The following is a 65,264-nucleotide window of genomic DNA, read 5'->3' on the forward strand; positions in this document are numbered from 1 at the left end:
ACACATCGGTTCACCCCGTAACTCGGACGAGACATGCCCCTCCATGACCGCAGACCCGGGGTGCCCGGAACAGCCATGTGCCGTGGCTGCTCTCTCACTGTCGGGGATTGTCAGAGTCTCAATTTAGCCCATGGACAAATCCAATGGTCCCTGAATTGATGCCATCAAGGCTCTTAAGGAAATTCCTGTTTTATTTAGACACACTAATGGACTCCTATTTCCCTAACTGGAGCACCGATTCACCATTAACAGCCCTGCTCTCTCAAGGGTTTCTTCCACACACCGGAGAGGCTTAAGAAAAGTATTGTTTCATTTTGATTTTATTTGATACTTTTGAAAGAGACAGAGGAAACAGAGAGGAAAAAAATGTGATGAATCCCCCCAACTTGGGGCCTAGGGGTACAAAACCAGACTTCTCTGCCTCAAGTCCACCCAGACTGCCGGGAATCGGCGCCCAGGGCATCCGGGGAAGCTAACCTATCACAGTGCTCTAGCTAAAGCATACGTTTAAAAATACAGAGGGTTTCAACTTAACACTAAAAATTTAAGTTGCAACATCTCAGCAACAAATAACTCGGAGAGCGCATCTCAGAAGAGAAAGAACTGATGCCTCGATGTCTGCAAAGCCACGCTCTGCTCTGCTCCGCCCACCGTCAGGCTCAGGCAGACACGTAAGGGGGCGGCGGCTCCTTGGCTGCGCCGGTCACAGTGGCATCATCGTACGGGGGTAACAGCACCTAAGGAGAAAGAGAGAAGCTGAGGGTCCGTGTTGAAAAGTGCACATAGGTTCTCCTGAGCTTTAACTTCCATTGAACTTTTATGTAATGAAATGTTTCCCATAACCTGGACCAATTTCAATTTTCCAGCAGGTGGCCAGACTTTGATGAGATTTCTGAATCCTTTTTAAGTTTTATTTATTGATTTTACAGAGAGAGAGGAAGGGATCAAGAGACACATCGATTACTTGTTCACTTATTTATGCATTCAGTGCTTGATTCTCGTATGTGTTCTGACCAGAAATCAAACCCACAACCTTGGTGTATGGGGATGACACTCGAACCAACTGAGCTACCGGGCCAGGGTGAGCCTTTTTGCATCTTTAAAGAAGCAAATGGGAAGAGACGTGTGGCCCTTTCAGAGATTTCCAAGCCCTGCTCACACGGGCCTGGACGCCACGGTGCCTGGAGGGTGCGAGGCTGTGTGTCTAGGACGGGCAGGAGGCAGTGGTGGCTCTGAGAGGGAAAAGGCTCCGGGGGTTACGTCTGTGGGCACACAAGCAGGGCAGGCGCCCGAGTGACCCCGGGAGCCACGCGTGTGAGATCGGACAGCAGAGTGGAGCACGCAGGGCCAGGGGGTCACTGGACTCAAAGCCTGGCTCAGCCACACTTTCTCGGTGTGGTCTTGGGTGGGTCACTTATTCCCAATTTCCACGTCTGTAAAATGAGGGCCCTTGAGAAGGAGCGCTATAACGTCCCTAACACACACCTGAAGTGGCAAGATGGCACCTGTAAATGGCGGGAGAAACACAAACAGTAAACTGATCGATAACCTCTGTTTACATGTCCAGTATGAAAACCACCACATGTAATTGTTTATGAACTGTCAGCATAAGAAAACATCAGCTGATTCTGGCTTTCTTGGAGTAGAAAACAAAACACATGATATCGACTCAATGTAATTAGCCTTTTAATCAGTCAACTAATATTTACTATGTACCTACTATGTGACAGGCAGTGTAGGTGCAAGATAATTAAAATAAAATACAGTTCCTGTCCTTGGGAATTCAGTGATGAGGTGAACGTAAAGTGTCACCCACTTCAAGTACTTTGTCGAAAGAGAAAGAATATTCACAAAGGAACAAAACCAAACCATGTCCTGTTACTTTTTCTATTATGGACATTAAAGTGGTTAATGTTTATCAATGTCATGAATTTTCAATTATCTATCCTTTGACTTCTAGACACACACTAAAACATTCTTTTTAAGTTTTTGTCATCCCTACACCCCCCACCACCACTACCACCCTATCCGCCCTCCCCAGCCCCCCACCACACACACACCCTTCTCTCTACTCAACCCGCTGACCACTTATCCTGCTCTTCTAGTCCTCATGCTCCTCTTGAGCTGAACCCTGTCTGTCGTAACCGCAGCTGGGCCAGCACCCAACAGAGGAACTCACACGCTGGGGGGAGCGTCATCTAGGCTGGCCCTGGAGGACCTGTATGGTTCATTTGGTGGGGAAATGGAGTCTGGCATTCTAAGCATCTATACCGGTTAGGGTCCAATCCAGGGCCAGAAACCACCCAGTCATTTAAAAAGAGAGAGTTTCATAAAGAATGATTAACCGGGCATTGGAGGGGAAAAAGCTAAGGGGGGTGGGGGGTGTGGGGGTGTGTGACAGAACTCTAAGGGACATTACTGCTGAGTGAGGTACTCAAGGCAAGAACAGAGGGGTCCCCTCTGCAAGGCTGGGGACCCAGCACGTGTGGGGTGGGGGTGAAGGGTGGGGAGAAGTTTTCTGGGTTGAACCAGGCCAAATTCAATATGAACTCTTATTCTGGACACTTAAGATAAATAAGAAGTCAAGTCCTGTGTGTGTTTTAAAGTAAAACAATAAAAATAGAGGGCGAGTTTCCGAATGTCAAGTCTACAACCATATTCTGAAAGGAAGGGTGCACCTGCCTCGGGTACCCAACCGTGTCCTTCAGTCACTCAAAGAAACCCTCAGCATAGTTTAAAGTGTCAAGGCAACATCTGTGATACATGACACTAGCTCAGGGGTGGGCAAACTTTTTGACTCGAGGGCCACAATGGGTTCTTAAACTGGACCGGAGGGCCGGAACAAAAGCATGGATGGAGTGTTTGTGTGAACTAATATAAACTCAAAGTAAACATCATTACATAAAAGGGTACGGTCTTTTTTTTTTTAAGTTTTATTCATTTCAAACGGGCCGGATCCGGCCCGCGGGCCGTAGTTTGCCCACGGCTGCCCTAGGCACTAAGACCGAGAAGAGTTAGTGACCTTTTTATCTTAGGCATTTCTTTTAAAGGTTTTTTGTTTTTTTTTTTTTTTTGCTTTGATTTGGTTGGGAAACTAGAGGAAAGAGTAACCCACAGCATGATCTCCAATATCTAATTAAATTACTCTTTATCTAGTCTCCCTGAGTAGTATTTAGGAAAGTATATATCTGGTCAATAATGTGTATTGTTTTATAGAAAAAAAAGGGGGGGGGCACACTTATTGTCTACCAACCAGAGCCCTGGGATCTCCCCACAGAGGTCACCCTGAGACTGTTTAATCTGGGAGAAAAGCCATCTGGCCTATCTGACAGGAAGTGAAAGACACAACATGTTACTGTGTCTGTGAAGATTCCCAAAAAAGACCCGGACAAAAGATAAGCGTACATAACACACTACGAGGATCTTAATATAGCTATGCAGACAGGGAAAATGACAGGACTCCATCATTTCAACCCCCTTAGATCTCAGAGTGAGGCCCCGGTATGTTTATATTAACGCCTCCATTTAGTTCCAGTTAAATCAGTCTTCAAACACGAAGAGCCCTGCTTCAAAAAAAGAAATCTGTCCTCCCACCCTGCAACCCCAGACAGTGGTCTCCAGCAAAAGGAAGCTGCGCTCCTTGGAGAAATGGCTGATTCCGTGTCTGGGCAGGCAACGCGCAAGACGAGCGTAGAACACCTTGTCTTACCAGACAGCAAGGCGCTACCAAAGACTGTGTCCAAAGTTCCAGGCTCCAACCCGAAGAGGCTCCAAACGGCTAATCGTGGTACAATTTGAGCAACTCTAATGTACCAAGTTCTAAGAGAAAGCTTTCATTTCCCCCCTTTGAAAGTATCAATAATAATTATTTAGGCTTACTGATAAAGTTTATCAAAACAGTTGTACTTCTGCAGCTGGCTCTTATAATAATAGGCCTCTTTTTATGAGTTTATTTATTACTTCATGCCCGGCCCATGTGTCCACCTATGAATCAGGAGGTCATGGTTCAATTCCTGGTCAAGGCACATGCCTGGGTTGCAGGCCCATCCCCAGCAGGGGGCGTGCAGGAGGCAGCCAATGAATGCTTCTCTCATCATTAATGTTTCTCTCCCTCTCCCTTCCTCTCTGAAATCAATAAAAAAAATATATTTTTTAAAAAGAAACCTTTTGAGGGAAAACACACTTCACAAAAACAAACAAAAAACCCTGCTCCTCACTGGTTACCACTAGAGAATAATGAACCAACTTATCATTCTGAAAACTGATAAACAAGAACAAAGCTAAGTGTATTTATCGATGGCACAAATACAACTGCGTAGCCAATTGGTACAGGAGGGAAAGTTTCTCCCTATAAACATTCCCAGTAATAAGTGAAAAGAAGAATGATAGAATGTCATAGTAATATAACCCCTAAAGAACCAATGAACCTAGGCATTAGGATGCAATGGCTGCTGACATCCCAGAAAGACAGCATCAACCAGGTATCATATGCCTCCTGGTGGAAGAACAAATAATCAACTGTGAAGTAATCTTGGGGGGAAAAGTGGGAATAGGAATAGGGAAGCCTCTAGAGCAGCGGTTCTCAACCTGTGGGTCGCGACCCCTTTGGTGGTCAAAGGACCCTTTCACAGGGGTCGCCTAAGACCATCGGAAAACACATATATAATTACATATTGTTTTTTTTGTTTTTTGTTTTTACATATTGTTTTTGTGATTAATCACTATGCTTTAATTATGTTCAATTTGTAACAATGAAATTGGGGGTCACCACAACATGAGGAACTGAATTAAAGGGTCGCGGCATTAGGAAGGTTGAGAACCACTGCTCTATATCTAACTTACTGGAAAGTCAAAGGACTACAATCAGAAAAATCTAGTCTGCAGGACAAACCAATTTCTTTAACAAAAAATTTACAGAGACTTAAAATACATACAGGGGTGGGCAAAAGTAAGTTGTTTGTATGGAAAGTTACTATAATAATTAGTAAATAACAATACAAGAATCAACTTCCACAGACTCACAACTGTGAACCTACTTTTACCCACCCCCTGTATTGAGCCATAGGTTCTGTTTCAAAGAAACTGCTAGAAAAATATGACATTTACGAGACAATTGGGAATCTGAGCACTTACTGGGTATTTTATGATGTTAAGAAATTACCTCATATAAAAATTATTTTATATAGAAGTATGCTTAAAAAATAACCACAGCCCTGGCCGGTTTGGCTTACTGGATAGAGTGTCGGCCTGGGGACTGAAGAGACCCGGGTTCGATTCCGGTCAAGGGCATGTACCTTGGTTGCAGGCACATCCCCAGTAGGAGGTGTGCAGGAGGCAGCTGATCAATGCTTCTCTCTCATCGATGTTTCTAACTCTCTATCCCTTTCCCTTCCTCTCTGTAAAAAATCAATAAAATATATATTTTTTTTAAAAATAAATAACCACAATACCATTCTGTGTTTTTTTTTAAACATTTTAAAATACTGTCAGAGAGCTGAGACTTCAGGTAGTGACCTATCCCTATATTTTGGAGTAAACAATCAATGCAATTGAGTTATGAGACATGATAAATCTTCCTTTCCCAGGAATACCACTCTTCAAAAAAAAATAAAAAGGCTCACTGAGAACTTTGACAAAGTAGTCACATTATCAGCAGCAACTCAGTTTCCTTAAAAAGGGCAAGTTGATACAGAATGACTGGGGAGATAATGACCAACAATAACCCTCAAGCAATCCCCCAGCGTCTCATGCCAGCACACCAGGGAGCAACCGGAGCTGGCATGAGTCCATGGCCCCCCATCCTCCTTACTACAAGATACTGCCAAGCCTTTCTGAGGAAAGAGGTCTATTATTAGAAGAGCTGGGGATGTCCCGTTGAAATGCACAACGATTTTGAGTTGATGTTGGCCTACATGAAACTTAACTGTTCCTCCATATCTAATTATGAATCTTTCAAATGGAGAAAAACAAGTTTCCTCTAAAAATAGTATAGCTTTTTAAGTCCTACCCACCACGATATTGAGGGAAAGTTTCTGATATATCTTGCCTGTTTAGTAACTTCATTGGTTCCTCAAACTCAAAAATCTCACACTTTGTTTAGACTTTTCATTAGTCAAGCAGGACAATATGTGTATACAGATTTAAAAGAAAAGAAAAAAGAGAGAGAGAGAGAGAGAGAGAGAGAGAGAGAGAGAGACTTATAGATAAAATAAAAACCCAGAAACTTGGAAGGAAAAAATTCTCTTAAGCTAGCAATTTTATCAAAATTATAATGACTTTGAATTAAAGTCATTTCTTTAAAGAAACTTACTGATTCAAGCAAAATGCTTCAGGAAGCTGAGTCGAACATGTGTTTACTGTAATCAGTGCATAGCATCCTGCAGACCCCGGAAAGGGTCCCTCAGCACCTGGGCACGCTGGGTTTTGTGCCTCTGTTCAAGGCAAAACCTCTTCTTAAACCTCTGCCCATGCATATTTGATTCAACTCAACAAATGCTTGGTGAGTACTTAAGGAAACTATTCGAGAATAACATGCTTTCAGAAAGCCCAGAGTTCTCAGCAACATCAGCTTGCTTCTGTATTTGACATAAAGTCTGAAATTGTTTTCTTCCCATGTTATACACAGGAAAATAAAGGCAGGGACAGGTTACAGAACTCAAAAAACAAAGCAAAATATAAAACTCTATTCTACTTTAGAGTTGGCCTGCCATTCATATTTACCCTTCTTCTGTCCTGATCATTCTATCCCCTGCAATAGTACCCATCTCCACCCCCGCACCCCCCGCCCCGCACCCCCCTCGCGACATGCTCAGCCCCATCCTTTTCATTAGCTACTCCTTGAGCTCGTACCTGTACAGATCATGGCGCCAGGCGCTGTGCTCAGTGCAAAGGCGATGGACACACAGGACGTTAACACCTGGAGGACTCACACTTTTTTATCTTACCGTGAGCGGTCAGTGTAAAATAAATTACATAAAGTGCAAATGATTTCCGGGACTCTTCCAGAGAAGACACGTGCTCCAAAAATCATATTTGAGAGGCACAACTATTACCAGAACAGAGATCACGTAAATTCTTTTACGGAGGTTTCCCTATGCAGGGCAAGTTTTAAAGGCATAGTAACTCTGCCATTCTGATCTCCCCACCTATCATACCACTTTTCTAGGTTTTTATTTCATATGTTAAGTGAGATAACGTAGTCATACTATGCAGGATTATTTATATACAATGGTTTAATAACTCAGGTTTAAGATACATAAACATGGAGAAGGTACATGTATTTTCTATCTGTAATGGTTTTTAAAATAAACCAGAAGTTGAGTGATCTGAATTTTAATATACTTTAAGGAAAATGAAACATTTCGTTCAACTATCAATCCTCTCGTGACTAAGCAGTTCATGATAATGTTTCAACAACTGTGAAAACGGAGCCAACGCTAGAAACATGTGGAAACCCTCAGACATGTAGGGACCCCCGCGGTAACCGTGGCACCTACCGTGCTGTCATTGCTGGTAACATACACCAGGACGTCGGAATTGTTCCTGCCGTTGATGTACCGGTAGCAGTTCCAAACGCAGCTAATCAAGTAACCCTGGAAGTAGCAGTGATTATATGATCTTTAGTTTTCAAATTTCAGACAATGTCAAATGTTACCATAGATAAAGCCACATTACAAAACCTTTATGTACATAAATTATAAACGCATTATGTTGACTCTTCTACACCAAAAAGACTTTAAAATTACAAATATTGGGTACACTACCTTTCTGGCAAAGGGTGCTATGCTAGCCTTTTTCTATCACACCACCTCTGTAGGTGGTGGAAGTAGAGAGGGGCTGAGAGCAGAACAAGAAATTCAAAGAAAAGGTAGTAGCCATTGCCAAACACATTTATTGCTCCCAAATTCCCAGTCAGCATTCACTCAATAAACACTCCAATGGGAAACTTTGGGTCTACTGTCTCTAAAAACCCAATAACTATTTCAGTGACTTTATTTCTTATTTGACATTTCTGTAACCTGGAAGAGAATTTAGTGGACTTCCCAAATAAACCTGCACTGACTACTTCTGTCCATCACCTATTTGCAGAGCTAGGAGGTAAGCATAGCTCCCTCTACTGTCCTAGGACCAAGTGCAAACGTCGTGTGCTGGTGTCGACTCCCGGGGAACTGGAGTGGTGACAAACCTTACTGATGAGTAACAGAGAAAAGTAGGTCGTGAAGCCACTAATCGGGGACACTCCTAGGTATATTCCTATGTGAAACCACATAGGAGACCCTTCATAAATAGTTACTGAATAAATGAAGGAACAATGGATCTTGCCTTATGTGCGTTCCCTCACTTAAACCTCACAGTCCCCTACAGATTGTTTTCTGAACTACCACTGCTATTTGATAAATGAAGACACCAAGGCCATGGTCACAGTTGGAAATAGCAGTGATAGGAGGTAAATCTGGGTGCTCTGACGCAAAATCTCAAGTAAGCAGCATTTTCAAAATAAATGAAAATGCCTACAAAATGAAAATGCCTTTCTTAAGAGCACTGGGAGGCTCCAGCCTCTGAGCCTCTGGTAATGGCAGAGAGTAGCTTGTCAGATGAACCTTCTTGCAGGTAAAACTGATAGCGCCAGAAACACACACACACGCACGCACACACACATGCACACACGCACGCACGCACACACGCACACACACACACACACACACACAATGTGAAAGCAAGGGAAAGGCACCAATACCAGGCAGAAGCTACAGGGAATCTACCCTTCAAAGACAAAGGCACTAAGTGGGATTTGAGAGTCTGTGGCCTTTGGCCTGGGGCCCTGCCATATCTACATGCAGCCTGGGTGGTCGGGTGGCCAAGGACAGTAGTTGGGGTTCACAGAGCAGCCAGGAAGTTGGGGAAGAGGAGGGGAGGAGCTGCAGAAGCAGTAAGCCTCAACATCTGTGCATAAAATGCACCCAAATCTTTGACTACTAAACTACACATGCAATATCAAAATACTCTTGTTTTGTAAGGGGAAATGTAGACCTAAATGATTTTCAATGAATCCTTTTCTTTGAATGAGCCACTTCATCATATTACCTATTTAAAAATGATTTTTCTCCCTAAATGCAGCTTCCTAAGGTTTGATTTTTTTGAATTGGGTAATTTTTATGATATTAAGAATTAAAAGTTCAAAGTCCAACAATAAACTGAGAATTTTCTACTTATTAGTAGCACACATGAATAAATTATAGTGATGTGTCTATTATCAGGTTTACAAGATGAAAACAAATGAGGAACACTGCTGTTAGGAGTACTGTCATCCAACTTCTGTGGAGGTCAATTTGGCAGCCTGTCAAAAGCCTTCGAATTATGCATTCCCTCTAATTTTACGAACTGCATCTTGAGGAACGCCTAACTATACAAAAGATGCATTTAAATGCATTCATTGTAGCAATATTAATAACTGAAAAAGTAGAAACTGTCTCAATGTCCAACAATAAGTAATTTATTAAATAATGATAAGGTGATATAATAGACTGTTAAACAATGATGTTCAGAATATATTGCATTTTAAAAACAAATTAAAAACCCTGAAATAAATGTTGCAGCATATAATATACCAGAGACCAGGTGCATGAAATTCATGCATGGGTAGGGTCACTAGGCCTGGCCGGCAATCAGGACCCATCTGTGGTGTGACCAGCAGGGTGATGGGGGGGGGGAAGCGGCCTGCTCACACCTGCCTTGGCTGGCCTGGGGCCTGTGGGCAGCTCCTGCGTTGAGCGTCTGCTCCCTGGTGGTCAGTGCGCGTCATAGCAACCAACCAGTTGTTCCTCGGGTCTTTCTGCATTCGGCCGATTTGCATATTAGGCTTTTATTATATAGGATATTACAAAATGAATGACATTACATTAATTTTTTCTCATCCTAAGATTTTGGAATAACCCTTGACTGGACGGGCCTATGGAAGTTTGGTGAGTGTTTATCTCATGCAGATAAGAGAAGGAACAGAATGTCAGGAAATCCAAAAGCAGTTCAGATATCTAAGCAAGAGAATGAGCTGACTGAAGTCTGTGTACTTCTGTGGCATTCATGAATACGTTTAACAATAGGCAAGAAGTAAAATCTTTATTCTTACCTTGAAAGCCAAGAGAATGCTGATAAACAGAAGAACAACAAGGACCAAACAGGTAGAATTCACTGACATGGCATCCTCTTTGTAGGGAAAATTAGGAGGCTGCAAAAAGGAAAGTGCCTCATTAGCAAAACGCATTAATCACTCAGGATTATATTCCCTAGGCATTAATCACATGTGCTTATGAAAACAGTGAGGGCAGGTAGCTATTAAAGACCCCTAGAATGTCTAGCCTACTTTACTTCTCCGAATGAAAAGCTACAAACGATGTGGTAAGCAGAGGCTAGTCCGCTCATAATTCAGGCAATAACTCTCAAAAAGAACAATCAGAGGAAGATTCCTGAGACCTGAAAACATACCTGTGCCCTCCTACTATACAAAAAGCTGAAAGGTAGTAGTCTTTACACACCTCTGATACTTGGATTTGCCTGCAAATTCTGGACCATTCTGACTCAAGAGCTTGTGCAGGGCAAAGGGGAAAAAACTATTAAAATTAGTCTTCTTGCCCAGTCAGTGTGGCTCAGTGGTTGAACGTCAACCTATGAACCAGGAGGTCATGGTTCAAATCCCAGTCGGGGCACATGCCCAGAAGGTGGGCTCGATCCCCAGGAGGGGGTGTGTAGGAGGGAGGCGATCAATGAGTCTCTCTCGTCATTGATGTTTGCCTCTCTCTCTCCCTCTCCCTTCTTCTCGGAAATAAAGGAAAAACGTATTTAAAAATAAATAAAATAAAGTTGGTATCTTCTTTATAGAGACCATTTTTATTGATGCTACTTTCCTCAAAGAGCAGAATCTTTGCTAAGAATAATCAAGTTCCACTGATTAACTGATTAACCACCAGGTCAAAGGAAAGTTTTCAGGAAGAGTAAAATCTGCTGCTCTGGGTGGCGGGGGGCGGGGTGTGTGTGTGTGTGTGTGTGTGTGTGTGGAGACAGACAGAGCTTTGCCATGAAACACCTGCCGGCACTGAGCCAAGCCCAGCGTTTAACTGGCTGAGGAAAGGGTGCGGGAAGGCTGCCCAGTGCACTGCGGCCTCTCATCGCTTCACCGGCCAGGGCTATGTATTTGGACTCCATATTAGCCATACCCTGAGGCACAAGAGAGTCCTCCCAAATGTTAAGGAAGGATCCAGAGAAAACTCGTAACCCCTCCCCACCCCCCCACTCCCACCCCCCCCACTCCCGCACCAGGCTTGGCTCCACCTCCCGAGGGTGAGCACCACTCAGTGATGTTCAGACTCTCCTTTCACTGTGGGCAAAACATGTAAGAAATAAAACCTAAGTCATTCTTGGTGATCGGCCCGTGAAACGGGTCCCTTCCCTGGGAGCCTGAAAGGGTTTCGGAGTCCTTAGCGTAAGGGGTAAGAATAAAACCAGCTGCTGTTCACAGAGAACATGAAATCATATGGTTTCTGTGTCTCGTAAAAAAGGATGAAAGCGGAAGCATGGGACCCTTTTCCATAAAGACTTTACGCTCATCCCCCCAGAAAAGTGACGGGGTGTCTGAGTCCAGCTGAGACCCACAAACTCACGCACACGGCTCGTTTCAGCGACGTTTCACAAGACGCCACGTAAACAGAAAAGGCGTGAGTGGGTGCTTTCCCCCACCTCCTCAGACAACCGTCTCTCGGACTCATTATTTCTCAACGTGTCAACAAGGCCTCCGAATCGGTGGCTCTTCGACTGTCCTCTCATTACTGTCTCCCAGGCACCGAGACCGTCTGTAGGCCTCACTCTTTCAGCCCAGGCGGATCTCTAAGTAGAACGTCCTCACTTGTTTCATTTGGTTTGTAATTACAAATAGAAGTAGATGGGTTTTTTTTTTTACAGCTGCTATTACAACTCCTGTCAGCATGAACAATATTGTCATTTTACTACTAGCGGCTCTAGAATGAGTACCGAGTGACTGAGCCCTGTGGGCACAGCAGGAAGTCTAGGCAGTATCCGCAGTGCTCTGAACGCTGGCCTACCCATGAGGCTCTCCGGTCCTATTTATAAATCTCTGCCAAGGGATGGGCTGGAGCACACAATAGACTCAGCACCCCCCTTCCCAGGCCCGCATGTGGCAGGCTCGTGGAGATCAGGCTCCCTCCACAACTTCCAAGGGGGATGTCCGGACCCCAGCACCAGATCATCATTCCTGAGTAAACATACACCTCCTTCAAGACAGAGGATTCTGTACAACCTGTGGGTCATACACAAGGTGGGGCAAAAAAAGGCTGCCTGTATGGAAAATAATACAATAATTAATAAATAATAATTAAAAAAACAGCCCAGCAGCCATGGCTCAGGGGTTGAGTGTCAAACTATGAACCAAGAGGTCGCTGGTTCGATTCCTGGTCAGGGCACATGCCCGGGTTATGGGCTCGATCCCCAGTAGGGGGCGTGCAGGAGGCAGCTGATTAATGATATTTCTATCTCTCTATCCCTCTCCCTTCTTCCTCTCCCTCTAAAAATCAATAAAAACATTTTTTAAAAAAAAGTAAAAGGCAGAAGTATTCTATTCTCACACCCCCCCCAAACTTCTCAAAACCCAACCCTCAATATTTGCATAATGGTTACAAAGGACATGCAGAAAACCGGTCTAAAAAACTGCTGGGGGAAGAAAGAGCTCTGTGGCCACATATGTCTGGGACGCAGCATGTAGCCGAGTCCCACTTTCCCGTACGGCAGCTGAGGCAAAAAGCTACCCTTTGCTGCTAACTGAGCAAATTACATTTCACAAAAATAGAACAATTAGCAACCAGCTTATAAGTTAGGGAGGTGCATCTAATACCATCACCTCAGCCACCAACTTATGTCAGGAGGTTGGTTTTCCAAAGAGTGCTCTAACAAACCAAAACTCTTATCTCCGTGGTAACATCAAAAAACGTCTAGTCACTAACTCAGATGCAAGTTAAAAATCCACAAATTAGCCCTAACCGGTTTGGCTCAGTGGATAGATAGAGCGTCGGCCTGCGAACTGAAAGGTCCCAGGTTCGATTCCGGTCCAGGGCATGTACCTTGGTTGCGGGCACATCCCCAGTGGGGGTGTGCAGGAGGCAGCTGATCGATGTTTCTCTCTCATCGATGTTTCTAACTCTCTATCCCGCTCCCTTCCTCTCTGTAAAAAAATCAATAAAATATTTTTTTTTAAAAATCCACAAATTAGCCCTAGCCGATTTGGCTCAGTGGATAGAGTGTGGACTGAAGGGTCCTGGGTTCGATTCTGGTCGAGGGCATATGCCCGGGTTGCGGGATCAATCCCCAGTGGAGGGCATGCAGGAGGCAGCAATCAATGATTCTAATCATTGATGTTTCTCTCTCTCTCTCCTCCCTTCCTCTCTGAAATCAATAAAAATACATATTTTTAAAAAGTTACAATACTGGGTGAAACCGGTTTGGCTCAGTGGATAGAGCGTTGGCCTACAGACTGAAAGGTCCCAGGTTCGATTCCGGTCAAGGGCATGTACCTGGGTTGCGGGCACATCCCCAAGTAGGAGATGTGCAGGAGGCAGCTGATTGATGTTTCTCTCTCATCGATGTTTCTAACTCTCTATCTCTCTCCCTTCCTCTCTGTAAAGAATCAATAAAATATATTAAAAAAAAAAAAAAAGTTACAATACTGACTTTAAAAAAAATCCACAAATTAATATGTGTGCATGCCTATCCGGATATCTCTTATCTGCTACTTAACCAGGTTTGCCTCAGGAAGAGATGCAGTGCCGGGGGCGGCCACATACCAGCTGTCGTATGTACTCCTGAATGGAGTTCGGATAAACCAGCACAGTGATGGCAACCAAGGCGCTCAGAGCAAAATCAAAGATCTGGTAACAGAAGAAAGGGACGATCCAGGCAGCACGTCGCTGTAGAAAACAGAAAAACAGGACGTTAATGCCCATCACGTTCAAAATCACCAAACAGGATTTCTTTTCATTCAGAGAGATTTGTTTCTTAATCTGAAGGGAAACGGAGAAATAGCATCCACTAAGCCAGGCCACAAGGGCAACTGGTAAGCCAAATGGGAGTCAATGACCAAATCCAGCGAACATTTCTGAGACTATATTGGTTTTCCTAGTACGACACCATATTCACGAGAGACTTAGGCTCTCAAAGATCCGCTCAGAAAACCGAGAGTGATGGCATCGGACTCCTTACGGACAGCTGTACGGATCACACATGCAAGGGATGGAGGAAAGGCCCTGCTTCTTTCCTTTTTTTTTTTTTTAAACAGGAAAAAAAATCAAACTTTTAATCCATGCTCATGGGGAGGAATTGAGACAACATTGGGTGTATTATGACACATTTTGGACAAAAAAAGGGGGAGGAGGAGGTATTAGACTTCCGAAGTGAGAATGAGTGGCTTACAGGGGGTTGAGGCAGAGCTGAACACACCTGGCAAGAAATTCTGGTTAGGCAGCTCAGGAACAACGGGGCATCTAGGGCATCTAGCCAACAGGCCCGGGCCCGAAGCCCTCCTGTTCACTAGACTTAATTTACACTGGGCCAGGGCGACATGGCCACAGTCCCCTCCGGGAGTGGGCTTTGTGTCTGAGCCACCCGAAGTCTCCGCTGACTGCAAAGCTGCTTACCTTGTACGCTCCGTAAGTAGCCATTGCACATATCAGGATCATGAGAAGAGAAATTGCGATAGCAATGCACATGTCTGCCAAAGGTTAAAAAAAAAAAAAAAAAAATCAGTAGATCCATTGTTTAAGCATTTCTTTAGTCTCTCCACAAAGGCACTTTGTCTATAAACCAATTACAAGTGAGGGCCCTTCATACTAAGTAAAGCAGCAGAGATCTTTTGGAATTTGAGAAGATGAGAGTTAAGGAAAGTGAGGCTCAAAAGATGTTCTCCCTAAATCATAGAAATGTCCGTAGGTGAGAGATTGGTTTACATATAAGTTTATTTCAAAAATGGGAAAGCGATATTGGTTAGAGATATATCTAAAAAGTTGGATGTCTGGTCCACTGAATTATATGATAGCTGTTGTTTTTTAAAATATGTAGTGTCTAACTTGTATTTTATACACTCATGTGTCTCATGCCCCTATTAAAACCCTCCACTGGCTTCCCATCTCATTTAATATAAAAGCTGTTTCTTATCATGGCCTTCCTGTCTCTGCTTATTCTAAAGCAGGTCTAGCCCCAGCCAGCTTGGCTCAGTGGTTACAGTGTCTCGGCCTTTGGGCTGAAGGGTTGTGGCTTTGATTCTGGTCAAGGGCACGAACCTCGATTGCAGGCTCGATCCCCAGGCCCAGTCTCTCTCACATCGGTGTTTCCCATGGTCTCTACCCCTCCCTTCCACTCTCTCTAAAAACCAATGGAAAAAAAATATCCTCAAGTGAGGATTAACAAAACAAGCGAGAAACAATAAAGCACGTCTACTCCTCCAGTCTCTTCAGACCTCACCCCACTTTCTTGCTCTCTACAATCCAGCCATGCCGTTTGGTTCATTAAACACAAGATCACCCATCCCACCTGAGGCCACTCCCACTGACGGAAAGAAATGTCACTCAGATTTTCACAGGGCTGGCTCTGCCTTCTGAACCAGGCAGGTCTCAGCTCGATGCAACACCTCCCAGGCACGCCCACATCACTACTGCATTTTCTTTATGGCATGTCGCTGTGATCGTACCCACATTTGTGGTGTGTTGTCTGTCTCCCTCTGCTAGAGGAGAACCTGGGGAGGGAAAAGGCTTTCTACATCTTGTTCACAACTACAACCTCAACTCTGAGAAGAGGACAGATAGCCCGTATGGTAGCTACTAGCCACATGCGGACACTGAGCATCTGGAATGAGGTCCATCTGAATGGAGATGTGCTGCAAGGTTAAAATATACTCCGGATTCCAAGGAATTAGTAAAAAAAAAAAAAAGGAGAGAATATAAAATATCTCCTTAATAATTGTTATACTGATGACACGCAGGAAAGGTCTGTCCAGTGTGACAGTTTCTGAGCCATTTCCCGGACATCTCCTTCAGTCGCCCTGACTCCCAGGCATGTTACTGTTCCCACAGAGCAGATTATGAAACTAGGGCTCAGAGGTTATGTAACTTGCTGAGAGCAGTTGCACAGAAAGCTGAACGATGACTAACGCTGCTCTTACGATTGCCATGTCTGGCTCTTTCTACTGTACATGCCGCTTTTATTTAACCTTTGAATAGTGACCTTGAGCCAGCCAGGCTGCTGACTTCCTACAGGTTACTTCTCCAAAGGAAAGGATTCCAGTGCAGAACCATCCTCTCTTTAGCCTCAACATTTTAAGCAGGAGGTTTAAGAACAGAAGCACAGGGTGGAAGTCTACGCTAGGACAGAAATGCAGACATGTCAACAAAGACCATTTGCCACCTTAAAAAAATGAACGTTCCTCAGTTTTTTCTACAGATTTAATGCAGTAAATTTATAACACTAACGATTTTTTAAAAATATTTATTGATTTCAGAGAGGAACAGAGAGGGAGATAGAAACATCAATGATGCGAGAGTATCACTGATTGGCTGCCTCCTGCACGCCCCTTACTGGGGATCAAGCCGGAAACCCGGCTTGTGCCCTGACCAGGAATGGAACCATGACCTCCTGGTTCATAGGTCAATGCTCAACCACTGAGCCACGCTGGTTGGGCGCTAATGGTTTTTATAAGAGTGAAAATCTGATTCAAGAAAGAAAAAGAAATGAAGGTTAGGATAGCCTCAGACTAATACCTAAAAGATCATGATTTCTTTTGGAATACATACATATTTATAGTTTATGTTATAATTTCAACGCTAAATTAATGTACCTTTTCCCTCTAGTGAGGAAAGAAGTACCTACACGGGAATTTCATGAATGCCTCATCGCATTCTTGTAGAGCCAGGGGAGGGAGTAGACGTGAATGCATTTTAAATGCCTTAAATGCAAAGGGAACGTCTCCGGGTACACACACCCATTCCAGGGCTGCCGTTTGCATGAGAAGCAATGAGTGTGGCATGCTCGTCCTGCATAAAGCTCTGAGCATAGTGGGATGTACGTTGTCTGCTTTCTCTTTTCCCCATTCTCCTCAGTGAACGAGGCACTGTTATTTCATTTAATCCTTATGGCACCCTTAAAAGGTAGGTACTATTATTACAGCTTCATTTTAGAGAAAAAGGAAAACTTGCCCAAGGCTGCCCAGCTAGTAAGCGGTGGATGAGATGTTATATAAACCATTTATTGAAAAGACCATCCTTTCTCCAATAAATGGAGCGGTATCTTTTCCTAATCAGATGCATCTACCCAGTGAATAAAATACAAATAAAGTCGACTAGAAAGACAAATCTGCAAAATTAGAAAAAAATCTGCAAATTAGGGAAAAAAAGAAAAAGTTTGGTCAGCTGGGGCTTTCCACATGGCTGCGGGCACCGCCGAGTAAGGCTCTTCCTGCTCTGTCATTTGAATGATTTTTTTTTTAATTAAACTTCCTTTATCTTGTATTTCCTTTTCACATGTTTTGATGTCCTTTCTCTGGATCTGAGGTGGTTCACCATTAGACCCCATGTCTTGAATTGCAATTCCTGGTTATTCTGGAATAAACCCATTTTGCTGGAGAAATAGCTGGCTATTTGTTTATGGTCAACAAATACTCCCAGTCTCTAAAACTGCTTCTTGATCCATTCTCCCTCCCCTCTTATTTGCCCAGCAACAATTTTTCCCCCCAAATGTATTTAAAATGTATTTCTCAAAGCCAGTGAGAAATACATTTGCATGACCTTCTGTCTGGGACTAGGCACAGCAAGGACACAGCGTGACTGTGATGATAAAATATTCAGATTTCTGTGACCTTAGAGCTGGGTGCCTGGCTTATGCTTCTATTTATCAGAAAAAGGCCCCAAATCCACCAAATAACTACCAACATGGTTTCCAGACGGAGAATGATCACCTCCTGGAAGAAAGATAAATACTGAAACAATAGCAGACAGACCTGCATTAGCCTTTTAACCTTCCATCCTGCCATTTATCTTTATCCCGCCTCCTCCCTAAAAGACCCAAAGGCCAGGGTAACAAGATGATGACAAAGCAATTCGTTTTTAAAAGGGGCAAGTTAACGTAAGATGAAAACAGGAAAAAGAATCCTTATTTAGACTCCTACACTGAGAGCACAGAGGGCAGCGCACAAATACTTATTTGATTTGATTTGTAACGATGGGAAGTTAAATATCAGTTCATATGGGCCCATGAATCAATACTTAATTTAATAGGAACAGGAAGCCGGATTCCCTGCCCTTGAAAATACCAGAATGTCTACACTTGCCACCTGATGTACTTACTGGCGTCATCCATGAACTCTAAGTCACCTCCCAGTTCCGAACTCGAGAAGTGACGCTGGCCGGGGTCCGCCAGGGAGCTCAGCAGAATCAACAGCACCACGGCGTTGATGACCTGCGCCCAGTCAGAAAGAAAACACGTGAGTCACGTTCCCTGCAGACAGTCCCTATCAAAGACAAGTACACTGACCACAGGGGATTTAACCTCCACAGAGACCTCACATGCCCGGATGGCAGCTGGGCTTCACCTCACTGCCCGCTCAGCCCGCATCCCGAGCAGCGAACACCCAGCACGAGCACACGCAGCAGCCGGTGGCTGGAAACGCACAACAGGCCTCCAGCCCTGAGCCCCGTACATGCGCATGAGCGAGTGTCTGCAGGTGATGAGACATGTTTCACAAGCTCAAGCAGAGTTCTGAGATGTAGGAAAGGGTCAGAGAGGGTGCCAAGCTCAGGGGCAGAGCCAGGATCCTGGATCCTGCAGTAGCGCATGAGCCCCCCTCTGCCCCACGCCCACACTTGTCTCCTAGGTAGTGCCGAAGGCATCTCCCTTGGGCACTTCAAGCTCAGCTCATCTGAGAGGAAATCATCTTCCTGAAGATCTCCAAATCTTAAAAAATAGCATCACGCCCTGGCTGGTTTGGCTCAGTGGATGGAGCGTCGGCCTGCAGACTGAGGGGTCCTGGGTTTGATTCTGGTCAAGGGCATGTACCTTGGTTGCGGGCACATCCCCAGTAGGGAGTGTGCAGGAGGCAGCTGATCGATGTTTCTCTCTCATCGATGTTTCTGACTCTCTATCCCTCTCCTTCCTCTCTGTAAAAAAAAATCAATAAAAAAAATATATATTTAAAAAAAAAAATAGCATCACTATTAATGATTCAACATGGAAAACACTCCGGCACTGTGCTAAGTGCTTTATGTGGATCTTCCCTGCAATAACCTAATGAAGTAGGTGCTGTATGATCCCATTTTATAGATGAAAGAACTGAGGCTCAGGGTTAAGAACAATGCCCATGCCCTCCTAGCCGGTTTGGCTCAAAGCCTATAGAGCATTGGCCCATGGACTGAAGGGTCTCAGGTTCAATTCCAGTCCAGGGCTCGTTCCTGGGTTGCAGGCTCGATCCCTGGCGCTGGTTGGGGCACGTGCAGGAGGCAACCAATCAATGTGTCTCTCTCACACCGACCTTTCTGTTTCTCCCCTGCCCTTCCACTCTCTGTGAAAAACCAATGGAAAAAAATATCCTCACCATGAGGTCAGCTTTACGGCTGAAAAGGAAAGACTTACTTTTGGGATTCACGGGCTGTGCGTTCATGAAGGGGTGGAATAGGGAAGGTAAGAGAAAGAGAAAAAGTGAGGAGGTGGTAAGGTTTGTCTAGTCTCAGAAGGTCCAGACTTGGGCATCCCACAGGGCTGGGTGTGGAGATGGATTGTATAAGTGTAACAGGACACCAGTGGAGAACACCAAGGAAGAATGTGATCCGATGGGCATTCACATGCAAAATTTATGGTAAAAAGCCTTGCAGAGTGACTGGCATATAACAGCCCCTCAATTGAGTTCCCTGATCTCCCTTTCCCCCTAATTGATTTGTTGTTCCCCTTAGTCATGCATTCATTGGTTGATTCTTGTATGTGCCCTGGCCAGGGATCGAACCTGCAACCTTGGCATATAGGGAAGGCACTCTCACCAACTGAGCTACCCGACCAGGGCATTTCCCTTGCCTCTTCACACCTTAGCAAGAACCATATAAAAAGGTCTTGGCTGGCATCAGCTCTCCTGAGCCAGGTTATGCAGGGGCTTTCCTGTCCTTTCAGTTCCCAGGGACCTGTCACCCCTTAATCAGCTTGTTGCTATGCCCTTGCCTGGCTTACTGACAATACATTTACCAACTGCCTACCACAGACCAGGCATTTGCTGAGCGCTTAGGAAGAACTCTCCAGGACTGAGAACAGGAAGTTAAACAAGTCACGGACCAAAATAACACAGAGCATCAAGCAGTAAACACGACAGAAATTCAGAGAAGGAGCCGAAGCTCCGAGGAAGACATTACTGAGGCCTGTGGCTGAGACGGGTCCCTGGGAGGTGCAACCGGGGTAGTATTTGGACAGGGCCCGGGAAGCAGAGAAGGTGTGGGAATCTCAGAGGCATAAAGAACAAGCTCAGATATGAGCAAGGCCACTGAGACAGGAGCCTGTGCTAAAAACAGTAAATGGTCCAACTTGGTTGGAACACAGTATAGGGATGGGACAGTTAGGGAGCGAAGCTAGAAATGCAAGCGGCGCCACATGGTAGAGGGTCCTCCACACCAGGATAGGAATTTGGGGCTTTATTCGCAGTTAATGAAGATGCCGTAAAGGTTCCTGAGGTGCGATCTGCCATGATCAGAGCTTTGTCATCAGAAGTTCAAGCTGGAGGAGACCGCGAGGCTCACGTGGATGAGGAACCCCACCTGGAAGCCACTGCAATAGTCCGGCTGAGAGCTGATAAGGTGGTACCTACTCACCTCTAATTGTCATCTTACACGTCAGCTTGAAAGGTTAAGGGACTATGTTAGGTCCCGTGTGTGGAAGAGCCCTGGTTTGAACCCAAGGCTTGTCCACATGGAGGTGGAATCTTCAGAAACTTAGAAAGTGGCTAGATGCAAAGATAAAGGGAAGCAAACAAGACTCTCGGATTTCAAGCCTGGGCGACCAGATACATCTTGTCATCATCAGAAATAAGAGCACGTGAAGGACTCTGACAAGGCTGATTCTAGACACAGTGTGTTGAAAAGTACGTGCAGGCGTCCAAGTCCATCTGGCCTCTGATCCTCTTCGTACTCATCCTTTGGTTCCCAGGCCTGCCTCCTCCTGCTCTGACAGCGGACTGCCACCTGGTCTTGTGTCCAGTCCTGAACACATCACATCATTCCTGACGACACTGTCCTGGCGACGGGTTGGTGTGTTCTTCTCACTCCAGAGTGGGCCCTGGTTCCGACACCTGGCTGTGCCCTAGCTGCTCCCGTAACTATCATTGGCTGCTGTTCCGCTAGCCCAGTGGTCGGCAAACTGCGGCTCTCGAGCCACACGCGGCTCTTTGGCCCTTTGAGTGAGGCTCTTCCACAAAATACTGGCTCTTCCACAAAATACCGACTTCTGTGCATGGGCCACAAAGTTTCAAGCGCGCATGTGGTATTTTGCAGAAGAGCCACACTGAAGAGGCCAAAGAGCCGCATATGGCCCTTCTCTCTGTGCTCACAAGCCATAGATCACAGTCCTGGTGACATGTCCCCTTCCAGGTGCCCTTGTTCATGAGACAGTCCGGAGAAAGAAGACGAAATGAAGATGTGATGGCCCTGGCTGGTTTGGCTCAGTGGATAGAGTGTGGGCGTGCAGACTGAAGGGCCCCCAGGTTCGATTCCAGTCAAGCACACATGCCCAGGTTGTGGGCTCGATTCCCCGGTAAGGGGCATGCAGGAGGCAGCGGATCGATGATTCTCTCTCATCATTGATGTTTCTATCTCTCTCTCCCTCTCCCTTTCTCCCTGAAATAAATAAAAATATATTAATTAAAGAAAATTAAGATGTGAGGGTAAGGTCAGTACACGGCACATATGACTCACCACTGTGCTCTTTTAATCACAGAGTATTTCATAATAGAAGGGGTGTGTTGACACATATTTACCATATAATTATGCAAAACCCCAACTGTTGGGTGGAATTTGGCACGCCATGGGTGATGTGAATGCAGCAGGGTGATAGGGTGATCCAGGAGGACCAGCCATGGAAACAACTAACTGAGCAGGGTCAGATGGAAAAGGTCAATTAAAGTGAAAGGCCCACAAACACTGGGTGAGAAGTACTTCACCAAAGAGAGAAGATGAAAATTACCCAATCATCAGTTCTAAGAATGAAATGTCACCACAAAAGAGAACCAGGAAGATGGTAAGGCCGGCCAGCAGCAGATTACGTAATGGCCACAGCCAATCTACATGGAAAAGCAAGAGAGGGTGTGTTCATTTTCCCGTTCAGTTAGTGCTCGCTGAGGGTACATTTGGACTTGCTTCGTCTGTTCTGGTAGGTTGTGTACACACTGTTCCTATTCTGTTTACAAAGTGTTCCTGGGGTGTCACATCTTTTTTCTTGTTCTTGACAATGATTACTTCCATATGTAACTCAATTCAACTTCCTCCCAATTACTTAAGGAGCCATTTATCTAGTCCCTCATATACCCTCCAGGAATCCAAAGTGCACTTCACTCGTCTTATCAGATCCTAGACCAGCGGTTCTCAAGCTATGGGTCACGACCCCTTTGGCGGTCGAACGACCCTTTCACAGGGGTCGCCTAAGACCATCCTGCCTATCAGATATTTACATGACGATTCATAACAGTAGCAACATTACAGTTATGAAGTAGCAACGAAAATAATTTTATGGTTGGGTCACAACATGAGGAACTGTATTTAAAGGGCCAGAAGGTTGAGAACCACTGTCCTAGATGAACAGTGAGACTTTCAGCTTGAATCTAAACCAGTGAAACCGTAAAATGTAATTATCCCTTTTTCAAAGCCTCAATAAAAGAAACTTAAGAACACTCAAACCCACTGAGAGTAATGACACAATAATTGGCAAAGAAAGTTGTGTCCAAAAATGATTTCCGCAGACTTATCTTTTATGAAAACTCGAAACAGAAGTAGGAGAATGGCTAAATAACATTACAACCGAATAACAGAATCCCAACTAAGCATCAAAAAATCATAATCAGGAGGAGACCAAGATGGCGGCGTAGGTAAACACCGGAGACCGCTGCCGCAAACAACCATTTCAAAAATACAACTAAAAGACTGAACGGACATCACCCAGAACCACAGGAAGGCTGGCTGAAGAGAGACTCTACAACTAGAAGGAAAGAGAACAGCAAATCGAGGCTCAGAGGCGGCGCAGTGTGGAAAATACAAAGGTACCGAGGTGCGCGCACAAAGCGGGCTGGTGGCTGAGGGCTCGGTTGTCGTTTTCTGTCGGGAGTGAGTCTCAGACTCTGGGCTCCAGATCCGGGCGAGTCTCTAGGGACCCAGACTCAAACGGGAGAAGCGGGATTATCCGGCATCAGTTGGAACCTGAGGGCAGCTTTCTCTCCGAGGTTTGCAGCGGCTGCCGGGGTTCTGAGAAGCAGAGCCTCTGGGAACGGGACTGAGCGTGGCCATAACTGCTCCCTCCGCCTGCCCTGTTGATCCTGCCCCGCCCAAAGCCTGCACACAGCCATTTGCCGATCGCCTCAGGCAAAGGCTGGATTAGCGCCTCCCCAGAAGGCAGACGTTTTCCATACAGCTGATTCCTATAGCCAGCCGGCCTGGGGGTCAAATCCCTCTAGTGTTAACTACAACAATTAAGGCTTGGCTAGAACAAGACTGCGCACAGAGACCACAAGGGGGTGCACCAAGAAAGCATAAAAGATGCGGAGACAAAGAAACATGACAGAAATGGAGGATATGGAGCTAAGAATCGCAATTTTGAGGGCTTGCCATAAATTTGTGCAGAGCCTCACGAAAACTAATGAGACCCTCGATGCTACGATAAAGAAATTAGAAAGTAAGCATACACGGACTGAAATAAAGAATATTATACCCAATAGCAGACCAGAGGAGTACAATAATCAAACCAAAGATTCGACAAAAAACACCCAATTGGAAAAGCAAAATGAAAAAAGAATCCGAAAGTGTGAAGATAGTGTAAGGAGCCTCTGGGACAGCTTTAAGCGGACTAATATCAGAGTCATTGGAGTGCCAGAAGATGAGAGACAGCAAGATATTGAAAACCTATTTCAAGAAATAATGGCAGAAAACTTCCCCCACCTGGAGAAAGAAATGGACTTACAGGTCCAAGAAGCGCAGAGAACCCCAAACAAAAGGAATCCAAAGAGGACCACACCAAGACACATCATCATTAAAATGCCAAGAGCAAAAGACAAAGAGAAAATCTTAAAAGCAGCAAGAGAAAGAGGCTTAATTACCTACAAGGGAATACCCATACGACTGTCAGCTGATTTCTCAACAGAAACTTTGCAGGCCAGAAGGGAATGGCAAGAAATATTCAAAGTGCTGAATACCAAGAACCTACAACCAAGATTACTTTATCCAGCAAAGCTATCATTCAGAATTGAAGGTCAGATAAAGAGCTTCACAGATAAGGAAAAGCTAAAGGAGTTCATCAGCGCCAAACCAGTATTATATGAAATGCTGAAAGGTATTCTTTAAGAAGAGGAAGAAGAAGAAAAAGGTAAAGATACAAATTATGAACAACAAACATGCATCTATCAACAAATGAATCTAAGAATCAAGTGAATAAATAACCTGATGTACAGAATGAACTGGTGATTATAATAGAATCAGGGACATAGAAAGGGAATAGACTGACTATTCTTGGGGGAAAAAGGGGTGTGGGAGATGCGGGAAGTGACTGGACAAAAATCATGCACCTATGGATGAACACAGTGGGTGGGGAATGAGGGGGGAGGGTGGGGTGGGAGCTGGAAGGAGGGGAGTTATGGGGGGAAAAAAGAGGAACAAATGTAATAATCTGAACAATAAAGATTTAATTAAAAAAAAAAAAAATCATAATCAAAAAACACTAACGACGAGAAAATGTTCACAGTACTCTAATGTTAAATGAAAACTGCAGTCTAAAAATGTTCTCTGATTAGAATTTTATTACTTACATTTGGAATATGCTCTCATGTATAAATAACAGACTAAAAACACTAAAACATACAATGTTATAAACCAAGTGGTAGGTTTGTAGATGACGTGTACCTTTAATTATCACTATACCTTTTTATATTTTTCCAGAGTGTCTGTTTTCAGAGTCCGGAAAAAAATATTTAAAGCTTCAAAGATATTTTAAGCTCTATTACAAAATATACTACAAATTATTATTATTAGGGAGTCGACCAAGATGGCGGCGTAGGTAAACACCGGAGACCGCTGCCGCAAACAACCATTTCAAAAATACAACTAAAAGACTGAACGGACATCACCCAGAACCACAGGAAGGCTGGCTGAAGAGAGACTCTACAACTAGAAGGAAAGAGAACAGCAAATCGAGGCTCAGAGGCGGCGCAGTGTGGAAAATACAAAGGTACCGAGGTGCGCGCGAAAGCGGGCTGGTGGCTGAGGGCGCGGTTGTCGTTTTCTGTCGGGACTGAGTCTCAGACTCTGGGCTCCAGATCCGGGCGAGTCTCTAGGGACCCAGACTCAAACGGGAGAAGCGGGATTACCCGGCATCAGTTGGAACCTGAGGGCAGCTTTCTCTCCGAGGTTTGCAGCGGCTGCCGGGGTTCTGAGAAGCAGAGCCTCTGGGAACGGGACTGAGCGTGGCCATAACTGCTCCCTCCGCCCGCCCTGTTGATCCCGCCCCGCCCAAAGCCTGCGCACAGCCATTTGCTGATCGCCTCAGGCAAAGGCTGGATTAGCGCCTCCCCAGAAGGCAGAGTTTTCCGCACAGCTGATTACTATAGCCAGCCGGCCTGAGGGTCAAATCCCCCTAGTGTTAACTACAACAATTAAGGCTTGGCTAGAACAAGACTGCGCACAGAGACCACAAGGGGGTGCACCAAGAAAGCATAAAAGATGCGGAGACAAAAAAACATGACAGAAATGGAGGATATGGAGCTAAGAATCGCAATTTTGAGGGCTTGCCATAAATTTGTGCAGAACCTCACGAAAACTAATGAGACCCTCGATGCTACGATAAAGAAATTAGAAAGTAAGCATACACGGACTGAAATAAAGAATATTATACCCAATAGCAGACCAGAGGAGTACAATAATCAAACCAAAGATTCGACAAAAAACACCCAATTGGAAAAGCAAAATGAAAAAAGAATCCGAAAGTGTGAAGATAGTGTAAGGAGCCTCTGGGACAGCTTTAAGCGGTCTAATATCAGAGTCATTGGAGTGCCAGAAGATGAGAGACAGCAAGATATTGAAAACCTATTTCAAGAAATAATGGCAGAAAACTTCCCCCACCTGGTGAAAGAAATGGACTTACAGGTCCAAGAAGCGCAGAGAACCCCAAACAAAAGGAATCCAAAGAGGACCACACCAAGACACATCATCATTAAAATGCCAAGAGCAAAAGACAAAGAGAAAATCTTAAAAGCAGCAAGAGAAAGAGGCTCAATTACCTACAAGGGAATACCCATACGACTGTCAGCTGATTTCTCAACAGAAACTTTGCAGGCCAGAAGGGAATGGCAAGAAATTTTCAAAGTGCTGAATACCAAGAACCTACAACCAAGAATACTTTATCCAGCAAAGCTATCATTCAGAATTGAAGGTCAGATAAAGAGCTTCACAGATAAGGAAAAGCTAAAGGAGTTCATCACCGCCAAACCAGTATTATATGAAATGCTGAAAGGTATCCTTTAAGAAGAGGAAGAAGAAGAAAAAGGTAAAGATACAAATTATGAACAACAAACATGCATCTATCAACAAATGAATCTAAGAATCAAGTGAATAAATAACCTGATGTACAGAATGAACTGGTGATTATAATAGAATCAGGGACATAGAAAGGGAATGGACTGACTATTCTTGGGGGAAAAAGGGGTGTGGGAGATGCGGGAAGTGACTGGACAAAAATCATGCACCTATGGATGAACACAGTGGGTGGGGAGTGAGGGTGGAGGGTGGGGTGGGAGCTGGAAGGAGGGGAGTTATGGGGGGAAAAAAGAGGAACAAATGTAATAATCTGAACAATAAAGATTTAATTAAAAAAAAAAAAAAAAAAATTATTATTATTAAATGTATTACAGAATGTTATTATTAAAATGTTATAGAAAATTCTTATTAAACCTGACTCTCTACAGAGAAACAATAGTGATAAGATGACCAATAACAAATCTGGCTGGCATTTAAGTCAAAACTTGGAAATAGGCATAATAGGGGAGAAATGTTGGAGTAAAAGAGAATAATAACAGTGAAGGGTTCTGCCACTTCCAGTGATATGAACTAGGTTCGCTGAGGACAACTAGAAAATCTGGATGAAATATAAGCAAATGCCTGTGAGAAGGATTTAGAGAACTGACAAGGGAGTGAAGAATTACCGGGCGAAGCAAGATCCAAGACAAGGCAGCAATACCCCGGGGGCATCTATTGATTTCCAGAAAAGATGGTGAGAGCAAAGGCTAGAGCAGCACCTCTGACAGTCTGCTGGGCCAGGGTGTCCAAACGTGGAACACAAGGCCTGCTGGCTGGGGGGTGGAGGGCAGACTTCCCGGGACTTTGCCACTGAGACCCTGAGGGACATAACCAAGGAAGGAAGGTGAACCAGAAGTGGAGGAGACTAAAGAGAGAGACACAGCCCGCTGTGCATCCTCTGAACCCTGAGCTGGGATTAAGGAGATCCCCAGATGCCAGAACGCTATCAGAAGCTACCAAAACCCTTAGTCGATAAAGAGATCACACTACGCCTCAAATGACTTCTTCTGTTTTCAAATACAATGTCCTGAACACAGGAAGACACCTACTGTGTCCAACACTCTACTTAAAACTGGTTACGCAAAAACAAATAAGACATGGTCCTTTTCCCCCCAAGGATTAGTAGTCCAGTGGGGTAAACACATGTCAATAGCCAAGTAAATTCTAATACATTAATCAATTCAAAAATTATCTATTAGGCAACAAATATATGCCTGGCATTATGTTAAGCATCACATTATTATGGCAAACCCCTCGAGGTAGCCTATAGTCTAGTGGGGAAGATAGTCAAATACACTGGCTGAAAAGGAATTCTGCTATGCTACTATATACACTAGTAAAGAAGACTTCACAGGGAGATGACTTTTGTTAACAGAAAGCAAGAGGCTTTTGGAAATCCTGATAGACAAAGATTACAGCACAATTCATTTTAGGATATCAGACTAAGTGACTAAGAATTAAAAGTTAAGCCGAACCGGTTTGGCTCAGTGGATAGAGCACCAGCCTGCGGACTCAAGGGTCCCAAGTTCGATTCCGGTCAAGGGCATGTACCTTGGTTGTGTGCACATCCCCAGTAGGGGGCGTGCAGGAGGCAGCTGATTGATGTTTCTCCCTCATCGATGTTTCTAACTCTCTATCCCTCTCCCTTCCTCTCTGTAAAAAAGTCAATAAATTAAAAAAAAAAAATTAAAAGAGAAAGTCCAAGGAAACAAAAGCATAAAAATGAGCTACTCTGCTAATTATAATCTAACTCAAAGTTAGAGCTATAATCAAACTATGAGTGAGAGTATAATTACAGCCAATATGGCAGTCTCTAAGTTACATACTGAGGGAAAAAGATAAAGCAGTAAAATGGAAGTTGTACCTCTATTAGAACCCCATTTCAACAGGCAAAATTTTAATATTCAACAAAGCCCTTGGATTGACCTGTGGCCCACAACCGCCATCCTTTTAGCATGTCTTCCTCCTGGGTGATGAAGAACCCACCACACACACCACTTTGTATCACTGAAGCAGTTTTTCCTCCTCTATGACACCATTCCATAGACCAGTGGTTCTCAACCTTCCTAATGCCGCGACCCTTTAATACAGTTCCTCATGTTGTGGTGACCCCCAATTTCATTGTTACAAATTGAACATAATTAAAGCATAGTGATTAATCACAAAAACAATATGTCATTATATATGTGTTTTCCGATGGTCTTAGGCGACCCCTGTGAAAGGGTCGTTCGACCCCCAAAGGGGTCTCGACCCACAGGCTGAGAACCGCTGCTATAGATGGAGACTCTCGGACTTCAGAGAAAGCCTGATCAAGCACATATTACGGTCCAGGATTATGGACTCGATCCTGGGTCCTTTGATTACAAATATCACCCACGGTCTTTCCAGTAACTCAGGCTCCTCCCAAGAAGTCACCACATTGCATTCACAATCCCTGGCTGGTCCTGCCAACCAGCCACCTGTCAGCAGGCTCAGGATTCTTTCCAAGGGAGTGCTCTGGACAGCTGCGCTCCAGGCGACAGGAGGCTGGCAAGCGAGATGAAATCGACTTGCCACCCAGCAGCAGCTATCGCAGTGTCTCTGGACGGACTCGGCTGAGACGCCATTATATGCTCCGAGAATCCAGGGTCCACATGATAAATGGGAAAGGTGTCTGGACAGCGAACAAAGGCAAAGGATGGTCCCCGGTTGAGACCAGAAAGAGGAATGCAGTTAAGGGCCTTGGGGAAACTGGGAGGGGATGGTGGCGAAGGGGAGAACAAGTATGTCTTAAAGAGCCCTCTGGGCCTCTGCATGTGAAAAGACAGGCCTAGCCCATCTTAAGATGGGCTATCGAGACATAAACTTTATGTATTAAAAAAAAAGTATCAAGCACTAAAGGGTTAGAAGAAATCATGATCTTTTAGGTCCTCGTCTGAGGCTATCATAACCTTCATTTCTTTTTCTTTCTTGAGAATCAGATTTTCACTCTAATAAAAATCATTAAGCGCTCAACCAGCATGGCTCAGTGGTTGAGCATCGACCTATGAACCAGGAGGTGACTGTTCGATTCCTGGTCAAGGCACATGCCCGGGTTGCAGGCTCAATCCCCAGTAGGGGGGCATGCAGGAGACAGCCAATCAATGATTCTCTCTCATCACTGATGTTTCTATCTCTCTCTCCCTCTCCCTTCCTCTCTGAAATCAATAAAAAATACACTAAAAAACAAAATACAAGATCCCATCTCTGGTCCAAGAAGGCTGAGGACTCACTAAGAAAGGGCCTAATTCTGATGCATCCCATCTGGTCTTCCCTGGGTGACCCAGTAAGTGCTTCTTTTTTCCCAACCTACAGTGCCTCCATTTTTGCAACCCTTCAAGCCTTCCGTTGTTAGTCGACACAAATGGGAGTACCTACTATGTGCCAAGTATGGCTGCTTCACCATCTCTGCACTCTGGAACCAAGGAGCCACGTAATTCTAGCAGCTCAAGGCTAATGAAAGAAATAAGCTCACACTTACTCTTACTAATAATTTGAAATTGCATTCAGTCACACATTTTTTGGCCCCCACATATTTCCCTGAGAAATAACTTTTCTACCGGAAGCCGGTCCATCCTTGCTGCTTGACACAGTCGCTGCAGGGAAGAAACATCTGCACAGCATATGTTTCAAGGGACCTGGCGTATAAGGCATACTGTTCTTAATATGTTTGCTCCCCTTCTTGGCACTATGTGTTTTAACCAAGGTCACCTCTCCGAGAAAGGTTGTTTCCCCAGGTAGGGATTTTTCCCTGAAGTTAGGGAGGGAATAAAACCCCTTAACAAAGTGCCAGGCGGGTAGTTAATCACTTTAACTACGAACAATCACGCTTAAACTACATAATCTTTACTCCCTGGAATGGAGATAAGAAAAGCCCTAACCTTTGGAATAGAAATTGATAGGATTAAAATCAAGTGGTATCAACACAGATGTAACAAGACAATAAAACACAGAACTTGGCTGGAGATCCTGGACAGAACCAGGCAAGAGAACCTAGCTATGATGATCACCTGAACGCTGTCTCTGTGTCATTCCTTCTTCACCGACTCCGTCCACACCTTTGGGGACCCCTGGACCTGCTGGGGTTGGACCCCAACACTTTTCCTTGCAAGCTGCAACTGCAAAGAGGCAACGCTAAACCTTTAAAAGTGTAAGAACAATTGAAGAAGTATGATCTTTGCTTAACTTTTACTTTGCTTTAAGTAAAATGGGTTAACCACTTGATAGCTCTTCAAGAACTCTTAAGGCTCCAGAAGCTCTAAGAGCCCATGGAGCTGGGAGGGAGGAGAAAGCAGGGATTATGCGGCTAAGGCTCACACATTATTTCCATTATCTCTTGATGAACATAATAATATATCTGACCAAAGGGGGTGGGGTAGCAAAGGAGAAACTAACTGTGGCCTCGTCCTTCCTGGCAAAGATTCAAAGTAAGCTGACAAAACAAATACACTGCACATTTAAACATAATACACAACCTAGTGCAAAATACATGTGGACCACTTCAATACTTGACATTTTATTAGTTAAGTGAAATATAGTTAAAGTGGGTGCCAGGGAGAGTCATATTAACCAGTTAACTGCCACGATATTTTGAGTTTCATTAAAAAAGGTCCGCCTCTTGCATCTATAGACGCTTATGGCGTACAAATGGTTAATAAAATAGCTTTGGTGGCGATCTTTATTTCTTGGCCAGCCCATCCTTAAAAGGGTCCTTTAAAAAAAATTTTTTTTATTGATTTTAAAGAGAGGAAGAGAGAGAAACATCATCGGCTGCCTCCTGCACACACCCTGATGGGGCAATCGAACCCACCACCTTTTGGTGTATGGGACGATGCTCCAACCAACTGAACCACGTTGATCAGGTCTTCAAAAATTTCTGATGAATGTCTACTATAATGTGCATCAAAATATAAAAAGGATATGAAATACCAATGAAATCTTCACTAGCCAATATTTTATAGAACTGCCCTGGATCCTTTATATTAGGTTGGGGACGGGTACGGGGGGGGGGGGGGGGGGGGGCTGTACTTTTATAAAGGGCTTATTGGAGATATCTCACAAATCCGGTAGCCCTCACTATTCAAATTTATTCAATTTCTGAATGCAGATCAAAAAAGTCTGGCTGACAACAGAGACTTGGATCGTTCGCTAAGGAGTAACAATTCCCATCCATATCCTTTGCACCATTAGCAAATGAAAGACTCGTGCTGGAAAGACTGTGCCTGCTGCAGTACCCCATAGCTGGAGGCCTGTGACATACCCTTTCCGGTTTCCCAGCTACTTAAAACAGCCTGCCCTTTGAATCTTCCTTAAAAACTGCTCTTAGCCGAAACCGGTTTGGCTCAGTGGATAGAGCGTCGGCCTGCGGACTGAAAGGTCCCAGGTTCGATTCCGGTTAAGGGCATGTACCTGGGTTGTGGGCACATCCCCAATAGGAGGTGTGCAGGAGGCAGCTGATCGGTGTTTCTCTCTCATCGATGTTTCTAACTCTCTATCTCTCTCCCTTCCTCTCTGTAAAAAAAAAAAATCAATAAAATATATTTAAAAAAAAAAAACTGCTCTTATCCTATCACTCCCATGGATAGTTCTTCAAGGCCTCCCCACTACCTACAAAGTAATGTTCAGACTTTAGCCTAGTCTTTCAGTCTTTTACAATCTTCTGTAATATGGGAAGCACTAGACAATAAGGCTGACATAAATTACTATGAGTTGGTCCATATTCTGCATGGACCTAGTTCCAGACCGACAGCTGGAAAGAAACTATTAATCTTTAAAGAGCCTATAACCCCATCTCCCTGTGCCCATCCCTAGGGGCAGCTTTGAGGCCTAAATGAGAACAAATGTGAAAACCCACTGAAAACAACTATCAATCACTCGACAAATACAAGATGTCAGTTTTACTGCCCAGAGAGAAATCAATCGTTATTGCACCAGAACTTCCTGGGATACAGAGACCCTATCGGGCTCGGGCACACAAGCAAGCTGTGACCTTCAAAGTGAACTAGTTGATTATCTGAAAGGCCAGGTCATAAAGCCAATGAGACCAGCTACTCCGAGCTTTCATCCTTTATCATCTGATACACGGCCAGCTACCCTATGAATAGTATCTGGCACAAGGAGGTGCATTCACTATGTTTCTGCTGAATGACTAAGTTCCTAAAATACACTTGGATAAGCCCTGGCTGGTGTGGCTCCGTTGACTGGAGTGTCGTCCCATACACCAGAAGGTGGCGGCTTCAATTCCCAGTCAGGGCACATGCCCAGGTTTGGGGTTCAATTCCACTGTCGAGTGTACCAGAGGCAACTGATCAATGTTCCTTTCTTTCTCTCTCTCTCTCTCTCTCTCTCTCTCTCTCTCTCTCTCCCTCTCTCTCAAATCAATAAAAATATATATATATGTATAAAAACATATCCTGGAATTGTTACCAGAAAGAGGACCTGGCCCTGAGCAGGTCTGCCTAGGGCAGTGATGGCGAACATATGACATGCGTGTCAGAGGTGACACGCAAACTCACTTTTTTTGTTGATTTTTCTTTGTTAAATGGCATTTAAATATATAAAATAAATATCAAAAATATTCATCTTTGTTTTACTATGGTTGCAAATATCAAAAAATTTCTATATGTGACACAGCACCAGAGTTAAGTTAGGGTTTTTCAAAATGCTGACACGCCGAGCTCAAAAGGCTCGCCATCACTGGCCTAGGGCCAGCCGTGGTGTCTGGGTTCTTGACTTCGTGCAGGAAAAAGTTCACAACAGCAGTCCAGGTGAGTTTAGATGACGTTTGTTAAAGCTGGGGGCGTGAAACAAGGAAAGGCTGGGAAGTGAGCCCAGGCCGGGCTGCTTTGGCTAAGAAGTCAGAGAAAAGGGGGCCTTGGGGACAAGTTCAGGGGGTTTGATTTGTCTGGGAGGAACTGCTGGTGCCCTTTGCTGCCCTGGTTGCAAGCCTCGTGGGGTCCCTGAGAGTTTAGGAGGTGCATGCCAGTGGGGGAAGGGGGAGAAGAGCGGAAGAGGGGAGGGGGGAAGGGCATGGGCAAGCTCCTGGGAAGGAGAGCACACGCTGGGTCCTTTGTCTCCAGGCTTTGATCTCTCTCTCACAGGTGGAAATCTTAGGGCAGGTCCCAGGGAAGGTTTCAACAGAATATTCATCAGCTTTATGCTGATGGACCAAAATGAGGTTTATTTTCATTTGTCCTTGAGCCTGGTTGGCAAATAGCACTAATTAGATTTCTGTCCCTGTCTCCCTGCGTAGGGTGGCTGGGGAGGAGAACTGCAAACCATTTACTCTTAAGTGTCCCTGGCTTAGGGAAGACAGGACTTACTAGGGGGCTGCAAACTGCTGTTCAACTATCTGTCTCAGTTTCCCTACTACACTAGTCCTGGCTTACGAGCCTCAGAATGAGGATTTAAGAAACACACACTCGTTGATGATAAAAAGGATAACATGCATAAAGGATGACTCATGCCTGGTACCAAAGACAGAAGCTTTAAACTACCAGGACCGTTTCTGGTAGTGTTCTAAAAGCAGTTGGGGGGGGGGGGGGGGGAGGGAGAGGTGCGGGGGTGGGGGGGGGGTGGTCATGTCCTAGGGCAGTATATTTCCCTAACAAAAGTCAATCTTCCCCTGAACTGTCTGTTTGTTGTCATTTTGCATCAGGATAACATACCTGATAACAAGCCTTTAGAATAACAAAAAAGTAATTTCCTTTCCTCCGCCCCCAAAGCACCATAGGCGAGACCACAAATCCCTTCCTTGTTATTGTTACTGTGTTCATTGTTGGCTGTTAACTATCCTGTACCCACCTACATAAAAAAAAAAAAAAGGTATGTTTTTATTGATTTCAGAGAGGAAGGGAGAGAGATTGAGAATCAATCAACTGCCTCCTGCACACCCTCTACGGGGGGTTTTGCAGGCAACCTGGGCATGTGCCCTGACCAGGAATCGAACCTCTGTCAGGGGCAGAAATATAATATTGGAGACCAGCTATTAGTAATATAAGAAATGAAATAAGAACTATTAATCATGCTCTGTTAACCAGGCTGGTTCTGGTCTGATTCGGGCAAGCACATTCTAACCTGGCTGAGAGTTGCACGCTCTGGGACGTGAGCGCTGACAGCAGAATGCAGCCCATCCTTCTTTCCCCATCGGCCTATCATTATGGAAATGGCCCAAACAATCCAGTCCTGGAGGCACCTGCTCTTTACAACCCAGCCTGTAATCTGATCCTGCAACACCCCCCTTCCCCAGCAGCCCACACGATTTGGAACCTGAGGTGATTAAACCGTGCCCACTTCCCCAGGCCCGTAATTCCTACTTTCCCACGTATTCTCTGTCCTTCTACCCATATAAGCATCTGGTTTATGGGGAGGGGGAGAGCAGATTTTCGTGGGTGACCTGCTGCACCTCCCATACTGCTGGCATTATCGGAATAAACGCTCATACAGGATTCAACCCCATCTGCTTAATTGGCTCAAGTCGTGACAGGCAGCCTGGACCCACTGGTTGTCCCGTTTCACCTCGACCTCCTGGTTGATGGGTCAACGCTCAGCCACTGCCAGGCTATGCATTTTACTCCTTATCCAATCCCAGAGGTTTCCCTGCGTTACTTTCCCCCACCTCCCGAATCTATCACCAATGGATTTCATGAGGTACCCCCCTTACATCTCCCCCTTTGATTTTGATGTATAAAATCAGTGGTAAGACTGGCATTTTTTGGAATATTTTCCTTAATCCGTTGAGATTTTGCTTCCCAGCAAGGGTCTTCAGTTTGGCTCAAATAAACTCATAAAAATTCTCTATAGATTTGAACACAGACAGTTCTTACAAATCAATAAAAAAGACAAAACCCTCCAAAATAGGCAATAAATAGCACTTCACAAAGGAAGATATAGGATTGGCCAATAAACAAAGATAAACTTTCCACATCATTTGTCATGAGGAAATGCAAACTAAAGTCACCCTGAGCTGCCACCACATACCCACCAAAATGGCTAAAATGAGAAAGACTAACACCACCAAATGCTGACAAGGATGTGGGTGGAGCAACTGGAACTTCATACATTGCTGGCTGGAGTGTAAAATGGCAGAACTGCATTAGAAAACTGGTTGGCACTTGCCTATACAGTAAACATACATCTACCCAAAGACCAGCAATTCCATATCTAGGCATTTACTCAAGAGAAATAAAAACATATACGTCCACAAAAAGTCTTGTGCAAGAATATTCACAGCAGCTTTATCCACAACAGCCCCAAACTGGAAACCATCCGAATGTCCATTGTCTGGCAAATGGATAAACGAACTGCGGTATGTTCCTACAATAGTATAATACTCAGCAATAAAAAGGAACAAGCCACTAATATACTCCGACAACATAAATGGTTATGCTAAGTGAAAGAAACTAGGTACAAAAGAATACACACAATACTAATTCCACTTACATGAACGGGTAAGACTCGCCTGTGGAGGTGGGATGTGTGTGGCAGGGATTAACTTGGGAAGAGACACAGGGGAACTTTTTGGAAATGTTCTCTAGGGATGTGGGTTACACAGGCACCTGCATTTGTCAACTTAATGAACTGTATCCTTTTTTTTTTTTTTAATATATTTTATTGATTTTTTTTTTTACAGAGAGGCAGGGAGAGAGATAGAGAGTTAGAAACATCGATGAGAGAGAAACATCGATCAGCTGCCTCCTGCACATCTCCCACTGGGGATGTGCCCGCAACCCAGGTACATGCCCTTGACCGGAATCGAACCTGGGACCTTTCAGTCCGCAGGCCGACGCTCTATCCACTGAGCCAAACCGGTTTCGGCAACTATATCCTTAATATCTGTGAACTTCACCACATGTGAATTATGCCTCAATAAAAGAAAGAAAAAATAAAACAAAGACAAATAAAAAAATCTCTAATATAAATACCTGAATCAATATGCTTTGTTACTGGACCGAAGGAAACCTTTACCATTCCAAGGCAAAAACAAAAGACACGCACACAACTTTTAAAAAGTAAAACAGTGAAAACAGGATAGACTAACATTCCTCAGACTACAAACCAACAATGGGACCTAATGTAAACCACCTGAGCTCTCCTGGCCTCAGTTTTCTCATCTATAAAATGGGAGGAAGAGCCCTGAGTGGTGTGGCTCTCAGTTGGTTGGAGTGTGGCCCTGTACAGTAGGGGTGGGTGCAGGAGGCAAATGATCAAAGTTAGTTTCTTTCTTTCTTTCTTCTCTCTCCTCCTCCTCTTTTCCCCCCTCTCTAAAGAAACAAACAAAAAAATCAATTTAAAAAAATGGGAATGAAATAATTACAGGGTTACATAGAAATTAAGGTTATGCAAATCTAGCATAGTACCTGGCACACTGAACCTTAACAAAGGGTGGTGGCAGGAAACAATTAGAAAATGCATGAATAAGGTCCATTTTACCCACCTGGCAATGGCTTCTAAGTTTAAGAAAGAACCCTTCCAGGGGACTCTTATTTGAACATCTTCCCAGAAGCCTACCCTTTTTTTTCCTGAAAACCTGCCCCTTCCTGATAACTGATGGCATTCCAGCCACGTGGCTGGTGAGAGGAGGGGCGGGTGGGGGGAGAAGGGAGAGGTGCCTTGTTCTTCCGTGACCCTGGCTTAACACTGTTCCTGTAAATCAAAGTTTTGGATAACCAAATTATATGTTAAAGGTATGAGGAAAACGCTCACTGTTTTTAAAAAAGTCTAAAGTTGTTCTATGAAATAAAAAATACTTTTAATAAAGAGTACCAGTACTTAAGCCAGGTTTCCCATTAACTAGGTTTCCCTAATGTGGCATTCTTACACCTGCTGGGAAGTTTTCTAACCTTTCACAGGGCCACATATTTCCAGATGCTAAGACATGCACCCCAATCACCACTTTCCACACAGAGCATGCTCCCTCGTGGAGAAAGTGAGCGGGAGTGTTCTCCTTTTAGCACACGGATACCGTCGGATTGGCTCACCGCCAGCAATGGGCTCAAGTAGATTTATCCTTTGCATAGATCACATCACGAAGTACATTTGCCTAATGCGGTGCCCTAGATTTTGCAAATCACGTTCACTGATGCACGTGCAAGTCTGCAAATTTGAATGTTTGCAAGGAGCACACAAGTCGTTTGTATAAAAGAGCTGGTCTTGATTATCAGGAAGAGCACGGAATATTCTGAAGTCTCCTCCTATCTGTTTGCTAGACAGTCATTTTACATTTCTGTAAAGGATTTCCTGGTTTGTAGCAAAGGTAGGGTTGAGCCAAGACACTGAGGTTCTAACTAGTATCTGCATTCGCACTGAACAATAGTAAACCCCACACATACCAAAGATCTGCCTGAAACCTTTCAAGGCCAAAAAGTTCCATTGTGTGTCCTGGGCACCCACTTAAGGAAAGTTGAAACTATAAATAGCACAGAGAAGACCACAGTCCCTGGGAGAAAATGTTTTGCTTAAAATGGCACAACTACACAATTCGATATAATGTCATTCATACATATATATATGTATGTATATATATATAATCTCCTGAATATCTTTCAACAACAACAAAAAAACTCTGATAATTAAGAAAATTGTGTTCTCACTAATGAAGTCCTGCATGCTATCTTACTACCATCTTTAAGGTATTTCCTCGTGATGCAGTGGTATTATTCACCTGAAAAGTGGCTCAGGTGTAACCCTCCATCAAGATGTCACAAAACCTGAAATTGAAATGCAAGGGGACCCCACTCCACGTAGGCGCCCACAATCCACCTGGAGCAGGCACTGGGAGGAGCCTCAGGTTTCCTCACCGCCCCTGATAATCGTTGCTCCCATACAAATAGCATCTTTAAAAGTTCCAGCCTTAAGAAGGAAATCAGACTTGCCTGCGGTCTGATAAGAAAGGTATAGGGATCACCTGTCGATTAGCAGAAAAATGGGTGTAAAATGGCTTCCCCGGGCTGATCGGAAGGCAGTAAATCACAAGTAAATCCCTTCCTAGGGCTTTACAACAGACGGGGGGGGGGGGGGGGGGGGGGGGCCGTCCACGGAGCGACAGGAACCCTCAACCATTTCATCTCCGACCCGAACGCGCAGCCCGAGGCCAGGTGCGGGCAGAGCTTGGGCGCACGGATGACTAACGTGCCCAGTCACCCCACGGCGCGGCCCAGACCCGTGGGGACACAAAGCCCCCCGGGTGTCAGGAGGAAAGGGAGGAAAACACGTGCTCCTCGGATAAGACCCGCGGTCTCGGCCACCAAGTGCACTTCCATCCGGAACCGTGGCCGCAGCGCGCTCTGTGCCCAGGGCTTTGGGGCGCGCCCCGGCCCACCCGGGACCCCGGAACGCCCCCAACTCCCAGCCCTGACCCGAACCCGCCACAGGTTGGCCGAGCCGGGGCAGCCGCGGACAAGAATTAAGTTTCTAATCATGTAACTTGAGGCGGATTAGCGTTCGGCCTTCGGATCAGCCAACCGAAGGCCGAGCCAGGAGCCAACTCGCGGCCTGAACGGCGCGGCGCGGCGCGGGCCGGGGCCCCGGGGTCCCCCGCGCCTCCTCCCGCAGGTGCGCCCCGCGCGTCCCCACGGCCCTCCGCGCTCACCAGGTACGAGACGCCGAGCAGGATGGTGCCCGTGCGCACATGGCAGCACAGGCAGCAGCTGTTGGAGTAGAACCGCGTCCAGGGCGCGACCATCTTCATCGCTCCGACCGCGGGCAGGGGCGCGAGCGCCGCTCAAGTTTGCGGGACCCTCGGCGCGTCTCCGGCCGCTGCGCGGGGCTGCTGCTCCTCGGCCTCTCGGGCTCCGGCTCCGGCTCCGGCTCCGGCCCCCTCGCTGGCTCACCCCCCGACCCTGGCTGCGCGCCTCTCCGAAAGCTCAGAGCAACTGCGGCGGCTGGACCCTGCGCTCCGGAGGCGGCGGGAGAAGGAGGGGCAGGAGGAGGCGGGGCGGCCCGGGCCACGTGACCCGCGCCCCAGCCCGTGATGTCACCCCGGGCTCCAGCCGGCGATGGGCGCTGCCAACCGAGTAAATAAATCAATCATCCTGCGCCGCTCGCGGGTCCCGGGTCCGCCGGCCTCGGGGTTCCGGGCCTTCCCCCTCTCTTTGGGTAACTCCATCAGGGGCTGAGATTCTCTTACAGCCCCACCCCCACCCCTCACCCCCCTCCACCCCCACCTCCCCCCTGCACCGATCTTGCGGATAATCTGCTGGTGCAGTGCTCTCTCTGTTGGCATTTGCACACAGGAGGAGGGAGAACTGCAGGGTGTGATTCCGGTCAACTGCGGTACTTTGAACCGCTGTGGACGCCGCCAAGAGCAATCTGTCTCTTCCCAGCTCAGTTACTGCGGTGGTCATCTCTTCCCAGAAAACAGGATGTAAGTCAAGGACATCCTCGCTGTGCCTTGGGTAGCATTTTTCGTCGGGGCTGCAGCTGTAGTAAAGAAACAGTCATTAGGCCAATTGTGCAAGACACACAGAGCTTTAAGAGGTGCTGAAAGATGGGACTCCGATTTGGGGTTCTTTCTTCCCATCTGGAGCTTTGTTTTGTAAGCGCGCCTGTCCTAGGTGACCCCTCCGAGGGATAGGGTGAAGAAAGAAAAATGTACTCGCTTTAGTCAATCAAGCCGGTTGAGGGGTGAGGAAAGGATTCTGTTCTTGTTTTAACTATCCTAGGAACTTGAACTTTTGAACTTTCCAGTCCTGCCTCAATGCCTGATACACACCAGACCTCCAGATAACCCCCTGGTTACCCCCGGAGGACTGAGGAAAGGATGTTCAGGTACCCAGGCCACTTGACACCCATGATCCAAACCACCTGTCTCCTGGAGGGTCACCCTCTGGGACCAGTGCAGAGGCTGAGAATGTGTTTCTTCTCAAGAATGTACTTTTGGCCCTGGCCGGTTTGGCTCAGTGGATGGAGCGTCGGCCTGCGGACTGAAGGGTCCCCAGTAGGGGATGTGCTGGAGGCAGCTGATCCATGTTTCTCTCTCATCGATGTTTCTAACTCTCTATCCCTCTCCCTTCTCCTCTGTAAAAAGTCAATAAAATATATTTTTGAAAAAGAAGAAGAAGAATGTACTTTTGCCCCGCAGGTGTGGCTCAGGGGTTGAGCATGCACCCATGAACCGGGTTGCGGGTTCCATCCCCAGTAGGGGGCGTGCAGGATGCAGCAGATCAATAGCTCTAGTTATTGATGTCTCTGCCTCTCTCACTCTCCCTTCCTCTCTCTGAAATCATTAACATATTTTTTTTTTTAAAAGGAATGTACTTTTTACTAAAAGAACCCTCAGCTTGTCTTTCTTCTTTGGAACACTCTCTATTGCCCAGTTGGTCTCCAGTTTGCAAACCCTGGGACCTTTGAATAAATCTATCATTTATTTCTAGCAAAGCCTCCCGACTCTTGAGTTTGTTTAACACCTTAAATCGCTGTTTAAAGCCAAGCAGCTCAGATAAGTTAGATTGTTAGCATGTGTCAAAGTTTCATTTCAGACTTGGAGCAGGAGAAAAACTGGTTGGGTTTAAATTCTTAAGGACAGGCTCTATAGGAAGGAGAGGAATGGTAGATAAGGAAGGTTTCGGTGCAGGGCCGGCTAGTTTTACGAGGCTGTAAAGCGGTCCCATTCTTACTGTGCAGCTTCACCCTGGATGCACAGTGACCCAGGAAGCATTCTCATGGGAGAGCCCATCAGAAATACGAAGCAAAATGGTGCTGGGAGTTAGCCAGCAAGACCGAACAGGAAAGTTGGCTTATGTTTTGTTTTCTCACCACAGAGTTCTGTTTTCCTTTACATGAGGGAGAGTTTTTTTTTTCTGGAATCTTCCATTTCATATTTGATTACGTCCATAACCACTTTTAACCAGCTATGGGACAAGCATTCGTGCTCTGAGAAGAAATGGAAACTGAGAATCAGGGTGTGCCACTTTCCAAACTCAAACTTCCAGCAAGTTCCCGCTTCCCCCGCCCCACCAGAATTTCAGTCTTTTAGTCAGATGACTGGCTGGTTCGGGAAATTTTATATTTCAGTATAAGTGTTCTCTCTTGGCCGCGACCAGCACGGCTAGAGAGCAGATGAGTCCCGAGTAAGGGCGACTGGGGATTGAGAAAAAGAAAGAGATAGACACAGAGACAGTAGGGAAAGCTGGGACCAGGTGGGACACTGTTCTCGGATGGAGAGACAGTGACCTAGAGCTAGAGCAGTGCCTTTATTATAAACGGCATGATTCCAGGAAGTTTTACTAGAGTTTAAGACAAAGGAAATCATGTGAAATCATGGTTAAAGATCAAGCTGCAATTCTTCATTCTTGTGGCTTCTTTGTAATTGTCACTCCTGGCTGAGCCCGGATAATGGTGTCTGTTCCTGGTGCCTGGCTGAACTTAGTGGCGAAACCCACCCACAGGCGCCTGAGCTAAAAGGTCAGGCTGACAACATACCCGCCACTGGACTCAGCTGACAATAGCTCATGTGCCTTCCCAGGCGCTCTCTACATTTCAGAGAGCTTACTATTCAAGGTGCAAATTTGCAGAAAGATGTCCAATTGCTCTGGATAAGAAGAGAGGCAGAAAGTTGAGGAAACCTGGCTGGAGAAAGGAGGTAGAGAGAGCGAAATACTACATCTGTAAGCAAAGTTTATTCCCTAAAACCTAATGGCAGTGGCTTTGGAGTTGCATTTTTGTTTTTTTTCTTTTTGGGTGCAAGAGAATATGAGGACTGGCCTTAAAACAAGAACAAAGGCTTCCCAAGGAACTCAGCTGAGTCACTCATTTTCACGCAGCGGCAGATTGGAGTGGAATACTGATGGCCCTGGTGCAGTTGTTTAGACAAGTCACCTTGTTTCATCCCTGGGAGCCTCAGCTCTGGGCCTCGCTTCCTCCTTTTCGGGTCAGGTTTCCCTGCGATTCGCAGGACCCTCCCCTCCCGTTCCTCACTCGGGCGGTGGCTTCATTACCAGATGTTAAACCCTCCTTACCTTTAGAATGCGAGGGCTTGCAACCTCTTTGTCACCCGGGTCCTTTCCTTTGTCTTCCTTATCTTCCAATGTCTCTCTCCCTGCATCCTCCTCGGTCCCCCTCCTTCCAGGTTCAGATATTTTCTAATGAGTTGGAGAAAGTTTTCCTTCCTGTCAGATCAAGCCACTCCCCTTTTTTTTCACATTTCTTATTTTCTAGCTGTTATTGTATATCAGTCTATCTGATAGACGTCCAGATTACCCAATGTTAATTTGAATGGCAACTGTGAGACATAAACACTTAAAGGCGACACAGATTAGAATCTTCTGCTCCTGCTCTCCAAGTTTATCATTGACGCTTGTGCCCAAGTCATTATGACATTAGAACGTGTGCCCAGGATCCTTACAGGTGAAAACACAATGCCGTGGGAAAGCAGAGGGACTAATTACATTTAAACTGTAGGGAGCCCCAGCTGGTTTGGCTCAGTGGATGGAGCGGTGGCCTGCGGACTGAAGGGTCCCGGGTTTGATTCCGGTCAAGGGCATGTACCTTGGTTGTGGGCACATCCCCAGTGGGGAGTGTGCAGGAGGCAGCTGAATTGATGTTTCTCTCTCATCAATGTTTCTAACTCTCTGTCCCTCTCCCTTTCTCTCTGTAAAAAAATCAATAAAATATACATATTTTTAAAAACTGTAGGGAGTTGGCATCAGTTGGGCCCTGTACAGGGTGAATAGGATAATAGACCAGGAAAGGTGAAGGCAGAGACACTTGCTCCAGGAGTTGCACAGAGGCACACAGTCCTGGGCTAAGGAGGTCTCCTCACTGAAGCCTCTTGGGCAAGGCTCTGTCCCAGGAGAGACCTCAGACCCCTCTCAAAGGCTGAGAAATTCCAAGAGTTACCATCTAGCTCTCCTGGAAAGGGAAAATGCGTTGGGAAGGAATAATATGTTGGGAAGGAATAATACGTTGGAAAGGAATCCAAGTTTCTATGCCAGAGGGTGCTGCAGTAATGACAATACTGCTCTCCTAGGTAAGACAAAAAGACAAAAAAACAAACCTTATGGGGCTCCTCGTGCATTCTCCAAACAAACCAGGGACGTGTGCATCCACCCATTAGTGCATTTGGTGAATGGGGACTTACTGCGTGCCTCCTTGAAGCTGAGCATGGATGCCACCTCAGAGAACATGAAGAAGTCTCTATGTATAAGAAGTTCACAATTTAATGAGGGAGACAGAGAAATAGACAGAAAGTAACATACTTGCAAGACAAGTGCTACTGCATATTTAGCACAGGGTGCTGTGAGAGCCCCATATCTCAGCTTTGGGGAGATCAGAGAGGGCTTCCCAGAGGTGGTGACATCTAAGCTCAGACCTGTAGGATCCGTTGGAGTTGGCCAGGGAGAGAGACAGAAGACCACCCCAGGGAGGATGGAGCAGCACATGCAGTTGGTGAGGCTGAGAGACAGCAAGTAGAACAATAGCTGGGAGTTCACATGTAAAGGGAAGAGGGGCAGAGTAGAGTGAGGTGGGACTAAGAAGGTTTCAGGAGTGTCAACGTAGGCGCAGGAGGTAACAGCAGACGAAAAGCTTTTCCTGCCATGCTGCACTGAGAGGTTTAGAATGTATTTCCTGAGGAAAATGGGAAACTTCTGAGCTACGGAGGGTTTCACAAATATAAAACTCACATGACTCGATGATAAATTAACACCACAAGCTTAAGGTATATGCAAATAAGATCAGTAGGACTAGCTGCATAATTCGCAGAGTCCAGTGAAGACTGGAAATGTGTGCCCCTCTTGTTGTGGACCCTGAGAAAGAAGACACCTCAGAAGGGCTCTCAACTAACTGGGCTCAAATTTTGAAAACAGAGCCTAGCAGCCATTTCTACAAAAGGGGCCTCTCACACAAATTGCACTTCAGGGAGAAGCCGGCGCTGAACTACCAGCCTCTGCACTGAACTGCCTCCATGCACTGTTTCTGCCACCTGCCACCTGATAACGGAGTTCCTGGAATCCTATTTCCACCAATAGGACTGAGGCTTTCCCATTCAATGGGAGGCTTCTTCACTGACCAATCAGAGCAGCTCCAATCTGACCAATCAGGGCAGTGCATTTTGGACCAATCAACCTTCAAGGATTTGGAGTCCTCATTTGTATGAGGATGAACCAATCAGGAGCCAGAGTGGGGACTTGTATATAAGTCAGTTCCCCTCTGGTTCTAAGACAGCGGTTCTCAACCTGTGGGTCTCGACCCCTTTGGCGGTCGAACGACCCTTTCACAGGGGTCTCCTAAGACCATCCTGCATATCAGATATTTCCATTACGATTCATAAAGTAGCAACATTACAGTTATGAAGTAGCAACGAAAATAATTTTATGGTTGGGTCACAACATGAGGAACTGTATGTAAAGGGCCAGAAGGTTGAGAACCACTGCAAGAGCTCACTTTTCTTTTCCACCCATGAAAAGGGAACAGGAGCTGAAGCTGAAACACGGGGAAGATATCAGTGGGTGCAGAACTGAACAGACCAGTGCAAAGTTGTCTAGCTGAAGAGAGGCCTGGCCCCAGGGCCTCCTAACAGCCATGCTGTTTGTACTGAACACAACTGAGTTGTTCGCACTGAATAAAATGTTCTTCTTCACCACATCCCAGATTGAGGATTCCTGTTGGTGTTGAATGGACAGCAACAACCTTCAGGGAACATTGTTTAAAAGGCATTAATAACTTCAAGACGGCAACAGTGGGACATAAACCAAGCATGAGCCCGTCTGGGGGACCCTGTGCTGCTGCCAGGTCACATGCCTGACAGGCCAGCAGAGGACGTTCGGCTCAGGAGGACTAGAAAGTCCTGAACGAGAAAGTGGCCCCAGCCTCATTTCGTGGAGCCTCCAGCAGTCACCCTATCCAGCACAACAGGAGGCAGCCGCCCTGGAGGGCGAGACAGCCGGCCAACTGGCCGCTTACAGCCCACAGCCTCCATGGCCAGCACTCATCAGTCTGCAGGACCACGAACTCCATCTAATCAGACTAGAACACTTTCATCCCCCAGCCTCCGCCCCTTGCGGTTTTTGCACATACAATTCAACCCCAAGGACAGCGGAGGCTGAGTCCTAACCTCCCCCGGTTGTGGCCCCCCCATTCCCTCCAATAAACTCCCCTCTTGCTCGCTGTGCCCACCTGTACCCTTGAGCGACTCCAATCTTACAGTGCCCATGAAGCTGGCCCGGGCGATAGGCCCCGTCTCTCTCTTAGAAATTAAAAACAAAACTAAACAAATAAGCAAATGAGTGAGAGTTGTCTCTTGTGTTTTTTTCTTTCTTTCTTTCTTTTTTTGCCAGATAATAAATAACTGCTTCCTGGGAGCTGTGATAAATGCCACTTTTACAGGAGTGTGTGGGAGAAAATAAGTAGTATGCCAGGTGATTCATAAAAGAATCTGGATCTGGTCCCGGACAGGGGGTCAGGACTGTGAAGGTCGGAACGTGGAACTGGCTCCAGCCCCGAATTGCAGCCAAGGTGAACGTCACAAATCATGATTGATATGCTCTCAGAGACCCGTGTAATTAATCACAGAGTTATTAAAGCTGGGCAGCGGCCGTGCATCTCAGGGGACAGTGAAACAATCATAGACTTATTGGGGTTTGTTCAGGTTCTGGACTGGGGGCGGTGAGAAAGAGTGCGTAAGACAATCCCTGCCTCTGAGAAGCTCATAAAACAGAAAAAGAGACAGAGAGGGACCCAGGGAGTCCTTAGTGGAAGATGGTGTGGCTAACAGTAAAGAAACAGTGTTCTGATTAATAGTGCGATTCATACGACACTCCATAGTTGATCAATGTTTAAAGATTTGGGATGCAATCAAATTCATCAATATCAGAGTCCAGTCAGGAAGATAGGAACCATTCTCGATATTTCACACGGGGGGAATGTAACACAGGGAGTGTGATGCTGTAATAACATATTTCACAAGTGCCATCTTGACCCAGTTTTGAAAACGTGGCTAAAAACCCTCCATTTCCCTTCAAAAGGCATTTGCTATGCCCCCACTCCAACTACTTTCCTCCTCAGGCTCTACCAGCCTAGGTTATAATACACACTTTCTGAAGGCCAGGCACCCAGATACCTAGGGTCCTTTCTCCCCTGGGTCCTCAGAAATATTCAAAATACCCAAACCCCAGGAAGCCCTCCAAACCCAGCTAACCTCACCCCACCTGCCATGCATAAGCCACCTCCTGCCGTTCCCGCTGGCTGTTTCCTTGTCCCCGGGCGCAACCAGTTCTCTTGTCTGGAGCTACAGGTCGCAAAGAGTTCTGCCGTTCATCTACCCGAGTGTCACTGTCTTGTGACCTACCGTCCCTGGAAGGGGACTGGCCTGGAGCGGGTCTGCCTCGGGCCGGCTCTAGTGCGAGGTTGTTGACTTCATGCTGGAAAGATTTCCCAGTCTGAGTGCAGGTGATTTTGAGAGTCTGTTTATTAAACATACTGGGGACAGAGGAACATTTTGCTTAAAGCTGGGGACAGTGAAACGAAGGAAGGACTAGAAGAAGCAACAGGGGAGCATCTAGGTGGGGCTCTGCTTCGGTTCCCTAGAAACATTATAGGAAAACAGTGAGCCAAGGCGGGGCTGCGGTTAGCTCACTGGGAAGTCAAAGGAGGGAGACAGGTTCAGGGGAGGAACGGCCGCTGCGCAGTCGCAAGTCTCGTGGGGACTCCTAGAGTTGAGGAGGAACTAAAAAGCTTATGCTCAAGAAGGGGCATGGGCGTGCTCTGGAGGGAGCCCCCACTGGTAGCCTTTGTTTGAGGGGTTTTATCTTCTGTGGACCAGAGTCTCAGGGGAGGGTCTCAGCAGAATATTCACCAGCTTTCCAAGTGCGCTTTTCATATGCTGACGCGTCAAAATGAGCATGGAGGGGAGTTTGAGCTCATTCCCTGGCCAGCTTCACTGTTTTACTTGTATCTTGGGTCTGTCTGGTTCTAATCAGGTTTTTTGTTATTTGTTCCCCTGATTTCATCCGTCCTTGGGTTTGGCTGGCACAAATAGCATTCACTGGGTCTCGGTTCTCTATCTCCCTGACCAGAGTGATTTAAGCTATTCATTCTCCGGTTAGGGAGGAGAAGTAGAAACCATGCGTTCAGAAGTGGCCTTGGTTTGGGGAGATAAGGTCTTGTGATTCACTGGCTGTCTGTAAGTTGTTCAAATTGTTTGGCCTGGTTTAGTTATCTTGTCTCAGTTCCCCACTCCACTTGCCCAGTAATGTTCCTAGCTTCTTACTATCCTGCCTCGCTACCATGGAAAGAAACTTCACCACCCACCGGGCCAGAGCTGAGATCATGGCAAGAAGGGCCCAGCTCTTCTGCTTGTTGGGTGCACTCCTGCTGTTGGAAAGGCCTCCCAAAGCTGAGAGGAGAGGAGAAATGCCTTGGCCTCTCCCCTCCTCCCATCCTCCAGTCCTCAGCTAGTGGGTTCCATTGACTAACTTCCCAGGCACCTGGGAGACATACGTTCCTGCCATGTGAAAACAGCAGTAGGACTTGACTTTGGGTGGTGAACACGCAATGCAATATACAGATGGAATAGTATAGAATTGTACACTTGAAATCTATATAATTTCATGAGCCAATGTCACCCTGATACATTTAATAAAATTTTAGAGTAAATAAGAAAATAAACATGTAACCAGGTGTCAGGAAACTAGGACCCACAGGCCCAACCCAGCCCACTGCTTGCTCTTGTATAGCTTGTGAGTTAAGACTAGTTTTCTATTTTTTTAATGGTCAAAAAATATATATCAAAAAAAGAATAAGATTTTGTGCCCTGACCAAGTAACTCAGTCGGATAGAGCATCATCCTGATATGCCAAGGTTTCAGGCTCGATCCTCAGTCAGGGCACATATGGGAATCAATCAATGGATGCATGAATAAGTGGAACAACAAGTCAGTGCTTCTCTCTCTCTCTCTCTCTCTCCCTAAAAATCAATTATAAAAATTAACAAATTAAAAATATAAGATTTTGTGACACTTGAAAATTATATGAAATTCAAATGTCAGTGTCTACAAGTAAAGTTTTATTTGAACACACACAAGTAAAAGAAATAAAATATGGCCCTAGCTGGTTTGCTCAGTGGATAGAGCGTCAGCCTGCGGACTGAAGGTTCCTGGGTTCGATTTCAGTCAAGGGCATATGCCTGGGTTGCGGGCTCAATCCCCAAGTAGGAGGCTTGCAGGAGGCAACCGATCAATGATTCTCTCTCGTCATTGATGTTTCTCTCTCCCTCTTCCTTCCTCTCTGATATCAATAACAATACTTTTAAAAATATAAAATATGATAAACTGTCAAAATACATCAGGAGGTACATTCATGTTTACAGCACCCTTATTCACAGTACCCAAAAGTTGGAAGCAACCCAAATGCCCATCTACAGATAAATGGATACACAAAATGTGGAACATTATTGAACCTTAAAATGGAAGGAGCCCGACTGGTGTGGCTCAGAGGTTAAGCGCCAATCTATGAACCAGGAGGTTACTGTTCGATTCTTGGTCAGGGCACATGCCTGGCTTTTGGGCTTGATCCCCAGTAGGGGGGTTGCAGGAGGCAGTCAATCAATGATTCTCTCTCATCACTGATGTTTCTATCTCTGCCTCCCTCTCCCTTCCTCTCTGAAATCAATAAAATATATATTTTTTAAAAGTTCTGGAGATCTGTGTCACAACAATGTGAATATACTCAACACTACTGAACTGTTCACTTAAAAAGAGTTACAATTTTATATGTTATTTAAGCTACGCAGCGTCAGGGCTGGGGTTGGGATGCAGGACGGTCTCATTGCAGAACTTGGGTGCATTCTGTCTCCGTGTTCCCACGCAGATCCTATTCTCAGGGACTCACAGTCTGGGAAACAAAGCACATATATGAAGTGCTAAAGAACAGTGCTGGCTGGTGGAGGGAGCCCGTACATAAAGCATTCCTGAAAACATACACGAAACCAGGATGTTCAAAATGGATGCAATAGTTTCTGTTCCAGAGTTAAACATCTTTCTAATTACAACACAACTTTCAAACACAGGCTTTAATGATATTGCTTTAGCTTTTTACAAGTTTCTTAATGTGTTTCCTTCACAAATGAGCAGTCAATTCGCTTAGATCCATGGTCGGCAAACTGCGGCTCGCGAGCCACATGCGGCTCTTTGGCCCTTTGAGTGTGGCTCTTCCTAAGCCTTAGGAGTACCCTAATTAAGGTAATAACAATGTACCTACCTATATAGTTTAAGTTTAAAAAATTTGGCTCTCAAAAGAAATTTCAATCGTTGTACTGTTGATATTTGGCTCTGTTGACTAATGAGTTTGCCGACCACTGGCTTAGATGTTCCGGGGAACCTCTGATTAAGGCAGTCACAGCATCTGGCATATCCAAGGATTCCTCTCCAGTGTTTTAAGTTTATGAAATCTGTGTTTTTATGACTCATATCAGCACTTTAACATCCCGTTTTCCACCCATGGTTAGGAATTAATAAGGGCTAAAATGTCATAAAATATTAAAATGCTTGTACAAATAGTCCCTGACGAAGGCAAGACTGATCACACTGGCAGCATCAGCAGGTGACATCACTTAATGGTTGTCAGCTGAGAAAGGGAAGTTCAAATTCAGCAGAAGACACATTTCCTAACAGAGCTGGCCAATTTACTACTGACCTGCTCGCCAAGTCACCTGGTCCCCTCTCCATGGTGCCACTTCCACCAGGAAGATCAGACACCCTGCCCTCTTGAGCTCAGGAGTCCCAGAGTGACTTGCTTTGGCCAATAGAATATGGTCAGAAGCCATGTGGGTGGACGTTTTAAGAGTAATATGATGATCACCCCAGGTCTTCCTCCTCTACCTGGACACAGGCAACGGGAAGGGGAAGACTGCTCCTCCATCAGCAGCCCCAGGGTGAAGACGCTGAGGATCCGAGCATAGAGTGTGGGCCGGAAATGACACATGGGGCTGTGAGTACAGGGAATCGCGCATCCTGATGATACAGGATGAAAATGTGGTTGTCACACAAGCGGAGCATTAAAAACTAGCAGGTTAGCCCTGACTGGTTTGGCTCAGTGGATAGAGCGTTGGCCTGTGGACTGAAGGGTCCCGGATTCGATTCTGGTCAAGGGCATGTACCTTGGTCGCCAGCACATCCCCAGTGGGGAGTGTGCAGGAGGCAGCTGATCGATGTTTCTCTCTCATCGATGTTTCTAACTCTCTATCCCTCTCCCTCCTCTCTGTAAAAAAATCAATAAAATATATTTTAAAAAAAAACTAGCAGGTTAAGTGCCCAATAGTGACATCTCTAGGAGATCTGGGCAAACACAAGGGCTTCATAGAGGGGCTGGAACCTAGTAGGAGCTTTGAAGGGAAAGGAGGACTTTGATGAGTGGGCGTTTCACCTCTTCTCCGCCCTATTTTAATGGTCTGACTATGCATTTTCAATACCAGGTAACTAAAGGGTCAGCAAACACACACACACACACACACACACACACACACGAGAAGTTTTTATTCTTTTTTATTTCATTTTTTATTTTCATTGATTTCAGAGAGGAAGTGGGAGGGAGAGAGATAGAAACATCAATGATGAGAGAGAATCATTGATCGGCTGCCTCCAGCAATCCCCACACTGGGGACCAAGCCTGCAACCCCGGCATGTGCCCTTGATTAGAATCGAACCTAGGACCCTTCAATCTGCAGGCCGATGCTGTACCCACGGAGCCAAACCAGCTAGGGCAGAAGTTTTTTTTCTTAAGAAAAGTATTCAAGTAAAGTGAAAAATGTTCAGAAGAATATAATGCACGATTTTTGTATTTATCATTCAAATTTCATCACATTCTAAGATTCTGCGGCCTTTGCCTCCTACTTTCTTTCTAAATAAATAAAACATTACAGATATAAGGTCAAGCTTCCGGTATACCCCTTCCCTGATCCTATGTCCTGCCTTTAAAAAGTTTCCATTTGCAACTCAATAAAGTAGTCATTGAAAAAGCTAGAAATCATCAAAATTAAAATCTCATCTTGAAAAACAAATCTTTTGATGGCAAAATTGAGAAGCATTAAAGTATGTTTTTATTGATTTTAGAGAGAGAGGGAGAGAAATAGAAACATTGATCAGCTGCCTCCTTCACGCCCCCTACTGGGGATCAAACCCGCAATCTGGGGCATGTACCCTGACCAGGAATCCAACCTCTTAGTGCACAGGATCAGGTTCAGTCCACTGAGCCACCCAGCCAGGTAAGAAGTGTACTTTTAAAATATACTACTATATATATTTTTATTGATTTCTGAGAGGAAGGGAAAGGGAGAGGGAGAGAGAGAGATAGAAACATCAATGATGAGAGAGAATCATTGATTGGCTGCCTCTTGCACGCCCCCCACTGAGATCGAGCCCGCAACCCAACCCGGGCATGTGCCCTTGACCAGAATTGAACCTGGACCCTTCGGTCTGCAGGTCAACACTCTATCCACTGAGCCAAACCAACTAGGGCTAAAAGTGTACTTTTTAAAAAATGAAACACAATGTATTATATTTAGGTATAAACACCAGACAATCATCAAAATGCCAGCTGGCCAGAGGAAGGAACTGAGGGAGAGATAAGACAATATTTGATGATTGCCTTGCTGTGCTACCCAGTTATGCTCACACAGAATTGAGAAACAGCATTATCCTCGCTCGTGAGGATTTAACAGGCTGAGGCCATTTCAGTTGGGACCTGTTTAAAGCTGACTTACACCAGTGTCTTCAGTGCCTCTTGCTTACCACTCGGCAAATGCCCCCTCCGGATCCCTGATGCATTTTATAGAACTTTTATTTTATTGGCTAAAATATTTAAAGCAAAAAAATTATGCCATTTTTTATTAAAAATGTCTTTCTCGTTTAACTCTCCTCTCTGCTGCCTTTTCATGAAACCTTTATTATTCCAATAAATGTGCCCAGTATATGACAGTTTTTATTTTACATTTTACTGAATTTTACAGTTTTCTTGGAATCGTATTTGGTAGTATTCTTACCACCACCACCAACCCCACTTTAGAAAATAAATGAACATCTACACGTTATTTGCCGTGATCTCTCAAGATCTGAAACAATGTGCAAGGTTGGAGGATATAACAAAATATTTCAGGAATTGAGAATTCCGTAAACATTTGTGTTAGACTGTTGGATTAGAAAAACACATCCTGTTTTAAGCAGCTGGTAGGCGCCTGTGTTGTTATTTGATAAATAAGTCGTCAAGGACATGTGCTTCTTAGAGGCCTGGGGACGGTTGTGAAAGAAAGGGAGGAGAGCTCCCCACTGTTCAGGACAAAGATTAGGGTGACCTCACTGAAAACAGCGGGGAAAGTTGACTCGACTCTGATGTTAAAAATGTTCACGTGGCCCTTTGGTTGGGCTGAGACCAGACCAGGGTGCCTTCTTCACGTGAATGATGCTGAGGGCCCTTCGGAGCAGCTGTTGGAGGTCTTTTTGTTCGTTTCCATGGCATTTATTGGTAACGACTTCATTTCACGGCCCTGGGACGCAAGTTGATTTGAGATACAGGCGCTCCTGCCCTAGCCGGTTTGGCTCAGTGGATAGAGCGTCGGACTGCTGCGGACTGAAGGGTCTCAGGTTCGATTCCGGTCAAGGGCACATGCCCAAGTTGCAGGCTCGAACCCCAGTCGGGGGCGTGCAGGAGGCAGCCAATCAATGATTCTCTCTCATCATTGATGTTCCTCTCTCTCTCTCCCTCTCCCTTCCTCTCTGAAATCAATAAAAATATATTAAAACAAAACAAAACCTACTCATCTGGATAAAGCTGTCCTCAAGGAGTCCAGACAACTCCAGGGAAGGGTTGTGAAATATGAGACGAGAGCTAGACAAACAGCAGCTGGGGCAAGACAGAACGCCCAAGTGTTTGGAAGCTCTGTCTTCACATCCAGTGAAAAGCTGAGCCATCATTGTGGTATTAGTGATGGTGGGAAAGGCCATGTAGTGAGAATAGAGCCACCGTTGTCTGATAATTATTCACCTCACTGACTATAGATGAGAAGTTTTCTGGGGAACTGGGGGATGAAGCAAGGCTGGAAAAAGACGAGATGCCTTGATGGGTCCATGACTCAGAAAAGAAATACATTTAGAGAATAGACCAAGGACAGGACACGCTTTGATTTGGTTGCTGTCCCCAGAACTTGACCCCCTCCGGGAGTTTTTCTCAGGAACACTGACCATTCTCCGGTTCCAGGAACGGGCTGAGCTGGCTGTAACATCACAGAAGATTAGCCACCTTATCGGATTCTGAGCTCCTGAAGGCCGGACTGCAGACTCTACCCTCCCCTTTCCCTGTTACACTTGCAGCTCCCAGCTGCACATAGCTATCTTCTCCCTCAAGTGTATATAACCAGCCAACTGGTGTGGTGGGGGTGGGGGAGGGGGGTGGGGTCAGAGCAGAATTTCTAGGGTGACTGACTGTTCTTCCCATACTGCCAGAAGTATTAGGATAAATGCTCATATATGATTCCACCCTGTCTCTGCTTAATTGGCTCAAGTAGTGACAGGCAGCCCATGTTGTGATGTACCCCGTGAATCACACAAAGGACGCCCCAGTCAAGAAGTCGAATTAAGGAGTCATTTATTCAAAAGCCGGCGACTACGAGGGGGCATTAGCTCTCCAAATCTCGCAGCCCCGAGTGAGTACAGTAGCAAGCTTATAAAGGCAAAAGTCACATCCTGCTAGACGTTGGAATGTGGGACTATCTTGCGAAAGCAGATTGTACAGAAGCAAAATTGAGCAAAGTTAATAATCTCTAAAGGTCATCTACAGTTTCAATTCCTGGAGCCACTGAGTCAACGGGGAGCAATCTTTTGTGGTTCTGGTCCTCAGGCACCGAAGAATAACCTTTGTGATGTGGGCTGGCAACATAATGGGGTGATTTAGGTGAGTTCCCAGGTCTCAATCTGGAAACTGAGGTAACTACCCTATTGCTTAAGCAAGCAGGTGTGTACAGAAGCCAGAATATCAGGGTTAAAATTTAAACAGCAGTTTTTACCCTAGATCAGTGGTTCTCAACCTTCCTAATGCCGCGACCCTTTAATACAGTTCCTCATGTTGTGGTGACCCCCAATTTCATTGTTACAAATTGAACATAATTAAAGCATAGTGATTAATCACAAAAACAATATGTAATTATAAATGTGTTTTCTGATGGTCTTAGGCGACCCCTGTGAAAGGGTCGTTCGACCCCAGAGGGGTCGAGACCCACAGGTTGAGAACCGCTGCCTTAGAACAAGAGGTTAGAATCCTCCTGTGCTTCCCTCAGCCCTCAGTGTGCTGGCCATGAACAGATCAAATGATGTCAACCATCAGGTGAGGGTAACTGTAACAAGAAGGCCTATAATAAGATTGTTTAGCATCCAAAGCAAACTATTATTTTCTGAGGAAAGGACTGTCTTAGACCTTGACGGTTAGGAGCTGTCCTTCTCCTGGAACTGGGTGGCCCGGAAGTTCTGTCTTGTGTTCCCTAGTGTGGCCTCTGCGTGAGGGAGCTCGGTCTGAACAGCGGACACGTGGTGTGTATCTCACCGTGAAGTAATCTGGAGCCTTCTCTGCATCCTTGTCCTACCACCATCACTCCCCCCTGGGCCTGCAGTAGCCTTAGGGTGACCCGCTGTCCCTGTTCGCCCAGGGCGCTGGGGGAGGGGGCGGTGGAGGGAGAGGTTTCTGGAATGCAGGACTTCCAATTCTAAAACTGGGGAAGGCCCTAACTGGTTTGGCTCAGTGGATAGAGCGTTGGCCTGTGGGCTCAAGGGTCCCGGGTTCGATTCCGGTCAGGGGCATGTACCTTGGTTGCGGGCACATCCCCAGTGGGGGGTGTGCAGGAGGCAGCTGAATTGATGTTTCTCTCTCATCAATGTTTCTAACTCTCTATTCCTCTCCCTTCCTCTTTGGAAAAAAAATAAATAAAATAAAATAAAACTGGGGAAGTCCTGGGAAAACCAGGAAGACTTGGTGACCAATAGCAGCCTTCTTCCTGGCCCCCTGCAGGCCTCCGGTTTCCCCCTCTGATCCGTTCTCCCCAGAAAGAAAAGGCAAATCCCATCAGGACGCTTCCTCCTGGAAACCCTCGGATGGCTCCTGGTGTTAGTAAAGCCAAACCGCCCAGCAGGACACGCGAGGTCTGCGTGTTGAGCCCCTGTGGTCCCCCTGGCTTCATGGCTCATCAACACCCTACCTCCCCCACCCCCCCCCTCCCCAGGCGTGCGTCCTGCATGAGGCGCCCTTCTCACCCCCAGGCCTCTGCTCATGCCGGTCCCTCCAACTGGGACTCTTCTCCATGGCGGCTGGGATGTGTCGGCCAAGGTCTCACCTCTGACGTCACTTCCTCCGGCAGGTCTTCTCTGATTTACCCTATTTGAGCTAGGATGTCTGCCTCTGTTAGGATAATTTTTGGCGATTCATAACAAAAAAGTGACTACTGTGGCTTAGAGGTTTAAGTTCTGTCTCATGTAAAACGCACGTGGAGGCGGGTGGTCCAGGGCAGTTTAGCAGCTCTGCACTGATTGGGGACCCAGGCTCCTTGCTTTCTGCATCCCCACCTCAGCATGGACCACGTCATGGTCCAGGCTGACTGGGTCAGCCATCGCGTCCACATGATGGTTTAGAGCAGGGGTGGGCAAACTTTTTGACTCGAGGGCCACAATGGGTTCTTAAACTGGACCGGAGGGCCGGAACAAAAGCATGGATGGAGTGTTTGTGTGAACTAATATAAATTCAAAGTAAACATCATTACATAAAAGGGTACGGTCTTTTTTTTTTTTTTTTTTTTTTTTTTAGTTTTATTCATTTCAAACGGGCCGGATGCGGCCCGCGGGCCGTAGTTTGCCCACGGCTGGTTTAGAGTCTGTATTTGTCTAATTAGCAAAGTGTTTTAGATGCTGTGTTTGTCTCATTGGCATCAATTAATCACAGGACCAAACTAATGGCCAGGTTTCTTTGGGTCTTCCCCATGATCCTGAGCTCATATTCTGAGCCACTTGCTTCTCTAACGCTCACACTAACTCAGTGTTTGCCCTGCTCTCCATCACCCAGGGCCAGGTCCCAGACAACCAAGGCCAGCCCTGTGTCCACAGCCTGCTGGGATTACTCCACCAGGCCCATCCTAGGCTTGCCTGTCCTGCAGAAAACACAGGAAGGGCCGTGGCCTGTGCCTGCCCCTTGCCCCTTCTTCTGCATCCTGACCAAGCCCGGTGCTTCTCTGAGTGCCCTGGGTGGCATGGCCGCACCCCCTCCTCTTGGGAACGGTAATACATTCCTCTTCCAATGGCATTAGCTTCTCCACGCCGTCGCTCAGTCTGCTTTGTAAATGAAGACCTGGGCACCCAGACAAGGTGAGCCGGATCCCTGTAGCCTTCCCTGGCCCACACAACACTGCAGAGTAGGGCCATAGCCAGTCTCCTCCCACCACTGGTTCCAGAGGAGGCGAAGAGGGTGGGTGTCGTCCCAAAGAAATCAGGGTTCTGTCCCGGTCACCTCACGGCTCACTCCCCTGGCACTCGACACTTCCGGGCTAGCGTTTATCTTCTTGTCTCTCAGCTACCTGCTGCTTGTCGTCGCTCTAGGGGCACGTTGGTAAGATGAGAGGTGGGTCTGTCATGTTTTCTTGGTGACTGTGGCATCCCTGCCCCTAACACGATGCCTCGAACATCGCAGGTACTCAGGATTGCAGAAGGGGTGCGGCTTGTCCACTATGAGGAACAGAGACACGTCTGCCTTGTTAGTGAAGCTGCCTTCTTTATTAAACAGGCAACACACTTGACCTGGATTTGTATTTATGTAGCCATTGAACAATACTTTTCTGAGCCTTTAATCAGGCTCAGTACTAGTTCTAGGTGCCAGAGACGGTGCTGGGCTGAGAGACATGGTCTTTCACTGGGTTCATAATAAATTCCTGGCAGCAGATCTAAGCCTGGCTGGGCTCACCTTGCTTTTTCCTTCAGACGAGTTTAATCCCAGGCTTTTTACAGTAAGTGTTTAATAAATCTCAGCTGAGCCTCTGGTTGAAACAAGGGCAGACTGGGGATTTTAAATATCCTCATTATCATCCCAATTTCCTCTTTAGAGATGCTACGTGGTCACGCTTCCCTTTTAAGTTTTATAGCCCCCAAGAAGCGAAGGATTGAATAATCAGGGCTGGATATAAATTCTAACTCCCTTTCCTGGAATCTTTGCAACACTTTGTACTGTCTTCCTTTGAACGTTGGATGTTGCAGAAAGGTATGCAAAATAGCTTTTTGGCGTGAGCTGAGTTACCAAGCATGACGCAGGATCTTAGATGTAAGGTCTGGTGTGGCGTGAAAGCCCCCAGCTACCATCCTCTCTGTACAGATTTCCCAAAGACATTCTCCCTACGCCTGCTGGCTGAGAAAATAGTTCACTTCCAAGTAATGACTCACTTTGTAATGGGTGCCCAGGTCTTAATTTATAAAGGAGGCTGCATGGTGACATGGAGAGGCTAAAGCCATTGGAAGATTTTGTTACTTGCAGTTCCATTTATTTAAAACCTTATCTATAGAGGGAAGGCGGGCGAGGGTAGGTGGGAAGAGATCAACCAAAGACCTTGGATGCATATATGTGTGCCCATGGACAGACAATATAGGGTGCTGAAGGCCTGGGGGAGGGGCGGGGGAGGGCTGAAGGGGGTTCATGGGGGAAAATAGGGACATATGTAATACTTTCAACAATAAAGAATTATTTAAAAGTAATAATAAAACCTTATCTATGCCTGGACGGTGTGCCTCAGTGGTTGAGCGTCAACCTATGAACCAGCAGGTCATGGTTCAATTCCCGGTCAGGGCACATGCCTGGTTGTGGGGGCTCGATCCCCAGTAGGGGGTGTGCAGGAGGCAGCCGATCAATGATTCTCTCTCATCATTGATGGTTCTCTCTCTCCCCCTCTCCCTTCCTCTCTGAAATCAATAAGAAGATATAAAAATAAATAAGTAAATAAAACATTATCTGTTCACTGCCTTTCTTGTTTTTTTAAAAATATATTTTATTGATTTTTTTTACAGAGAGGAAGGGAGAGGGATAGAGAGTTAGAAACATCGATGAGAAACATCAATCGGCTGCCTCCTGCACACCCACTACTGGGGATGTGCCCGAAACCAAGGCACATGCCCTTGAATGGAATCGAACCTGGGACCCTTCAGTCCGCAGGCTGACGCTCTATCCACTGAGCCAAACCGGTTAGGGCAGCGGTTCTCAACCTGTGGGTCGTGACCCCTTTGGGAGTCGAACGACCCCTTTCACAGGGGTTACCTAAGACCATTGGAAAACACATATATAATTACATATTGTTTTTGTGATTAATCATTATGCTTTTATTATGTTCAATTTGTAACAATGAAAATACATCCTGCATACCAGATATTTACATTATGATTCATAACAGTAGCAAAATTACAGTTATGAAGTAGCAATGAAAATAACTTTATGGTTGGGGTCACCACAACATGAGGAACTGTATTAAAGGGTCGCGGCATTAGAAAGGTTGAGAACCACTGGGTTAGGGCATGCCTTTCTTGTTTTTAAATTGAATTTATTGGGGTGACATTGGCTGATAAAATCACACAAGTTTCAGGCGTACAATTCTACAACACATCACCTGTATATTGTGTGTTTACCACCGCAAGTCTCTGAACTAAAACACTACCTAAGTTGTATACAAAATTCCTATGCAAATAGAAAGCTATTTCTGGGTCCTTACACTGTTCTCTCGACCTATTTGACTGTCCTTTTGTGATAACTTGTTGTATGGGTGTAGAGGAAGGACACTAGTTAGGTTTCGGCTGCTCCGTAATTGAATTTTGAATATCCTATCTATTTGGCGCTCTCCACATGGCCCAAGTTCAACCTGCAGTACCCCTTGCTTTGGACAGACATGGATTTGACTTGCTTCCGCCAAACACCAACAAAGAAAGGAGTGAGGTCATAGGAGGCCTGAGCAGAGCCAGTGCGGACGCTGGTGGGGAGTTCCTGGGGCAGAGGCAGCAGGGGCGGAGCCGGCAGGCAGTCCTCCTGGCAGGAGCCTGTGGGTGGATGGTTTTGGCTAGAGCAGCTTCTGAATGTGGCTGGGTGGCTAACACCCTATTCTGGGGTGGGAGTGAGGACCTGCACCTCTGGTGCCTCCAGATTCCCTTCCAGTTTAAACTAGCCAAAGGGTTTCACAACTACTGGTAAGAATCCTGACAGGTAACAAGCAATTTCATATTTTATCTGATACCGGTGTTATTTTTTAAAATATATTTTTATTGATATCAGAAAGGAAGGGAGAGATAGAAACACCAATGATGAGAGAGAAATCATTGATCAGCTGCTTCCTGCACGCCCCCTACTGGGGATTGAACCCGCAACCCCGGCATGTGCCCTTGACCGGAATTGAACCAGGGGACCCTTTAGTCTGCAGGCAGACGCTCTGTCCACTGAGCCAAACCGGCGAGGGCCTGATATCTGGTATTCTTAAGGCTAGTCCCCACCCATCTCCTGCTGCTGCCCACTACTTTTTCTTACCTGATTTTTTCCAAATACTTTGCTTTTATAATCTGTGAGGTACTTTAAAAAAAAATCTATTGCTTTCTAATTGAAACTGAACTCAATTTGTATGTTAACTTAGGGAAGATTGGTATTTTGTTTTCCAAACAAAGAATGCGGCAGTTTTTCATGTCATATTGGTTTCTGTCCTTCAGTAAGACTTCACAGTTTTCACATGGTCTTGTCATTCTTGAAAATTTATTTCTAGATATGATAGATTTCATTGTGATGTAATCAGAATTTCCCCCCACTCCGCCAACCCGCCAACTTCTCTTTTTGGGTGCTTATTCCAATTCAGAAAGCTCTTCGAGTTGTTTTATAAAATATATCCCTTTTATTGATTTCAGAGAGGAAGGGAGAGGGAAAGATAGAAACATCAAGGATGAGAATCATTGACTGGCTGCCTCCTGCACACCCCGCATTGGGGATCAAGCCTGCAACCCCGGCAAGTGCCCTGACCGGGAATCAACCCTCCTGGTTTATAGGTTGATGCTCAGCCACTGAGCCAAGCCGGCTGGCCTCTTTTGTTTTTTTGAGTATCAGCCACTCCAGTGTATTCTCTTCCCTGTGCTGGCAGCATTGTAGCTTGTACACAATCAGGAAAAAAAATTTTTTTGTTATACCAATTTTTCAATGTTCGTGTTAATCCCTCTTGTGGAGGAGAGACTTCCATTAAGTGACCACTGCAGGACCCTGGAGATGGATCCTAGCCGGAACCAAGATTGCTTCCCACACAGCCCGAGCCTGACTGTGGGAACTCTCCCCCCAGCACCCACGCTGGTTCCTGGGGCAGGCTTTTGCCCAGATCACAGCCAGTGTGTCAGGTATTTCCCCTTATCTGGGCTGGGTCAAGCACCAGGACCCTATCTATCTTGCCTATTCTATAGAATTCTTTAGCGTCTGCCATGTGCCTTGTATGTAAGTTCCTTTAATAAACTCCTGATATAATTAATGATGGAGTTGTCAGCCCCTTTCTTTGTTCTTTAGGCCCTGGGGAATTTTCCCAACACACCTCTAAGACAATGCTGGCTAGCAGGTAACCCTGCCTTGATATGATTTTAATCAGATGACTTTAGTATTTCACTTAAAGTTAAAAAAAAAAAAATCTAAGATTTGGATGACTGAATTTTTAAAAAACTTACTTAGCAGTGACATGATCACCTTTCCTGTTTTAATTTTGTGATAAAATGTTAACAGAGTTTCTGATACAGGCTGACACTTGCACCTTTTGATAATTTCCTGGATTTTATTTGCTAAGGACAGAAATGCCTCCTTCCCTCGTTCCAGTCTCAGGCAGGTTTTCTTCCGTCTTTCATTGTTGTGATCATTTCAGTTTTGGTAAGAAATGGGACTAGTGAGAACCAAGATGGCGGCGTAGGGAGCGGACCTGTGTGTGCTGCTCTCTCACAGCATCATTGAAACTATCAACTATGAAGTAAACAACCGCCACTCAGAACCATGGGGAAGTTGGCCCAGTGGGAGATCTACAACTGGAGGAAAAGAAAGAAGCACAGTGAGACTGAGTGGGAGCTACGGAGGCACCAAAACCAGAGGTACGCAGTCACACGCCACGCGGGCTGCAAATGGATTCTCGGTTTTTTACGAACCCTCGAATCCTCTGGGCTTGCTCGGGGCGGGTCTCTGAGGCCCCAGATCCCACAGGGAGAGGCGGCCACGGCCTTGCAGTGGTCGGAGAGCGAGGGAAGCTCTGACACGCGGCTGCTCGCCGGCACCGAGGGACAAGAAGTCCTGGTGTCCCGGAGAGGCGAGGGGCGCGGAGACGCCGCCATCGCTATTTCCTCCACGCTGGTGACTCCCTGTGACCCCGCCCTACCCTCAGGGCTGTGCCAGAGGCACAAGAGGGAATGACTGTGCTTTTACAAACTCTCAAATCCACTGAGCTGGTTCGGGCAGGTCTCTGAGGCCCCAGGCCCCAAGGCGAGAGACGGCACGGCCTTCCAGCTGTCAGGAAGCGAGGGAGGCTCTGGCGCTCGGCTGCTCGCCGGCACTGGGGGACGCAAAGCCCTGGTGTCCTGGATAGGCAAGGGGCCACTGAGTCTCCACCCCGGCGACTCCCTGTGATCCCGCCCTACGCAATTTACATTCCCATCTGGGCTGTGCCAGACCCACAAGTAGAAGCGCCTTCTTCTGCAAACTTTCAAATCCACTGAGCTGGTTCAGGCGGGATCATGAAGCACCAGACCCTACGGGGAGAGGCAGCACGGCCTTGCAGCCATCAGAAAGCGAGGGAGACTCTGTTGCACAGCTGTTCGCCGGCACTGGGGGACACAAAGCCCTGGCAGAGAGTCAAGGGGCCGCGGAGACTCAGCCAGTGCTATTTGCTCCGCCATGGCGACTCCCTGAGACTCAGCCCTAATCAATTTACATCCCCATCCAAGCTGTGCCAGGTGCACAAAAAGACCCACCTGCGCTTTTGCAGCCTATCCCAACAAATTGCAGACTTCAACTGCTCGCAGCCATGAGAGACACACTCAAGAAGCAGACCCAGGAGAACCAGGATGGCGGCATAAGGAAGAGACCTGTGCGTGCTACCCCACACAACAACATCGAAACTACCAAATATCAGACAAACACCTATCATACAGAACCATGGGAAACTTGGCCCAGTGGAAGCTCTACAACTGGAAGGAGAGAAAGAACATTGAGACTGAGTAGGATGTGACACCAAGTACAGAGCCCAACCCAACAAACTGCAGATTTCAACTCCTCGCATAGAAAGAAGCGCATAGAGACTGAGTAGGATGTGCTGAAGCACCAAGTACAGAGCCCATCCCAGCAGGCTGCAGATTTCAGCTCCTTGCATCTGGGAGGGACGCAATCGGGGGGCAGAGTCGGGTCCGGGGCCGGCCAGGGCTGGGCTTGACTCGGCCGGCACTGTGGAACTGCTGTACCAGCAAGCGCACAAACATGCCCACTGGTCCCAGTCTCTGGTGGGGCGCTGCGGGACAGCAGACAGGCAGTCTGTGCACTTGGTGGAGGGCAGGAGCGCTGGATGTGCAACCACCAGGAACGCCTGGAGATTTTGTCTAGTGGGGAGCCGCCGGCAGGGGACAGAAGGCCAAACTTCCTGTTTCCCCGGTAAGGCTGGGATGGCCCCGGTGAGGTTGAAACAGCCCCCGTGAGGTAGGGACGACCCCAGTCAGGTCGAAACAGCCCCGGTGTGGTAGGGACAACCCCGGTGAGGTTGAAACGGCCCCCGTGAGGTAGGGACGACCCCAGTCAGGTCGAAACGGCCCCGGCGTGGTAGGGACAACCCCAGTCAGGTTGAAACGGCCCCCGTGAGGTAGGGACGACCCCGGTGAGGTTGAAACAGCCCCCGTGAGGTAGGGACGACCCCAGTCAGGTCGAAACGGCCCCGGCGTGGTAGGGACAACCCCGGTCAGGTTGAAACAGCCCCGGTGTGGTAGGGACAACCCCGGTGAGGTTGAAACAGCCCCCGTGAGGTAGGGACGACCCCAGTCAGGTCGAAACGGCCCCGGCGTGGTAGGGACAACCCCGGTCAGGATGAAACGGCCCCTGTGAGGTAGGGACGACCCCGGTGAGGTTGAAACAGCCCCCGTGAGGTAGGGACGACCCCAGTCAGGTCGAAACAGCCCCGGTGTGGTAGGGACAACCCCGGTGATGTTGAAACGGCCCCCGTGAGGTAGGGACGACCCCAGTCAGGTCGAAACGGCCCCGGTGTGGTAGGGACGACCCCGGTGAGGTTGAAACAGCCCCCGTGAGGTAGGGACGACCCCAGTCAGGTCGAAACGGCCCCGGCGTGGTAGGGACAACCCCAGTCAGGTTGAAACGGCCCCCGTGAGGTAGGGACGACCCCGGTGAGGTTGAAACAGCCCCCGTGAGGTAGGGACGACCCCAGTCAGGTCGAAACGGCCCCGGCGTGGTAGGGACAACCCCGGTCAGGTTGAAACGGCCCCGGTGTGGTAGGGACAACCCCGGTCAGGTTGAAACAGCCCCGGTGTGGTAGGGACAACCCCGGTGAGGTTGAAACAGCCCCCGTGAGGTAGGGACGACCCCAGTCAGGTCGAAACGGCCCCGGTGTGGTAGGGACGACCCCGGTGAGGTTGAAACAGCCCCCGTGAGGTAGGGACGACCCCAGTCAGGTCGAAACGGCCCCGGCGTGGTAGGGACGACCCCGGTGAGGTTGAAACGGCCCCCGTGAGGTAGGGACGACCCCAGTCAGGTCGAAACGGCCCCGGTGTGGTAGGGACGACCCCGGTGAGGTTGAAACGGCCCCCGTGAGGTAGGGACGACCCCAGTCAGGTCGAAACGGCCCCGGTGTGGTAGGGACGACCCCGGTGAGGTTGAAACGGCCCCCGTGAGGTAGGGACGACCCCAGTCAGGTTGAAACGGCCCCGGCGTGGTAGGGACAACCCCGGTCAGGTTGAAACGGCCCCCGTGAGGTAGGGACGACCCCAGTCAGCTTGAAACGGCCCCAGTGTGGTAGGGACAACTCCAGTCAGGTTGAAACAGCCCCGGTGTGGTAGGGACAACCCCGGTGAGGTTGAAACGGCCCCCGTGAGGTAGGGACGACCCCAGTCAGGTCGAAACGGCCCCGGCGTGGTAGGGACAACCCCGGTCAGGTTGAAACGGCCCCCGTGAGGTAGGGACGACCCCGGTGAGGTTGAAACAGCCCCCGTGAGGTAGGGACGACCCCAGTCAGGTCGAAACGGCCCCGGCGTGGTAGGGACAACCCCGGTCAGTTTGAAACGGCCCCCGTGAGGTAGGGACGACCCCGGTGAGGTTGAAACGGCCCTGGTGAGGCTCAGACGGCCCTGGTGAGGTTGAGACTGCTCCAGTGAGGCTGGGACAAATAAAGGGGACCAGTATGGACTGATGAACAGGTGTAGATACAGAA

At 46.6% G+C, this 65,264-nt stretch overlaps 1 protein-coding gene across 1 annotated transcript; it reads right to left on the reverse strand.

The window, feature by feature from the left end:
• Window positions 1–302: 302 nt before the first annotated feature.
• LAPTM4B (lysosomal protein transmembrane 4 beta) lies at window positions 303–39,753 on the reverse strand. The gene is made up of 7 exons (XM_070392080.1): window positions 39,448–39,753; window positions 18,390–18,501; window positions 14,694–14,767; window positions 13,845–13,967; window positions 10,127–10,225; window positions 7,497–7,592; window positions 303–737 (listed from the first exon to the last, which is right to left on the reverse strand). The coding sequence occupies exons 1-7, from the start codon at window positions 39,544–39,546 to the stop codon at window positions 660–662; spliced, it is 681 nt and encodes a 226-aa protein (XP_070248181.1). The 5' UTR covers window positions 39,547–39,753; the 3' UTR covers window positions 303–659.
• Between the last annotated feature and the right edge of the window lie 25,511 nt (window positions 39,754–65,264).

This window comes from Myotis yumanensis, unplaced genomic scaffold, assembly GCF_028538775.1.
Source record: "Myotis yumanensis isolate MYYU_CA2020_CCGP unplaced genomic scaffold, mMyoYum1.0.hap1 SCAF_15, whole genome shotgun sequence".
NCBI classification, from domain to species: Eukaryota; Metazoa; Chordata; class Mammalia; order Chiroptera; family Vespertilionidae; genus Myotis; species Myotis yumanensis.

Bases quoted from the DNA above. Each gene is read 5' to 3' on its own strand.
- LAPTM4B (XM_070392080.1), bottom strand. From the start codon at position 39,546: ATGAAGATGGTCGCGCCCTGGACGCGGTTCTACTCCAACAGCTGCTGC. The intron at 14,768-18,389 runs GTAAGTACATCA...AACCTTTGGCAG, and splicing joins AGAGTTCATGGATGACGCCA to ACATGTGCATTGCTATCGCA. The intron at 738-7,496 runs GTAGGTGCCACG...CTTTCTCCTTAG, and splicing joins TTACCAGCAATGACAGCACG to GTGCTGTTACCCCCGTACGA.